Source organism: Rutidosis leptorrhynchoides, chromosome 2 (genome assembly GCF_046630445.1).
Source record: "Rutidosis leptorrhynchoides isolate AG116_Rl617_1_P2 chromosome 2, CSIRO_AGI_Rlap_v1, whole genome shotgun sequence".
NCBI classification, from domain to species: Eukaryota; Viridiplantae; Streptophyta; class Magnoliopsida; order Asterales; family Asteraceae; genus Rutidosis; species Rutidosis leptorrhynchoides.
The window spans coordinates 4,434,085-4,506,173 of NC_092334.1; the positions used below are offsets into that span (position 1 = coordinate 4,434,085).

Below are 72,089 nucleotides of genomic sequence, written 5' to 3' on the forward strand. Positions count from 1 at the left end.
ACTTTTCAAGATTTTTCGTCAACCTACAGCTGGTCTGGACGACAACTTCTTGACCTAAATCAAGAAGCGCGTGTCTTTTTCGGAAGACTTTACTTCCTTTTAATAATGGAATTGATTCATCGTGTAGATCCATCTCTTCTTTCAAAAGTATTACAATAAATCGGGTAAAACTGATTAGTATCATTCAAAACAAAAGTACCTAAAATAACTTTACAGAAACATGTGATAGATAGTTTTTAATTGAATAACTTGGTACATTCTCCCCACACTTAGTTTCTTTCTTTGCCTTTTTATTCTCCTTTATTCCATTTTAAATGAATTCAAGCGTTTTAAGTTGTTTCTCAATTTATGTCCTTTTCGAGGTAACGATAATTTCGGTATTAACAACTAGTTTTCATCGTTCATAAATATGTATAAACATGATTTTGACTTCATTTAGTTGAAAATTTTTCAAATTTTCACAAAATTTGGCAAATAAACCAAGTGTAAACCCGAGAGAATTTATAACCCTTCCCCACACTTGAGATCATGCAATGCCCTCATTTGCATGAAATCAGACTATAATTATAAATTCATGAGGGTGATTAGTGTAGAAAAGTGATTAAGAATACCTAGTTTGTACTTACAAAGCTCGTTGAATGATAGATGGCGCGCCTCATCGTTCATTCCTTCTTGTTTTATCACACATATTTTTCTTCAAAAACGGTTGCTTTTCTGAACTGTTTGCTAATTTTTGAAAATGCGTCTTTTACCCTAATCGTGCATTTTTATTAACGATTTATGCACTAACCCGAACCCCTAATTTAACGTTAAGTGGGGTTAGACTTCCCCACACTTAGCTGACGACATGTGAAGTCGGTAGAATAAGTTCCACGAATTAGAATAGTGAGCCAGTTATTTACATCTCGGGTGGTATAAAATATATCAATGGGTTTAAAGTTTAGACTCACCCGATCGTCACTACTTAATTCTTTTTTAAGTGTAGCTTTTAGTAAATGGATATGTCTCTTTTCTGGTTCTTGGTCAAATGGATCGATACACACCGACATACATATTATAGGGTGAACAATTCCTAACAATTCCTAACATTTCCTTCCGTTCATTCTCGGGATAAAAGTTTTCACCTTTATTACCCAATTGGGTAAAATCCGAGGTGTCAATATCTATTACAGCTCGTGGTTCATCTTCGGTAGATGACTCATCTATTGAGAATATTGGGTTGGAAGGTTGTTGAATAGTGAATTTCGGGATTGAAGCAAATTCTACTTCTTTAACGGTCCTTATCAGTTCTACCACTTTGGTCTCGGGGGTAAAATTTTCAACGTTATCGTTTTCCCAAGAGTACCAATTTGTCACCCTTACTTCTTCTTTATCCATTGATGGATCGATGATTTCGTCGGTAGTGGCAAATGTGTCGATATGTTGTGAAATTGGTAAAACTGAATAAAAAGTATCATCGGGATAGTTGGTGATTTCGGAGCTCTCGAATTCATCAAAATTTGATGATATAAAATTTTCTTGTACAATACTCCTCAGATCAACAGGCGTGTAGTCTGATAGAGTTTCAGCTAGCCGGTTTACAAACTCTCTCATTTGTTCATTTTGAGCATTGAGTTCTTCGAGTTTGATTTTCATATAATCTAAAGAATTTTCAGGCACATAATTTTCCTCGTCTTCTGGTTGTTGAGTTTGGATATATTCTTGGGAATAATCCCAATTTGAATTGTATTCTTCGTAATCGTTCCATTCAGGTTCCGTGGGTGCATACTTTTCCATAGGAACGTAATAGTAACATTCCCATGTTGAGTGATAATCTCCACATATTTCACAACCAGTTATTGTTTCGTCGTTCGTGATCCAAGATTGACCGAATGAATTTTTATCAACACTCGTTTGAGAGTATTGATTTAATTGATTTCGGATATCAAAAAGAGTTTCCATAGCCTTGTTTTCAAAATTTTCCATTTTATTGCGATGGCCAAATTTTAGCCACAATGTGGTGCATTTACTAATTATCCTATTAGTTATAAAAATAGAAAAACTTATATAAGTTGTCCAATTAATAGACTTTTCTGCTTTTGCCCACGTTTCGAATAGCCAAAAGATGCAGCAGGGAGCCAGAACCCTTTAAATCGGAAGCTCACAACTCAGCCACTAACAAATCCAACTATTACTAAGAAGCAGAAAATTGTCAACGTCCATTAATTTAACCACTTAAATAATTTTTCTTTCCGTTTGAGATATTAGATAAGAAATAGAGAAAATTTCTAAGTCCTAAAAACTAAAGCGTCGAGAAATAAGAAAGAAAAAGAATGCGCGTCGAAAAACGTCGAAAAATAAAAATAAGAAAATAGCGCGTCGTAACTTAAAAGTCTAAAAATTATATCTAAAAAGTTGCGCCTAAAGGTATTAAAGCTTAAAGGTATTATATATCCAAAACGGCAATAACTTAATTAGGCACTAAAATTTAAAACGGTGTCGTAAAATTCTAAAGCGCCTAAATCTTAATCTAAAGAAAAAGCACTTAAGGGATTTTACGGCAAAGCCTAAAAATCTAGAAAATAAAAATAAGCTACGGCAAAACTAAATTTAAAATTAACTACGAACGATAAAAATAAAAATATTACGATTACACTAAATAAAAGGATACAAAATATAAAAATAAAAAGTGATAAAATTACTTATTTTTATAAAAATATTATTTTTATATTTATTTTATAAAAGTATTAATTTTTATATATAATAAAACTAATTATAATACAAAATACAAATTAATTTAAAAACTAAAACTAAATATTAATAATAATAAATTAAATAGGGTTTATAAATAATAATAATTAATAATATTCCGTAATTAATGCGAAATAGGGTTTCTGGTCAGGCTGGTCAGGGCGGCTCCGCGAGTCGTGGAGTTTTAAGCCTGCAAACTCCGCGAGTCGTGGAGTTTGAAAAACATTTTTTTTTTATATTGTTTTTCTAAAATGATATATAAATATATTTATACAAAAATAAATTAAAAATATAGCGTTTCGCCGAGTCCCCGGCAGCGGCGCCAAAAACTTGATGTGGTAGCGTGGGGGTACGTGATAGTACTATATTTTACTACGAAATACGATACAATTTTACACAAGATATTTATTTATTTAGAGAATGGATATACTTAAACCTTGCTACAACACTATAGGCAGTGTACCTAATCGTAGAGTAGTATAGTTTTTAGTAAGTCCGGTTCGTTCCACAGGGAGCGGGCTTATTGCACACTATATTTTTAAACAACTATATTTGTACAAAATATATATAATTATATATAATAATATATAAAAGGGGGTTTACCGTTTAATGACCGGTTTGTCGATTTATATTTTAAGCGAAGCGTATAGTAAATGACGATATTTAAATAACAATAAAATAAATAACAATAATTAAAATGACAATAAATAAAAGTACGAGGAAATATGAAATAAAATATATTATGCTTATTTAAGCTTCCGTAACCATGATGTTTGACGTTTTGATTATTTATTACCCTGGGTTAATTGTCCTTTGTCCTGGATTATTTGATAAGTCCATCTGGTTTTTGTCCATAACGGTCCATCAATCATAAATATAAAGTGCGAGTGTCCTCGTCAAATTATCCTTATACCCGAAGTTAAATATTCCAACTAATTGGGGACTTAAACTGTAACAAGGTTTTAATACTTTGTTTAATAATTACACCAGGATATCGACTGCGTGTAACCCAAGGTTTTAATACTTTGTTATCAATTATGCCAAGTGTCCTTGTTCATAATTTCACCCCTGTTTTAATAATTCCATAGACTATTAATCCATTCCCGTGTCCGGTTAAATGAACGATTATTCGTACATATAAATACCCCGCCCATCGTGTCCGATCGAGTGTATATGGTTATTTATAGGGACGTCCTATTGTAAATCTTTATATTAAAATTAACAAACTATCATTTAGTTAAACAAATATAAAGCCCATTAATAGCCCATAGTCTAATTTCCACAAGTGTCGTTCTTTTGTCCAAACCCCAATTATGGTACAAAGCCCAATTACCCCGTCTTTAATATTTAGTCCAACATCATGATTACTTTGGCTCAAATAAGCATAATAATAACTTAAGTACGAGACATTAATTTAAAAAGAAGAACATAACTTACATTGAGTATTTATCGCGTAGTATTACACGGACAGAATTTCGACTTCAAAAACCCGTAAAAATAACTTTTACATAACCCGAACTAATCTAATATAAAACTACCCTATACTATATATATTATATATATATTTATTTATTTATTTATTACAGAGTATTATTATTATTATTTATTATATATTTATCGAACGAATGCATGGCCTTTTATAGGCGTTTTGATTTCTGACTGCTCCGCGAGTCGTGGAGTTTTTGGCCTTCAAACTCTGCGAGTCGTGGAGTTTGAAAATCCAGCTCAGGATCCTTTGTCTCATAGCTTGTCGACATGATTATATATATATTTATAATATATAAATAATTTATATAATTATTTATATATTATATTTTATTCTTGTGCATAGTTGACTCATAATTTTTGGTCCATTGCGTCGGGCGTTGATAGTTGACTCATGTCCCGGTTCCGGATTTTCGAACGTCCTTGCGTACAATTTAATATCTTGTACTTTGCGTTTTGTAACTTGTACTCTTGTCATTTTGAGACGTTTCTCATCAATAAATTGAACCTTTTGAATTGTATTTTGTACATTTGAGCTTTTTGGACGTTTGTGTCTTCAAATCTTCATTTTCGCCTTTTGTCTTCGCACTTATTTATTTAAACAATTACAATGAAAATATAATACAATTACATATGAAAACCTATTATTTAGGAGGGATATTGCTATGAAATATATATTCCTTTTTAGCCTTATCAACCGCGAGGATAAATGTTTCTAGCATCAAGGGCCTCTTCGATAGTGGTCTTCATTCGTTCATTTAACAAATTGGTCACTTGCCCATCGACCGAATCTTGGAAGACCTTTCGGACGTCCGTAAGAAAATCCGCTTTTATCTTTTTAAAGACGGCCTCAACCTTAGCCGAAAACTCGACGTCCTCGCTTGTACTTCCGTTTTCATGATCGGGTCCGTTTCTCGTCTTCATTCTATAAAACGAAGTAGGTTAAACCATGTAACGAAAGACATAACACGTAAGTATATACATGTACACCACACTACCCCATCTTGCTCAACAATCGTCATACATTACTCGTTTGACACGATTTGCACTCGTAACAACGGTAGCTAATCGTTGTTACGCGAGCAAGTCGTATTAACTCGCTAGTACAATGTCCGTCTTGCTTGATGATTGCTAAACACAATACAAAACAATTAGCACAAGGTTAGTTCACATAAACCAAGGCACTAACAATTCCCGATTAGACCCAAAGTCCTACAAGTCCCGCATAAAGCGCTCACACAATAAAGTCTAAGTCTAGGCACCTATCTCAAGTCGCCTAAATCCCTTAGACCATGCTCTGATACCACTTGAAACAACCCAACCCGTACTCCGTACGATAAATTTTTTTCTTTTTATTAAAAATATAATACACATTTACGCGCCAATTAAATATGTAACCCATTCCACACGATTCGTCAAAACATATTACGAGTTTAATGTTTACAAAGAGGCACAAAGGCCATTAACGAATGTGATACAAGTTTGACCAACAATAAATGATAGTTTATAATCCAAACGACACTCGAGCATGGTTTGAGGCTAAACTACCCAAAACGTTCGGCCACTTCAAAAGCTATCCCAAAAGCATCCCCCTGTCAACACAAACGGGAGACAACTAATCCAACCGTATGCCCTTACCCTTGTCCAAGCCGGAAACTATAAAATGGTAAACAACGAGAGGGTAATCAATGCTTAGTGAGTGCAACAATTATACATACATATATATAACCTATCCATTTGCAATCACAATACCTAATACCTTATACGCACTTGTAACTCAAATAACATGTCAACATAAACGTAACACCAACAAGTCGTACATTATCACGCCACTTCATTAGCATATACTCAACTCATCATATATATATAATATGCTAAACAAATCAACAATCTCAATATGGTTAACCAATAACGCTATGTGCTACCGGCTCGTGGTTCACACCATACGCATTTGAGTCATACTCGTTTATAGTGCTACCGGCTCGTGGTTCACACTCGATGCTACCGGCTCGTGGTTCACATCTTAGTTTATAGTGCTACCGGCTTGTGGTTCACACTCGATGCTACCGGCTCGTGGTTCACATCTTAGTTTATAGTGCTACCGGCTCGTGGTTCACACTCGATGCTACCGGCTCGTGGTTCACATCTTATCCCACACATGTTATGACACTACCGGCACGTGGTTCATACCATAACATTCACAAATAAACATGCCATATACATGAACGCATAATTATTCTACTCACCTTGTCACAAGGGTGATGATTTAGCACTTCCGAGCTTCAATGCAATGTACTTAAATCATTAAGTGCACATTCAATTTCACAACTAGTGGGATTAACCACAATACTCCCACTTGAGCATTTAATGACCCAAATTGCATTAAATGACTCAACTACTCACAACCGCCCATAAATGGCCAAGTCTCGACTTTAATCACTAAGACTAGTGAATTAAAGTCTATTAACTTCAATTAACACAAAACTTAGGGTAATCCATACCCATTTCATCTAATTAGGTCCATTAGTACATTTTGACCCATTTTATATTACTTAGACTCACAATCAAGTCAAACTTACCCATTAACACTTCTTTCATAATTCTTAAAGTGCATTAGTGACTAACAACACCAACTGACACTTACAACCTCAAATCACAAGGTCAAAACCCTAGATTGTGGCTATTAGGGTTTCATTACAACAACATAACCCAAACTCACCCATTTTACCACCAAATGGGTCTTACAAATCTCTAGTACCCAAAACCCTAGTCATTAACCAATTAAAACTCAAAATTTAGAGTTAGAACTTACCGAGACTATCTTCTTGTAGCTAGTAACAAGGAGAACAACTTTAAATCTCGCTCCTAGGTTTGATTCACAAATCTCCAACTTCAAATCTCAAGATCAAGCTAGGTGGGTTTTGTGTTTTGGGAGAGAAATAGGAAAGAAAATGGAAATAAAAATGAAATAAATGGATGTGTGGTGGAGAGTTAATGCTCCCATCAGATTTACATGTCAAATTACCGTTTTATCCCTCAAAGTCATTTAATTTAAGCTAAAACCGGAATCAGAACTGCAGAACTGTCGCGGCGCGACCTTAATCGTCGCGGCGCTACACATAAAGGGAAAATATACCCTTCTTAAGCCAACTTCTGATCCCAATTTGCTTGTTATGCCGCGGCGCGGACCCAATTATCGTGGCGCGGCCTATGGCTAGAACTGGACAGCTCGGCCAACTTAAACACTTTTCGATTTTATTTACTTTGCACAATCCAAACCCGCTTCCTATGTTCACCTAGCCTTCCACAAGAGTCTCACAAGACTTAGCGCTAACCAAACCCATGATTAAACTTATACATGCAAACATTATCAAGTGCACATATATGTATATATATTCATACATTTACGCATAAGCTAACGAGTTATAAACGTACAAATGACTAAGTAGGTACCTTTTGATACGTACGGGAAAACGGAATGTTACAGTCTAAAACGATGTTCTCTTCAATGGCAACAATGGCTAATTAATCCGAGCTACTTCATTTTTGCTGCAAACTCTAGGAACGGGATCGGCTAGTTTTTCATTTTAATTTTCCTTTGTATTATTTCATTGTATATAGCTTCGGTTGGCTTTATTTCCTTTTTTCTCGATTCATACTCTATATATTTTTATAGTAATCCATTGTATGCTTTGGCAAAAAAAAAAAAAAAAAAAGGTATATATATATATATATATATATATATATATATATATATATAAAACAATAACCCTAACTGTATCTATGTTTACTTTTATTTATCTTTGACTAAAAGATTTTAATGATTAGTTGGAAGGCAAAGAAGATTAACTAATAAATATGTAAATTTATTACGATTACAATTTATTTAAGTTACTATGAATTTATACATAACTTGAGGACAGTTGAAGAGTTCGTATAACAATTTGAGTGGATAGATAATAAAATTTGCACTTGTGTATTTAATTAAAATATATGAAGCGTTAGTGTAAAGGTCAGTCTAGACATAAAGTTATCACTATATTCAAAATTATTTTTAGTATTTAACTTTTAAATATTGTATAGTTATTGCATGTATTAATGTGTTAATTTATATAATTTGGAAAAAATACGCTTTGATTCATGAGGTTTGTATCATATTGCACCATAGTTAGTTGTTTTGTTTTCCCACGTGATTGATTATCGAAGTTTGCCTAATTATGCAGTTGGTATCTCATTAAAGATAAATAATTTTTTCATTAATTAGTGTAAATATTAATATTAATGACCATGCACCTCAAAAAGTAAAATAAATTAAACTAGTGAAATGACCCGTGAAACCACGGGTTTGTTTAAAACGAAACAGTTTAATGATATGTTTTAGGTATCAAGTGAACGTAAATGCTAAAGTTATTTAGTTTAATGACCCGTGGAACCACACAGTCCGACGAAGAAACTCGTCAGATGAACATTTCATCAAACACCTAAAATGCATATTAAACAATCCACATCCAATTATAAGAGATAATATTGGTTTTCATTTTATTTTAAAAGTGTAAATTAAAATATAAATGTAGAATTTGTTTTCTTCTGTCTAACTTTTATACCTTCTCGTACTCAATTCAAAATATTAAATTAAATAATTTAAAATAATTTAAATTTAATAATTAAAATAATTATTAATAAGATTTAATAATAATAATAATCAATTAATAAGATTTAATTTTAATTCAAAATTATTTAGATTAATGACATCACCCACCATGCTTAGATTTTTTTCTTTTTCTTTTTGATTTTTTCTTAACAAAAGAATTAGCCTAATAATGACATCATCATTTTAGCAATATAATAGAAACTATAGATGACTTCTTTAAATCGTTTACAATTATTTTACATCACCTTTTTTACATTTATTACATTATTTTAGTTATTGTTATTTATAAAATATACACTAGTGGTCAATGCCCGTGCGTTGCACGGGGCATGTTTGAGGGTGGACATGTCAGTTGGCGTTAACGGGAGCATCAAACAATGGCTAATAGGTACAAAGTGTCGGGGGTCGATAGAGCTGATGAAATTTTTAGTTTCATTGGGTTTCTACATGAAAGTTGTACATACGAAACAACGACAGCTAAAATTTGTATTCCAACAATTACAAACGACTTTTATGATAAGGTAAACTTATGAGGCATAACAATTACAAACGACTTTTATGATAAGATAAACTTATGAGGCATGGAAGAGACATGATTCAAGAGAGTCTAACAGTTTCATTCAATAGGTAGCTATTTATAAACATTGGGGGAATTGCAGTTATTTGTATGCAACATGGTCTACAGGACAAAGCAGATCACCTGCATTCAATTGTTTAGAACGGCAAAGTTAGGGCTGTATAGACTGACTGGCAGTGGGAAATAGGCTAATTAAGTGACAGCACACCCGATCTATCACGGATATGCAGCTGGAACAAAATTTGTGATTTGGACGAAGACGGACCGGAGACCTGCACTAATAAATAGTCAAATGTATGTTTCCCAAAGGTGTGTTAAAAGGCTGTAGAGTGACCATAAGCAGTCAGTGTATTTAACAGTTCAAGTACAACAAACAGGGTGAACAACACATTGAACGAATCATAAAGCATGAACGGAATATAAACACATAAATTTAGCCACAAATAAAAGTTAAATCAGCATAAAGAATAAGAAGAATTGTAGCTGGTACATATCACCTGATTACCCGCCTACTATATAAGAGTCACAGAGCTGTTGATTTCAGTCAGTGTACCGGTATACACGAAACGTAACCTTGAGGACCAGCTACGGCATAAACATGTTACTGCACTATTAAAAAAAACACCAATATTTATACAACTGGCATATGACCAATTGTAAACTTGTAATTGTTAGTTTTTCCTAACAGAGGTAGTGTGGGGGAGCATGTATAGGAAATGGATACCATCAATTTAGGGAAAGATCATATACTCATTCTATAACGACTTTAAAGGGACTAATATTTAGAAAACAGTGTGGCCAACCATTTATTGTCCGGTGTGAGGGGATTAGGGGCTAAATATATACAAAATGAAGGAATACAGATTCGTTAGCTTAAAATGGGGCGGCTCTATAATCGGGACATAAGGGTACTCAAAGAAAAGAATTATTAAATATACAGGGTTGAGTAATTTGATACAAACAATCAAGGAGTTAAATAAAGGCAATGGTATTACACAAAGTTGTACGGACTAAAAAGCTAACCTGTGAATTAGTAGGTAAATTTGTTGATAATGCCAGCCCTTGCAAATGTCCGTACACCATGTGGCCCGGATAACATTGCCACCTGAGAAATAGTATGTACGTTAGGGTAGCTGGGGAAAATGCCATTGGAATAAGTAGGTAATAGTAGCAGTAAATATAAATGGCAAAAGGCAGCCAGGGAATGAGGTCAGAGATGTCATCATTCTATATGGATTCTTTATATATATGTTTGTCTACTCATATGCATATATAAACATATACAAACACAACATATTCATTCTAATGTAAATATGAACAAATTCTTTATATATATGTAACTCTACCTCCATGAATATAGAAACATATACAAACAGAACCCACAATATATTATAGATATAGGCAGAGAAGTTAAAACTATCTTTAAACATATTCATCCAAATATAAATATGACCAAATTGTTGTTAATAAACACAAAGACTAATACTAACAGAGAAGACATATATCTATATAAATGTTTGTAGGCACACAAATACATAAATATATATACACAAATAAATCTTTAAAACCACATCTGAAACTTACAGTGATTTATCCATCTTCTATATATATATATATATATATATATATATATATATATATATATATATATATATATATATATTGAATTCTAAACAACATAAATGGATAGAATGAGGCATGTATATGAAGAACATGTACAGAAATAAACTTTACATCTGGAAACATGGTGAGTTTTTTTGAAAAGAACAACTATTACATATATTACATATATAACTATCAAACCCGCTCATTAGAACCAATGAAGTAGGTGCTAAGGTATTTCCCATATTTAGTGTGTGTATCCCACGTTCGGCAAATCATCATTCTGACCTCCGCATCCTTACCAACCTGCAATTCATGAAGGTAAGAATAAGTTCTTTCGTTAGGTTGGACTGTGGGGTTTTGAGTAGGAAGTGCCATTGCAATATTTGTTTTTGGTAGTAATGCATAATAACATGGGTGGGAGTACCAATTTATAGCCTTCTACCATACATTTCCACCGGCAGCTTGAGGGAATATCAAAGGGGTGACTAATCGACTTCCCCATATTAATTATAATAAGTTTTATAGCAGTTTATAATGTATATTATCTGTATTTATTGAGAAATAATTATGGCAATTAATAAAGAAATTCATGAAATAAATGTCTTACCTCAGACAATGGCCACCGGAATTAGAGTCAAGATCGCCGGTTAGGAACAAATTGGGGAATTGGCCGGCGAATTACCTATAATTGGAGAGACCTAGGGGGAAGACGATGCACCCCAACCCTTCTGGTGTGGACGAATGGAAGTTTCCTTCGATCTACCCTCCTTAATTAGACATGCAGACGATTTTGGGAGGTTTTGGTTTTGCTGTCGGTTATACAGGGGTGGAGGGGGAGGGATCCCTTTGTATTTTAGGCCCGTACAGATATATCCAATAAAATAATAATAATAAGTTTTATAGTAAATTATGTATTAAATTAAAATAGTAACTTTACATTACATTTTGTATTAAATTAAAATAGTAACTTTACATGTAATAATATTGACCTTAGGGTTAGGGTTAAAAGGGTGAATGCATAGAGTAATTAAGAGTAAAAAATTAGAGGTAAAGACCTCATTTATGGAGATGGGAGTCGAGATTTATATGTATATAGATAAGAAATATCAATATACATAATAAATGATATAAACACGAATGTTCTTTATAAATTTTTTATGGATGAAACTTTTTATGCTTGACCCATTTGACCCATTCACAAAACTCATTAGACTCATTTCTATTTATTGATTTTTGAGTATTGATACCGATTAGACCCGTTCATTCATTTTTTGTGTAGGACTCAATAGGTTGGTGAGAAATCTATTTGAATCTTTTTCTAAGTTTTGATTTATATTGTTAAGCCTAATTTTTCTCAAGACTCAATTGACCCGAAAATTTGACCTATTTGACCCGATTTTGAGTGTTTGGGTCTTGAGGTATAATAATTCCAAACACCCCTTTTATACACAAACCGTTTTCCTAATTGTTTAAACTTAAATAGATATCATATCATAGGTTAGAAATTTACTACTCCAACTATGCATATATCTAGTCAAAAGTTGCAAACAGATTTTCAAGAGTCAACGTCCGTGACCCCTCTTTTTAGCCTTCACCGCCGGCACTCTTCAGTCACCTCCTTTACCAAAATTATAATTTGTCCTCCACATTTTTATTATTTACATCCTAACTCAATTTTTAAATCAAAAACCCACGTAGGGGTAGTTTGGTCATCCATTAAGAACAGTTATTTGCTGACTTGTTCACCATACTTTTCTACCATAACTCAACCATTTTCTCTGAACTCCTCATTTTCAAATAATTTCTCTTTTAATTCAAACACAATAAAGAGGCACAAAAAGTTGATTTATCATTATTCCTTCATAAATAATTCATAATCAGTATTAAGAATTCATAATCGTAATTGGATAAGAGTTTTTCTTTTTTTAATATCAAGTATTTGATCAAGCAACCGTGTGATCACATTCGATTCGTATTCCAAAGGTAAAGTTTCCTTTAAAGATTTTGCTTTATGATACTCTTATTGCTTAACTTTTCAAGATTCCTTGATATTTAAGATGGGTTTTGTTTGAATTTTAATGGGTATGTGATTGTTTACGGTTTTGATTTTGGGTTTCTTTGACTTTGTGTATACTCTGTTTTAGGGTTATGGTTTCATATTTCTGGGGAAATAATTTAGAAATTTGGGTAAATTTGATGAAGTAAGCAGAAATGGAATTTTCATTTTTCTATGCAATCTTTCATATTCTTGCATCATTCTGCTGTTATTTATGTACTTGAATACGGAGTAATTTATTTGCATATGTGTATATAGGTATCTACAAATACAAACATGATATAATATTAAACATAATAATAGATAGATGTGCATATCTTGGATGTATGCATATAAAAATGATGATGATTGCTTCTACTGTATCAGTTAAGGTTTATTAAATGGAAATAGTAAATCCAGAATAGTAGTATTATGTTGTTAAAAGACCGAGTTAATGAGTTATGATTTTTCTTCTATGATTTGGTGATGATTAATGTATGTATTGATGGGTAATACTGTATCAATTATGGTGATTGGTTGTTTAGGGATTAAATAACTTGATTTTATATAAGTTGTTGCAAGAAAACATATGTTAATGATACAAAAGTAAGATTACCAACTTATCACTAGCCTTAATCAAAAGATTTTATCGAAATTAACATTTTTTGTCTCTTATCTTCTTGATTTAAAATTTTCACAACAGGAGTCTTCATGTTTATCTTTTTACTTTTGTTTTCGTTGTTTACAAGAATCGCTTATTGTAAATCTTTCTCGTTTAAAAAGCGGATCCATTTTATTGTATGACTTCCTCATTTTAGATCGTATGGTACATTTAATTAACTAGTCCGATGAATACGTTATGCAGATGATGTTGAATTACCAATCTACCCCACGAAGCAATCAGTCCAAGGGATTTGTTGTCAAGCGTGTGCTTCATTTTGCATTATTTGCAGCTTTCAGCCTTTGGTTACTGTACCAACTCAGACAGCCGAATGACAACAGCAGACCAGGGAGCCACCTCAGCAACGAGGGAATTTCTAATTTCTTAGGAAGAAAGGGGAGTGCAGGATTGTTAAACTCAAAGTCAACCCTTCACTCGGGTTTGACTTTGGAGGATGAAACCAAACCTGGTGAAGAGGGTGAGATTTCACAGTTCTCAAAGGTAATCGAGCAAGTGGAGTTTCACTTGAAGACAATGTCTTCAAATGATGGAAATGGCGGTAATACTTTTTTGGCTGGACTAGATGGTCAAATAATGGCTAACGAAGATGGATCGTTGACCTTGAAAAAGTCAAACATTAGCTTTCCGGATGAAAATGGAATTCCTCAACATATTCGTGACAAGTTAGTTGTGAAATAGTCAAGATTCAAAGTTTACCTGCCACCCATGCTAGTATTAGGTAGTAATGGACAGTAGAAGAATCTTGGTTGGTCTCATATTACTCGTACATTTGGCGTTTTTTGTACAGATACAAAACAACTAGATACCGATCTACTAGTATTTGTTAAGCTCACAAGAAGATATATAGAGAGAACAAGATTGATATGAATGTCAGACTGAATAATTAGCTCGATTTGTATTTTAACAGTGGGATCACAGATATTTGTTTGAACTGTCAAATTTTTTTCTTTGGGTTGAAACTGTTACATTGGAGCCTAAGAACAGAATTTGCATTTGTTAAACTTTTTTATTTGGTTGAAGTATACTCTACTTAATTAGCATGTATAGATTTAATCATTTAAAAGTTTTTACTCAATATATGCTTTATGAAAGCCTATGAATACAAATATCGGTATATAATTTTCTTTTAATTTGGGCCGCGACTTTCAAAGTCTACGAATTTAAGGTTGAGCAAAACGGCTATAGTTTGGGCGGATTAGGACATGTACAACCCAGACACTATGTCTAGACTAATTTAGTTAAAACGTAAAGTCCAAAGCGTATGGATTTGCATTGAGTTGGTAAAAGGGAAGTTGGTAAAAGGGAAGTTGGTCAATATGACACTATTCCTGAAAGTGTTTAAGATTATGCCCTCAAAAATTCGAAATCTGTCACACCCCCCAAAATGGACCAGGGGTAATTGTGACCAATCATATCATAACACAGTTGTATAAACGAGAACGACTCTATATGAGACTTTTTAAATAAAACTTTTGTTAATAAAACAGCGGAAGCAGTAATACATGTTTACATTATTATTAAAACGTAATATGCGATGTGGACTCCATGCAAGCATCAAATCTATCATCACAAAGTTGCAAACAGCTAGCTCAATCATCACTTGAGACAAAACATGCTTAAAGTGTCAACCAAAAAGGTTGAGTGAAATTCACAGGTTTATAAATAATATCCAAAGTTTTAGACCACAAGATTTAGTTTAAAGTTGATTGATATAGAAATATCAATCTAAAAGTGTTGCTGCATTTTGTAATATCGCTACTAAACAAGTTTACCCTATGACACCTTGTACTGTCAGTGTCGTGGAATCATTATTATGTAACCAAAGACCAACGGTCGAATGGTTAGAAACGTTACTCTCAATAGGCCTACTCACAATAATTAAGTTTGCATTTAAACGTAGCAATTGACGATATTACGGTAGGGATTTAGCATGAATCAAAGCATGACAGCATAGTTAACAATTTAGTACTTGTGTCTAAGTGTAAAACAGTTATAAAGCAAGCATGTGTCTCACCCCAAAAGTTATAAATAGTTAAGTAAATAGTAAAAGTGTGGCTATGAAAATCACCTTAGTAGCACAAAAGAATATTCCACGAAAGAATTGAACGGAAGGACGTGACCGAGATCTCAACCTAGAGATAGAACGTATGATCAGACATTGCCTAACAGACAATAGTATATAGTACTATATTGATAGTAATGGTTCACTAAAGAATTTCCATTTTCGGAAGGTTACTATTTATGGAAAGTTTCCACTTATAGTAATTTTCCAATTTTAGAAAGTTCGGGTTAATCTTTAGCAAGATGTTGTACAACTCTACTCAAACTTCGTTGCTATCAAATAAGTCAGGAATGACCAGATGTAACCGGGGGCCCAGGATTCTTGACCAGAATCTAAGTCATGGTATTCGAGATCCACAAGCTTACCCATAAATGGAAACCTAGACATCATTCACTTACGACCGTGAGTAGCGATGAAGTTCACATAAATTATACATTATCTTTGATTAACCTTCACTTTAAGTGTATACACACAACGAATTATTAATGTACTTAATAATTATATATGTGATAATATAACCTAAGTTTTATTTAATATTTAGTTATTATACCTTAGTATGTCTTATATATATTAAATATAATTACCTTTAAATAAATACCTAAATTACTTCAAAAATAATAGTGTTTTATTAATCGAACATTATTCAAAAATGTCTAAATAATAAATTAAATATCTAAAAATTACATACATAATTTTTATAGTCTTAGTTAATCATATAGATTAGTAGAAAAATTTAAGAAAATGTTTTTATTATATTTTTGTATTTATTTTTGTTTTTACCCTTAATGTATTCACAAAACAATTTTAATTCTACATAATTACTAAATAAACCCAAATAATTATTTTTATAATTTTTATAAGTTTATATCAGTCTAATAACCTGTAGAAAAATATATAAAAAAATATTTTTTATTATTTTATATTTATTCTTAATTTACCTTCGAATTACATAATAATAGAGTTTAATTATATAATAAATACCAATTCGACCCAAGTAATTATTTTTATAATTTTTTCAGATCTATATAAGTTTTAAAAACTCATAAAAAAAATTATATATATTTTATTTTTGGTTAAAAGTATTTATTACGAATTATACATTGTTTTTACGTTTAAACACTACATAATTCGTATTTAATTATAAATAATATTCCATAAATTATCAAAATTATTTTTATGCATCATAACACTTATAATACTAATTATAACATATAAACATAATTAATTTCGAATTTTACTAAGAATATACAATAAATATAAATATAAATGATAATATTGAAAAAAAATTAATAAAAATAGAAAGTACCTCAAATTTTCTTCAAGGTTTTGAGAGAATAACTTAAGTTTTTGTGTTTGGCAAGAAAAAATGAATGAGGAGCCATGTATTTATAGGTAAAAAATGGTTGGTAAAAAGAAAAAAAATAATAAAATAAAGGTGCCAATTTTGACAAAATAATAAAAACATGTTAAAAATGTTTTTAATAAGTTTTTGTTTTTAAAAATATTTAGTCAAAATTCATGGGCTCATTATTTAATTTATAAAAAAAAATCTTATTTCTTTTTATTTTTATTTTTTATAAGCTAAAAATATATATAATGATTAAAATAACTTATCATTTAATTAATAATTATGTTACATATAGTTTTAAATATAATACGCATTAATATTAACTAAAGTTATTTTATATAATTAGTGTAAACTTTAGTTAACAAAAAGTGTCAACTAAAAATAAATATTTGATCAATGTCAAATTTAATTATATATTACGTATGGATAACAACCCTATAGTCAAATTAGTCAATTCAGGCATGGAAATATGAGGGTTGTTATAGTACCTACCCGTTAAAAGAAATTTCGTCCCGAAATTTAGTTGTTGCCATTAATCGGTGTTGTCCGTACATAGACGAGGATATTTACGTTTTATTTGGTTTTCACGTTCCCAGGTATGCTCGGGGCCTTGCGTGAATTCCAACGGATAGAATATTGTTCTGTTTCAAGAATTAAAATCATACAAACCATAATTTCTACAAGTTCTTCTACGAAGTGCATTTTATTATTAATGCGGAGATCATTCAAAATGATGATGTTATACAAGTCATTTCAGTAAATTGGATATATAAAATGTGTTATGAATAATATCGAGCTCATTTAAACCTTGAGCGTTTATGCCACCACGCTAGGGTAGACAAAATATAAAGGAGTTCATGAAAATCATAGTCGTGATATTTGATAGAGATTGTCATTCTTTACAACAAGAATGATGAATATGAGTTGAAAATATTGTTTTATCAACATTGGGTAATATGGATAAAACGGTTCGATTATAGGAAGAGTATAAATGAATTTATCTTAAAAATTTGAAATAAGAAAATATCAGTTTGCCTTAACTTTTGACATAATTAAAGGTGATTTCCGGAATTCAAGGGATTTAAAGGAAATCTTTATAATCTGTATAAGATTTGATTCTCCGGTAATTAAGAAAATTAAAATTGCCTTGCTTGTTGTGTCTAGAATTTTGCTATAAATTAGCTTCTTTTGTTTCATTATCTTCACCACTTCTATACTTTCTTTCTCGATTCATACTTCCAAAGATTGTGAAAATGCTCCATCCAGTTCTTATCCTGGATATTTTTCTGACTATCGTTTCTGTCATTCTTCTTTTTCATTTACCCCCAGAGGAATCAGTTTACTTCTACAATTACCTTGGGGTTATAGTGTTTTTAATTCTTCCGTGTCTTTATGTTGCTATACGCATTGATATACACGGTTTGTAATTTCCGTGTTGTTATCGGGCTTTATATTTTCTCTTATATGTCGGAGCTCTATGCTCTTGTTTTTCCTTCCCGACTTCAAGTCAAGCGAATAATGGTCCAGAATTCGTAGGTATGGAGTTTCAAATGATCATAATATACAAAGCAGAAGGAAAGGTAATAGCACGATTTGATTTGTCAAATTACCAGAATTACTAAGGATAGAACTATCAAGAATATATGTTCTTGATATGTTCAGAGGTTAAGTAGAATGTAAAAGTCATGTAACATGCCAAATGATGATTATAAAGTCTATGAATCATCATCTTCCATTAAAAATTTAGCATGACATACTGTAATATAATCACGTTGGCCTGACGTCATTATATTATACTAACTCATGCTTCAATTCCCAACACTACTTCAAATCATTCAAAATTTAAACTTGTATGTTACAGAAATATAGAAACTAAAACAGTTTCCTTTATTATGTAACACAGAAAGTGCGAAGTGATAAATAATTTCGGATAAGAGTAGTTATGAATGTATCTTCAGAAATATGGAGGATATTTATAACGAAAGATACGATGATATCTTAGAATTTTCTAAGATCAAATGATAACGAGAAAAATTCTTCTGTAAGGATTTAGAATGCGTAAGGAGATCTTTTGTGATTTTCATCAGAAATTGAATCATCTAGATTCTTTGATTACAGGTTTAATCCTTGTGATTTGTCCACGGTCTCCTTCATGGTTTGCTCAATCCTTTTTTCAGCACCAAATTTTCTATCGAGCGTTCCCAATACCCCATTCTTTATCATCAAACTCCTGGCCATTTAGGCCTTCTACAATTTTGTTGTTTCCTCTACATTTAATGCAGCCATATTTGAATCGTTGGTTATCAATCCGAGATGGTTTCAAGAAATTTCGTTTTTAGATGATTGAACGCTGATTGTGATCGTCAAGATTCAAAGGATGTTTTCAAAAATTTTGAATTTGAAGTGTTTAAGCGTAAGATGCATCTATTAATGGATCTAACAGTTGACGAAGAAATGTTGTGATTTTCAAAAGTAATGAATGGTAAGTTTGGTGGTTTGATGTGATAATTCATCATAGAATACGAATGAATATAATTCATGAATGTAGTGATCTTTAAGAAGATAACACTTGCTAAAGTTTTACTTAAATTCCGATATGTCAAAATCAGAATATGTATTTGAATTTGTATGAAAATGGTTGTTCTTTAGTGAACGGATACATATGTGGATGTAAGTAGTATAGTTAATGACTGTTGAATCAGAATTGAAGAATGTACGGTATAACATATTAATGTGAGATATAAATATTTCTCGAGAATTACCTACCCGTTAAAATATTTTCACCGTCAACAGTTTGTACAACAGTTTGTACAACAGAATATTTAATTACAATCTTTATGAAAATATACGTACATATATATTTTCTTTCAAATGTAATCATGGATTTAATGAGTTAATATAATATTAAACTCATTTGATTTACGGTTGAAATGAGAATTAATAATCTCCAAAACCTTAGAGATTTCATAATTATCGCGAAATATTTTGCTAATGAAGTTATGAATCAATACTTCATCGTTCATTGTTATTGATATATCTCGGTATATGATGTGGATTTCTTGTGAAATTCACAAGGCACGAATAATATTTTCTAAAAAGTTTTGAGTACATAAAAAATGGAAGTGTAAAATCAAACACGTATTTGAATAATACACTTGATTTATTATGAAAATGGAGCTTATTGTGCTGAAGCAGTGATTAACGAAGGATGTACATCATAGCATATTAGTGATATGAATTAACCGAGTAGTATTTACAAGTTAAGATTCACACGTAATAGCTTAGTACGAAAAGATTTATTATTGTTTCAAACCATATATATATAAAGTATACATATATAATTCTTCAGGAAGAATGAGTCAATACATCTTAACTCATTATTACTAATATTCCTTGGTATCTATGGGGCGTATGATGTTAATGTTTGAGGTACTGAGTGTGATGTTGAGGCGTGGAATGCAGATGTTATTGTTGGTGAAGCTGATGCTGTTAGTGGTGATGCTGATGGTATAGGTGGTGTTGGTTATGCTGCTGGTGCTCATAGGTTTTGCACCATATTTTCCAAATCCACTACTCGAGCGCAAAGCTCGTTGACTTCTTCTATTATTCCGGGATGATTGGCGGTTCGGACAAGGGGATGAATAAGACCTGAAATTCTAGATATTATATATTCGTGACGGGATATCCTGGAAATGAGGGTGAAAATAGTGTTCCGAACGGGTTCTCCGGTAAGTGCTTCAGGTTCTTCGCCAATAGGGCAATGTGGTGGATGAAAAGGATCACCTTCTTCACTTCTCCATTGATTAAGTAGACTACGAACCCACCCCCAATTCATCCAGAACAGGTGATGACTAATTGGTTGGTTCATTCCGGTTACGCTGCCATTAGAGCTTGAGGAGTTCGAGGAATCAAGTGAGAAATCCATATTATCTGATCGGAATAAGGGTTTTTGTTATAAGATGAGTGTTGAATATTGAATGATATATTTGTCTTCTTGATATACGTATATATAGCAAAAAGATTTCCGTAATTTACGGAGGAAATTTAGGAAAAGTGTTAGATAAAGTCTATTAAGATAGATATGACAAGATATAATAAGATATGATGTGTCTATACTCCAATAATAGCAGTATGAAGTGTCGAGATCATAAAATGATAAGTATGTAATCTGATAATCTTTCGATTAAAGACTTTCAATTCGTAATGGCCTATTCAGGTCTACGGCTTGAGCTATAGGATCCTTTAAATCGATAATCCAAACCCTTCTATTCTAGAGTTTCGTAGACGCCATCCGTCAAGAAAATTCAATGATAAAAAAATAACGAGAAATCAAAGATTTAAAAGTAATGAATATGAGTAGTGATGACATTATAATGTCTTTGAGATAACTCAATGACATTTTCCGGTTCACAAACCGATGCATAAAGGCATAAAGCATATAGGTACGTGATATAACAAGGAGGTTATATACGTTTGAGTACGAATAGTAACAAATATAGGAGTTTCAAAAATCATGGATAACATTTCATGTAATATATATGTAATACACAAAACTATGATAGATGACATAGGAATGTCGAGAACGATGTCGCATTTAAATGTGATAGCGGAATTGAATAGTACTTAGGAAAGTGAGCAGAGTTCTTAGGTTGGCTCGGCATTCTAAGATAAGTAAAGTTTCTAAAGTAGAGTGTAGCATTTAACAGTTTAAGGCAACAATTAAAGGCACTATAGTCAAGGAAAGTTGTAGTCCTACATTGCTAAGGTACCTAATTGTATAAGGCACACATAAAATGCAATCCTAGTTCTCTACATCAGCCTGCTCTGATACCAATCTGTCACACCCCCCAAAATGGACCAGGGGTAATTGTGACCAATCATATCATAACAGAGTTGTATAAACGAGAACGACTCTATATGAGACTTTTTAAATAAAACCTTTGTTAATAAAACAGCAGAAGCAGTAATACATGTTTACATTATTATTAAAACGTAAAATAAATGTTTATGAACTAAAATATAATATGCGATGTGGACTCCATGCAAGCATCAAATCTATCATCACAAAGTTGCAAACAGCTAGCTCAATCATCACCTGAGACAAAACATGCTTAAAGTGTCAACCAAAAAGGTTGAGTGAAATTCACAGGTTTATAAATAATATCCAAAGTTTTAGACCACAAGATTTAGTTTAAAGTTGATTGATATAGAAATATCAATCTAAAAGTGTTGCTGCATTTTGTAATATCGCTACTAAACAAGTTTACCCTATGACACCTTGTACTGTCAGTGTCGTGGAATCATTATTATGTAACCAAAGACCAACGGTCGAATGGTTAGAGACGTTACTCTCAATAGGCATACTCACAATAATTAAGTTTGCATTTAAACGTAGCAATTGGCGATATTACGGTAGGGATTTAGCATGAATCAAAGCATGACAGCATAGTTAACAATTTAGTACTTGTGTCTAAGTGTAAAACAGTTATAAAGCATGTAGTGACCCGAAATTTTCCATGTTTATATATATTAATTGAGATTGATATTTACATGATTAAATGTTTCCAACATGTTAAGCAATCAAACTTGTTAAGACTTGATTAATTGAAATATGTTTCATATAGACAATTGACCACCCAAGTTGACCGGTGATTCACCAACGTTAAAACTTATAAAAACTATACGATGACATATATATGGTTATATATATAGTTAACATGTTTTTATTATAAGTATGTATCTCATTAGGTATTTTAACAATGAGTTATATACATAAAAATGAGACTATTAATTTAAGAAACTCGAAAACGATATATATAACGATTATCGTTATAACAACGTCTTACTAGGTACATATGAATCATATTAAGATATTGATACACTTGGTTAATTATGTTAAATGATAAGTAAATATATTATTAAGTGTATTAACAATGAAATACATATGTAAAAATAAGGCTACTAACTTAATGATTTCGAAACGAGACATATATGTAACGATTATCGTTGTAACGACATTTAACTGTATATACATCATACTAAGATATATTATATATCATAATATCATGATAATATAATAATTTAACATCTCATTTGTTATAATAAACAATGGGTTAACAACATTCAACAAGATCGTTAACCTAAAGGTTTCAAAACAACATTTACATGTAACGACTAACGATGACTTAACGACTCAGTTAAAATGTATATACAGGTAGTGTTTTAATATGTATTCATACACTTTTGAAAGACTTCAAGACACTTATCAAAATACTTCTACTTAACAAAAATGCTTACAATTACATCCTCGTTCAGTTTCATCAACAATTCTACTCGTATGCACCCGTATTCGTACTCGTACAATACACAGCTTTTAGATGTATGTACTATTGATATATACACTCCAATGATCAGCTCTTAGCAGCCCATGTGAGTCACCTAACACATGTGGGAACCATCATTTGGCAACTAGCATGAAATATCTCATAAAATTACAAAAATATGAGTAATCATTCATGACTTATTTACATGAAAACAAAATTACATATCCTTTATATCTAATCCATACACCAACGACCAAAAACACCTACAAACACTTTCATTCTTCAATTTTCTTCATCTAATTGATCTCTCTCAAGTTCTATCTTCAAGTTCTAAGTGTTCTTCATAAATTTCAAAAGTTCTAGTTTCATAAAATCAAGAATACTTTCAAGTTTGCTAGCTCACTTCCAATCTTGTAAGGTGATCATCCAACCTCAAGAAATCTTTGTTTCTTACAGTAGGTTATCATTATAATACAAGGTAATAATCATATTCAAACTTTGGTTCAATTTCTATAACTATAACAATCTTATTTCAAGTGATGATCTTACTTGAACTTGTTTTCGTGTCATGATTCTGCTTCAAGAACTTCGAGCCATCCAAGGATCCATTGAAGCTAGATCTACTTTTCTATTTTCCAGTAGGTTTATCCAAGGAACTTAAGGTAGTAATGAGGTTCATAACATCATTCGATTCATACATATAAAGCTATCTTATTCGAAGGTTTAAACTCGTAATCACTAGAACATAGTTTAGTTAATTCTAAACTTGTTCGCAAACAAAAGTTAATCCTTCTAACTTGACTTTTAAAATCAACTAAACACATGTTCTATATCTATATGATATGCTAACTTAATGATTTAAAACCTGGAAACACGAAAAACACCGTAAAACCGGATTTACGCCGTCGTAGTAACACCGCGGGCTGTTTTGGGTTAGTTAATTAAAAACTATGATAAACTTTGATTTAAAAGTTGTTATTCTGAGAAAATGATTTTTATTATGAACATGAAACTATATCCAAAAATTATGGTTAAACTCAAAGTGGAAGTATGTTTTCTAAAATGGTCATCTAGACGTCGTTCTTTCGACTGAAATGACTACCTTTACAAAAACGACTTGTAACTTATTTTTCCGACTATAAACCTATACTTTTCTATTTAGATTCATAAAATAGAGTTCAATATGAAACCATAGCAATTTGATTCACTCAAAACGGATTTAAAATGAAGAAGTTATGGGTAAAACAATATTGGATAATTTTTCTCATTTTAGCTACGTGAAAATTGATAACAAATCTATTCCAACCATAACTTAATCAACTTGTATTGTGTATTATGTAATCTTGAGATACCATAGACACGTATACAATGTTTTGACCTATCATGTCGACACATCTATATATATTTCGGAACAACCATAGACACTCTATATGTGAATGTTGGAGTTAGCTATACAGGGTTGAGGTTGATTCCAAAATATATATAGTTTGAGTTGTGATCAATACTGAGATACGTATACACTGGGTCGTGGATTGATTCAAGATAATATTTATCGATTTATTTCTGTACATCTAACTGTGGACAACTAGTTGTAGGTTATTAACCAGGACAGCTGACTTAATAAACTTAAAACATCAAAATATATTAAAAGTGTTGTAAATATATTTTGAACATACTTTGATATATATGTATATATTGTTATAGGTTCGTGAATCAACCAGTGGCCAAGTCTTACTTCCCGACGAAGTAAAAATCTGTGAAAGTGAGTTATAGTCCCACTTTTAAAATCTAATATTTTTGGGATGAGAATACATGCAGGTTTTATAAATGATTTACAAAATAGACACAAGTACGTGAAACTACATTCTATGGTTGAATTATCGAAATCGAATATGCCCCTTTTTATTAAGTCTGGTAATCTAAGAATTAGGGAACAGACACCCTAATTGACGCGAATCCTAAAGATAGATCTATCGGGCCCAACAAGCCCCATCCAAAGTACCGGATGCTTTAGTACTTCGAAATTTATATCATATCCGAAGGGTGTCCCGGAATGATGGGGATATTCTTATATATGCATCTTGTTAATGTCGGTTACCAGGTGTTCACCATATGAATGATTTTTATCTCCATGTATGGGATGTGTATTGAAATATGAAATCTTGTGGTCTATTATTATGATTTGATATATATAGGTTAAACCTATAACTCACCAACATTTTTGTTGACGTTTTAAGCATGTTTATTCTCAGGTGATTATTAAGAGCTTCCGCTGTCGCATACTTAAATAAGGACGAGATTTGGAGTCCATGCTTGTATGATATTGTGTAAAAACTGCATTCAAGAAACTTATTTTGTTGTAACATATTTGTATTGTAAACCATTATGTAATGGTCATGTGTAAACAGGATATTTTAGATTATCATTATTTGATAATCTACGTAAAGCTTTTCAAACCTTTATTGATGAAATAAAGGTTATGGTTTGTTTTAAAATGAATGCAGTCTTTGAAAAACGTCTCATATAGAGGTCAAAACCTCGCAACGAAATCAATTAATATGGAACGTTTTTAATCAATAAGAACGGGACATTTCAGTTGGTATCCGAGCGTTGGTCTTAGAGAACCAGAAAATTTGCATTAGTGTGTCTTATCGAGTTTGTTAGGATGCATTAGTGAGTCTGGACTTCGACCGTGTTTTCTTTAAAAATGATTGCTTAACATTTTTGTTGGAAACTATACATTTTTAACATATGAATATTATGTGATATAATAATCTCTTAACGCGTTTGATATTATGTGATAGATGTCTACCTCTAGAACAAGTCCCATTGACTCACCTAATAATAATGAAGAGTCAAATGTAAATTGGAATGATTCGTGGACTGATTCACAAGTTCCCGAAGAGGAACCGGAAGAAGAGTCGGAACCGGAAGAAGAATCGGAACCGGAAGAAGAATCGGAACCGGATGAAGAAGTAGAACCGGTGGGGGAAATAATAAAACGGTTAAGTAAAAGAAAATCCTCAACCAACCGACCAAGGTTAATTATGGTCAATGGTGTTTCCGCCAAGGAAGCAAAATATTGGGAGGATTACCAATTCTCCGATGAATCGGATTCCGACGAGAATTCGGATGATGTTATAGAAATTACCCCAACTGAATTTAAAAAGTTAAAAGAAAATAATAAGGGAAAGGGCATAAAAATAGAGAAATCTAATTCCAACCCCGATGAACTTTATATGTATCGTCAACCCCCGAAGTCCTTAAGTTGTAACAATGACCCGGGAACCTCTAAACCACCAGGTTTTTCTAAACCAATGTGGATAACGACGGCTCGTATTAGGGGAACATCATATATCCCTAGAAACTTGGCAAAACGAACCAAAACTGAAGAAGAAGAAGAAACGAGCGAGTCGGAATAAGATAGTTGTATTCGTGTGGTGTAATATATGTAATATAGTGTGCTTATGCTTTATGATATATGTAAAAATTGCTTGTATTAATAAGTATTTTTTTATGAATCTAACTCTTGTCTATTTTACAGTTTAAAAACACAAAATGGATAGACAACCCAATATTTTAAGAGACCTACCCGGAGACATGATTGATGAAATCTTGTCTAGAGTCGGTCAGAATTCCTCGGCACAACTATTTAAGGCGAGATCAGTTTGTAAGACATTCGAAGAACGTTCCAAGAATGTCTTGGTTTATAAGAGACTTTCGTTTGAAAGATGGGGGATATCACATTGGGAAACCCATAAGTTACGATGTGTTTACTTTGACGCATATATTGTGGGGAACCCAAATGCTATTTTACGCAACGGGTTAAGAAATTATTTTGACTCAATATATCCGAATATTGGACTTCGTGATTTAGAAAAAGCGGCTAACATGCAACATAAAGAAGCATGTTATGCTTACGGATTAGTAATGTTCGCTTCTCACCAAAGTGAGAACAAGAACATCGGGCTACAACTATTAAACAAAACGTTTCCACAAGTGACGGAGTCGGTAATTGGGGTAAGAAATGAGGTTTTTAGATTGTTACGGGACTGTTGGACATTACGTAACCCTCGTCCCTTTGACGACGTTACAACACGCTGTCTTATCAATGGCCATAACGGTTATGTTCCACAAGACCAAGGATGGGAAGTAGTCCTAGTAAAACCAGAATGCATGACTTGTTTCTGGACGTATGAATTACGTGTCTTTATTGCCTTTGCTGAACGACTTGTGTACTAGCTAGAATTATCTTCACAACTATCTTGTATCAAAGTTATTGTGTGTTATATTTCATGCTTTATGTAAAATAAGCGGTATTGTAAGTTTGTAAAATATTGTATAAAAGTTTGAACGCGAAATATTATTATAATCAGTTTTTCATATAGAATTGTAGTAGTTGAATTGTATATTAGCTACTAAGTATGAACTTAACGGGTAGGTACTACCCGAATTTAAACTTATAAAACGCTAATATGAAGAAAAAGCTTTTATAAATGAGTTCATATTATGCTACAAAATACTATTAACTACTCTTAATATTCTGTATGATTAACTTGTTCCATTTGACTATTTTGAAGGAAATGGCACCGACTACTCGACACACCGTGAATATGAATGAAGAGGAATTCCGTTCTTTTCTAGCTTCAAACATAGCCGCAGTACAGGCTGCGCTACATACCAACAATAACCTTGGATCTAGCAGTACAGGAAATCGTGTAGGATGCACCTACAAAGAATTCACTGCCTGCAAACCTTTGGAATTTGATGGAACCGAAGGACCGATCGGATTGAAACGGTGGACCGAGAAGGTTGAATTGGTGTTTGCCATAAGTAAGTGTACTGAAGAGGACAAAGTGAAGTACGCTACGCATACCTTCACAGGTTCTGCGTTAACATGGTGGAATACCTATCTAGAGCAAGTGGGACAAGACGATGCGTACGCACTACCGTGGTCAGCATTCAAGCACTTGATGAACGAGAAGTACCGTCCCAGAACCGAGGTCAATAAGCTCAAGACAGAACTTAGAGGGTTACGAACCCAAGGATTTGATATTACCACGTACGAAAGACGATTCACAGAATTGTGCCTATTGTGTCCGGGAGCATTCGAAGATGAGGAAGAGAAGATCGACGCGTTTGTGAAAGGATTACCGGAAAGAATCCAAGAAGATATAAGTTCACACGAGCCCGCCTCCATACAACAGGCATGTAGAATGGCTCACAAACTAGTGAACCAGATTGAAGAAAGAATTAAAGAACAGACTGCTGAAGAGGCCAATGTGAAGCAAGTCAAAAGAAAGTGGGAGGAAAACGGTGATAAGAATCACCAATACAACAACAACAGCAATTACAACAATAATCGCAACAACTATCCTAACAATCGCAACATCAACCGCAACTACAACAAACGGCCCAACAACAACAACAACAACAACAACAGCAACCACAACAATCATCTTAACAACAATAATAACCGCAACAACAACAACAATCAGAAGCAGCTATGCCAAAGGTGTGAAAAGTATCACTCGGGGTTCTGCACCAAATTTTGCAACAAGTGTAAAAGAAATGGTCATAGCGCGGCGAATTGTGATGTCTACGGACCAGGGGTTAACAGAACGAAAGGAACAAATGGTGTCGGAACGAGTAATGGCGGAGCAAGTAGTGTCGGAGCAAGTTATGCCAATGTAGTTTGTTATAAATGTGGAAAACCGGGCCACATTATTAGAAATTGCCCGAACCAGGAGAACACGAATGGACAAGGCCGCGGAAGAGTTTTCAATATTAATGCGGCAGAGGCACAGGAAGACCCGGAGCTTGTTACGGGTACGTTTCTTATTGACAATAAATCTGCTTACGTTTTATTTGATTCGGGTGCGGATAGAAGCTATATGAGTAGAGATTTTTGTGCTAAATTAAGTTGTCCATTGACGCCTTTGGATAGTAAATTTTTACTCGAATTAGCAAATGGTAAATTAATTTCAGCAGATAATATATGTCGGAATCGAGAAATTAAACTGGTTAGCGAAACATTTAAGATTGATTTGATACCAGTAGAGTTAGGGAGTTTTGATGTGATAATCGGTATGGATTGGTTGAAAGAAGTGAAAGCAGAGATCGTTTGTTACAAAAATGCAATTCGCATTATACGAGAAAAAGGAAAACCCTTAATGGTGTACGGAGAAAAGGGCAACACGAAGCTACATCTTATTAGTAATTTGAAGGCGCAAAAACTAATAAGAAAAGGTTGCTATGCTGTTCTAGCACACGTTGAGAAAGTACAAACTGAAGAAAAGAGCATCAATGATGTTCCCATTGCAAAAGAATTTCCCGATGTATTTCCGAAAGAATTACCGGGATTACCCCCACATCGATCCGTTGAATTTCAAATAGATCTTGTACCAGGAGCTGCACCAATAGCTCGTGCTCCTTACAGACTCGCACCCAGCGAGATGAAAGAACTACAAAGCCAATTACAAGAACTTTTAAAGCGTGGTTTCATTCGACCAAGCACATCACCGTGGGGAGCTCCTGTTTTGTTTGTCAAGAAGAAAGATGGTACATTCAGGTTGTGTATCGACTACCGAGAGTTGAACAAACTTACCATCAAGAACCGCTACCCACTACCGAGAATCGACGACTTATTTGATCAACTACAAGGCTCGTCTGTTTATTCAAAGATTGACTTACGTTCTGGGTATCATCAAATGCGGGTGAAAGAAGATGATATTCCAAAGACTGCTTTCAGAACACGTTACGGTCATTACGAGTTTATGGTCATGCCGTTTGGTTTAACTAATGCACCAGCTGTGTTCATGGACCTTATGAACCGAGTGTGTGGACCATACCTTGACAAGTTTGTCATTGTTTTCATTGATAACATACTTATTTACTCAAAGAATGACCAAGAACACGGTGAACATTTGAGAAAGGTGTTAGAAGTATTGAGGAAGGAAGAATTGTACGCTAAGTTTCCAAAGTGTGCATTTTGGTTGGAAGAAGTTCAATTCCTCGGTCACATAGTGAACAAAGAAGGTATTAAGGTGGATCCGGCAAAGATAGAAACTGTTGAAAAGTGGGAAACCCCGAAAACTCCGAAACACATACGCCAGTTTTTAGGACTAGCTGGTTACTACAGAAGGTTCATCCAAGACTTTTCCAGAATAGCAAAACCCTTGACTGCATTAACGCATAAAGGGAAGAAATTTGAATGGAATGATGAACAAGAGAAAGCGTTTCAGTTATTGAAGAAAAAGCTAACTACGGCACCTATATTGTCATTACCTGAAGGGAATGATGATTTTGTGATTTATTGTGACGCATCAAAGCAAGGTCTCGGTTGTGTATTAATGCAACGAACGAAGGTGATTGCTTATGCGTCAAGACAATTGAAGATTCACGAACAAAATTATACGACGCATGATTTGGAATTAGGCGCGGTTGTTTTTGCATTAAAGACTTGGAGGCACTACTTATATGGGGTCAAAAGTATTATATATACCGACCATAAAAGTCTTCAACACATATTTAATCAGAAACAACTGAATATGAGGCAGCGTAGGTGGATTGAATTATTGAATGATTACGACTTTGAGATTCGTTACCACCCGGGGAAGGCAAATGTGGTAGCCGATGCCTTGAGCAGGAAGGACAGAGAACCCATTCGAGTAAAATCTATGAATATAATGATTCATAATAACCTTACTACTAAAATAAAGGAGGCGCAACAAGGAGTTTTAAAAGAGGGAAATTTAAAGGATGAAATACCCAAAGGATCGGAGAAGCATCTTAATATTCGGGAAGACGGAACCCGGTATAGGGCTGAAAGGATTTGGGTACCAAAATTTGGAGATACGAGAGAAATGGTACTTAGAGAAGCTCAAGAAACATTTTTGGTGGCCGGGTATGAAAACCGATGTTGCTAAATACGTAGGAGAATGTTTGACGTGTTCTAAGGTCAAAGCTGAGCATCAGAAACCATCAGGTCTACTTCAACAACCCGAAATCCCGGAATGGAAATGGGAAAACATTACCATGGATTTCATCACTAAATTGCCAAGGACTGCAAGTGGTTTTGATACTATTTGGGTAATAGTTGATCGTCTCACCAAATCAGCACACTTCCTACCAATAAGAGAAGATGACAAGATGGAGAAGTTAGTACGACTGTATTTGAAGGAAGTCGTCTCCAGACATGGAATACCAATCTCTATTATCTCTGATAGGGATGGCAGATTTATTTCAAGATTCTGGCAGACATTACAGCAAGCATTAGGAACTCGTCTAGACATGAGTACTGCCTATCATCCACAAACTGATGGGCAGAGCGAAAGGACGATACAAACGCTTGAAGACATGCTACGAGCATGTGTTATTGATTTCGGAAACAGTTGGGATCGACATCTACCGTTAGCAGAATTTTCCTACAACAACAGCTACCATTCAAGCATTGAGATGGAGCCGTTTGAAGCACTTTATGGTAGAAAGTGCAGGTCTCCGATTTGTTGGAGTGAAGTGGGGGATAGACAGATTACGGGTCCGGAGATTATACAAGAAACTACCGAGAAGATCATCCAAATTCAACAACGGTTGAAAACCGCCCAAAGTCGACAAAAGAGCTACGCTGACATTAAAAGAAAAGATATAGAATTTGAAATTGGAGAGATGGTCATGCTTAAAGTTGCACCTTGGAAAGGCGTTGTTCGATTTGGTAAACGAGGGAAATTAAATCCAAGGTATATTGGACCATTCAAGATTATTGATCGTGTCGGACCAGTAGCTTACCGACTTGAGTTACCTCAACAACTCGCGGCTGTACATAACACTTTCCACGTCTCGAATTTGAAGAAATGTTTTGCTAAAGAAGATCTCACTATTCCGTTAGATGAAATCCAAATCAACGAAAAACTCCAATTCATCGAAGAACCCGTCGAAATAATGGATCGTGAGGTTAAAAGACTTAAGCAAAACAAGATACCAATTGTTAAGGTTCGATGGAATGCTCGTAGAGGACCCGAGTTCACCTGGGAGCGTGAAGATCAGATGAAGAAGAAATACCCGCATCTATTTCCAGAAGATTCGTCAACACCTTCAACAGCTTAAAATTTCGGGACGAAATTTATTTAACGGGTAGGTACTGTAGTGACCTGAACTTTTCCATGTTTATATATATTAATTGAGATTGATATTTACATGATTAAATGTTTCCAACATGTTAAGCAATCAAACTTGTTAAGACTTGATTAATTGAAATATGTTTCATATAGACAATTGACCACCCAAGTTGACCGGTGATTCACCAACGTTAAAACTTATAAAAACTATACGATGACATATATATGGTTATATATATAGTTAACATGTTTTTATTATAAGTATGTATCTCATTAGGTATTTTAACAATGAGTTATATACATAAAAATGAGACTATTAATTTAAGAAACTCGAAAACGATATATATAACGATTATCGTTATAACAACGTCTTACTAGGTACATATGAATCATATTAAGATATTGATACACTTGGTTAATTATGTTAAATGATAAGTAAATATATTATTAAGTGTATTAACAATGAAATACATATGTAAAAATAAGGCTACTAACTTAATGATTTCGAAACGAGACATATATGTAACGATTATCGTTGTAACGACATTTAACTGTATATACATCATACTAAGATATATTATATATCATAATATCATGATAATATAATAATTTAACATCTCATTTGTTATAATAAACAATGGGTTAACAACATTCAACAAGATCGTTAACCTAAAGGTTTCAAAACAACATTTACATGTAACGACTAACGATGACTTAACGACTCAGTTAAAATGTATATACAGGTAGTGTTTTAATATGTATTCATGAACTTTTGAAAGACTTCAAGACACTTATCAAAATACTTCTACTTAACAAAAATGCTTACAATTACATCCTCGTTCAGTTTCATCAACAATTCTACTCGTATGCACCCGTATTCGTACTCGTACAATACACAGCTTTTAGATGTATGTACTATTAGTATATACACTCCAATGATCAGCTCTTAGCAGCCCATGTGAGTCACCTAACACATGTGGGAACCATCATTTGGCAACTAGCATGAAATATCTCATAAAATTACAAAAATATGAGTAATCATTCATGACTTATTTACATGAAAACAAAATTACATATCCTTTATATCTAATCCATACACCAACGACCAAAAACACCTAAAAATACTTTCATTCTTCAATTTTCTTCATCTAATTGATCTCTCTCAAGTTCTATCTTCAAGTTCTAAGTGTTCTTCATAAATTTCAAAAGTTCTAGTTTCATAAAATCAAGAATACTTTCAAGTTTGCTAGCTCACTTCCAATCTTGTAAGGTGATCATCCAACCTCAAGAAATCTTTGTTTCTTACAGTAGGTTATCATTCTAATACAAGGTAATAATCATATTCAAACTTTGGTTCAATTTCTATAACTATAACAATCTTATTTCAAGTGATGATCTTACTTGAACTTGTTTTCGTGTCATGATTCTGCTTCAAGAACTTCGAGCCATCCAAGGATCCATTGAAGCTAGATCCACTTTTCTATTTTCCAGTAGGTTTATCCAAGGAACTTAAGGTAGTAATGAGGTTCATAACATCATTCGATTCATACATATAAAGTTATCTTATTCGAAGGTTTAAACTCGTAATCACTAGAACATAGTTTAGTTAATTCTAAACTTGTTCGCAAACAAAAGTTAATCCTTCTAACTTGACTTTTAAAATCAACTAAACACATGTTCTATATCTATATGATATGCTAACTTAATGATTTAAAACCTGGAAACACGAAAAACACCGTAAAACCGGATTTACGCCGTCGTAGTAACACCGCGGGCTGTTTTGGGTTAGTTAATTAAAAACTATGATAAACTTTGATTTAAAAGTTGTTATTCTGAGAAAATGATTTTTATTATGAACATGAAACTATATCCAAAAATTATGGTTAAACTCAAAGTGGAAGTATGTTTTCTAAAATGGTCATCTAGACGTCGTTCTTTCGACTGAAATGACTACCTTTAAAAAAACGACTTGTAACTTATTTTTCCGACTATAAACCTATACTTTTTCTATTTAGATTCATAAAATAGAGTTCAATATGAAACCATAGCAATTTGATTCACTCAAAACGGATTTAAAATGAAGAAGTTATGGGTAAAACAATATTGGATAATTTTTCTCATTTTAGCTACGTGAAAATTGGTAACAAATCTATTCCAACCATAACTTAATCAACTTGTATTGTATATTATGTAATCTTGAGATACCATAGACACGTATACAATGTTTCGACCTATCATGTCGACACATCTATATATATTTCGGAACAACCATAGACACTCTATATGTGAATGTTGGAGTTAGCTATACAGGGTTGAGGTTGATTCCAAAATATATATAGTTTGAGTTGTGATCAATACTGAGATACGTATACACTGGGTCGTGGATTGATTCAAGATAATATTTATCGATTTATTTCTGTACATCTAACTGTGGACAACTAGTTGTAGGTTATTAACGAGGACAGCTGACTTAATAAACTTAAAACATCAAAATATATTAAAAGTGTTGTAAATATATTTTGAACATACTTTGATATATATGTATATATTGTTATAGGTTCGTGAATCAACCAGTGGCCAAGTCTTACTTCCCGACGAAGTAAAAATCTGTGAAAGTGAGTTATAGTCCCACTTTTAAAATCTAATATTTTTGGGATGAGAATACATGCAGGTTTTATAAATGATTTACAAAATAGACACAAGTACGTGAAACTACATTCTATGGTTGAATTATCGAAATCGAATATGCCCCTTTTTATTAAGTCTGGTAATCTAAGAATTAGGGAACAGACACCCTAATTGACGCGAATCCTAAAGATAGATCTATCGGGCCCAACAAGCCCCATCCAAAGTACCGGATGCTTTAGTACTTCGAAATTTATATCATATCTGAAGGGTGTCCCGGAATGATGGGGATATTCTTATATATGCATCTTGTTAATGTCGGTTACCAGGTGTTCACCATATGAATGATTTTTATCTCCATGTATGGGATGTGTGTTGAAATATGAAATCTTGTGGTCTATTATTATGATTTGATATATATAGGTTAAACCTATAACTCACCAACATTTTTGTTGACGTTTTAAGCATGTTTATTCTCAGGTGATTATTAAGAGCTTCCGCTGTCGCATACTTAAATAAGGACGAGATTTGGAGTCCATGCTTGTATGATATTGTGTAAAAACTGCATTCAAGAAACTTATTTTGTTGTAACATATTTGTATTGTAAACCATTATGTAATGGTCATGTGTAAACAGGATATTTTAGATTATCATTATTTGATAATCTACGTAAAGCTTTTCAAACCTTTATTGATGAAATAAAGGTTATGGTTTGTTTTAAAATGAATGCAGTCTTTGAAAAACGTCTCATATAGAGGTCAAAACCTCGCAACGAAATCAATTAATATGGAACGTTTTTAATCAATAAGAACGGGACATTTCAAAGCAAGCATGTGTCTCACCCCAAAAGTTATAAATAGTTAAGTAAACAGTAAAAGTGGGGCTATGAAAATCACCTTAGTAGCACAAAAGAATATTCCACGAAAGAATTGAACGGAAGGACGTGACCGAGATCTCAACCTAGAGATAGAACGTATGATCAGACATTGCCTAACAGACAATAGTATATAGTACTATATTGATAGTAATGGTTCACTAAAGAATTTCCATTTTCGGAAGATTACTATTTATGAAAAGTTTCCACTTATAGTAATTTTCCAATTTTAGAAAGTTCGGGTTAATCTTTAGCAAGATGTTGTACAACTCTACTCAAACTTCGTTGCTATCAAATAAGTCAGGAATGACCAGATGTAACCGAGGGCCCAGGATTCTTGACCAGAATCTAAGTCATGGCATTCGAGATCCACAAGCTTACACATAAATGGAAACCTAGACATCATTCACTTACGACCGTGAGTAGCGATGAAGTTCACATGAATTATACATTATCTTTGATTAACCTTCACTTTAGGTGTATACACACAACGAATTATTAATGTACTTAATAATTATATATGTGATAATATAACCTAAGTTTTATTTAATATTTAGTTATTATACCTTAGTATGTCTTATATATATTAAATATAATTACCTTTAAATAAATACCTAAATTACTTCAAAAATAATAGTGTTTTATTAATCGAACATTATTCAAAAATGTCTAAATAATAAATTAAATATCTAAAAATTATATAAATAATTTTTATAGTCTTAGTTAATCATATAGATTAGTAGAAAAATTTAAGAAAATGTTTTTATTATATTTTTGTATTTATTTTTGTTTTTACCCTTAATGTATTCACAAAATAATTTTAATTCTACATAATTACTAAATAAACCCAAATAATTATTTTTATAATTTTTATAAGTTTCTATCAGTCTAATAACCTGTAGAAAAATATATAAAAAAATATTTTTTATTATTTTATATTTATTCTTAATTTACCTTCGAATTACATAATAATAGAGTTTAATTATATAATAAATACCAATTCGACCCAAGTAATTATTTTTATAATTTTTTTAGATCTATATAAGTTTTAAAAACTCAGAAAAAAATTATATATATTTTATTTTTAGTTAAAAGTATTTATTACGAATTATACATTGTTTTTACGTTTAAACACTACATAATTCGTATTTAATTATAAATAATATTCCATAAATTATCAAAATTATTTTTATGCATCATAACACTTATAATACTAATTATAACATATAAACATAATTAATTTCGAATTTTACAAAGAATATACAATAAATATAAATATAAATGACAATATTGAAAAAAATTAATAAAAATAGAAAGTACCTCAAATTTTCTTCAAGGTTTTGAGAGAATAACTTAAGTTTTTGTGTTTGGCAAGAAAAAATGAATGAGAAGCCATGTATTTATAGGTAAAAAATGGTTGGTGAAAAGAAAAAATAATAATAAAATAAAGGTGCCAATTTTGACAAAATAATAAAAACATGTTAAAAATGTTTTTAATAAGTTTTTGTTTTTAAAAATATTTAGTCAAAATTCATGGGCTCATTATTTAATTTATAAAAAAAAAATCTTATTTCTTTTTATTTTTATTTTTTATAAGCTAAAAATATATATAATGATTAAAATAACTTATCATTTAATTAATAATTATGTTACATATAGTTTTAAATATAATACGCATTAATATTAACTAAAGTTATTTTATATAATTAGTGTAAACTTTAGTTAACAAAAAGTGTCGACTAAAAATAAATATTTGATCAATGTCAAATTTAATTATATATTACGTATGGATAACAACCCTATAGTCAAATTAGTCAATTCATGCATGGAAATATGAGGGTTGTTATAAAATTGTAAAAAAAAATTCCGACTACGCACCAGTGCACCACGCATGATGAGTGTAATTCGATGTGTGATGCGTGTTTATGATATAATGACTGAGACAGACATTTTTTTCTCGCGAACATGCACCACACACCAAGCACCACGTACGGCGTGTGGTGCTGGTGTGTGGTTGATGCTTGTTGTTCATTTCTTTGAATGGTCGTATCTTTTGACTCGTAGTTCAGATTTAATTATCGTTTAAAAAACAGTTTTAAATCGGAGCTACGAGTCAAATAATACGGTAATTCAAAGATATGACATTTTGGCACAAGTATCAAACACCAAGCACCACACATGCGTGATGCGAGTTTGCGAGGAAAAATGGTTATCTCACTGAATATCTCGTGAACATGCATCATGCACGGGCTTGCGCACATCATGCGTGTTGCGTGATGCGTGGTCAGGGGACAATTTTGCAATTATAATTTTTTAAGGACATATTGTTATTCATTTTTTAAAAAGGGGGCACTTTGACCTATTTCAAGTCGGTAAAATCCTATGCTAATCTAAAAAAATGTAGAAGGGAAATTATAGAAGATGCACTGAAAATAAAGAAAAAGTTATGCGGTTAGTTTATCTGCTTTACTCCATATTATGTGTGGGTGGTCCTATACTTTTTTTTGACGTGTTTAGTCACCGTGATTTGCACAAGTTGTGCGAGTAGTCCAGTTCACTAATGGTATTAACGGTCGTTAACTTATTGCGTTAATTTTAACTGACACAAAAGTATTTTCGTCTTTCACCTTCTCCTTCACATTTATCTTCAACATTTCAAATTCTAAATCAACTCAAAATTAATTGTATACGGATTCACGAGTTTAAATATAAAGGAAAGAAAGAAAAAGGAATAGAATTGAAAGAGAAAGACATGAGATCCTTCTTTTTTTCTCTTCAAAATAAAATTCGAAAACACCATTCTCAATTTTGTCTCTACTTCTTTTCTTTTGTCTTCAAAATAAAATTCGAAAACTTCTTTTTTTTTTTTTTTTTCTTTCCATTTACTTTCATTTCTATCCGGAATTAAACTCGGGAACATAGTGTTAATACTTAAATCAAACTAAATTCCTTATATTTCTTTTAATCAAGTTACATCTACAACGTGAGGGTAATCAAATCTGTTCCGTGAGGGTAATCAAATCTGTTCCAACAAAAGAAATTTCATGTGTGTTCCATCATTTACTTTTTGGAATGAGACTAAAATTCATTCATTTTTTTCACCAAATATGAATTGAATACCCCTCTCAATCCAGCACAGCAACCCACTCAAACCATTTGCGTCAAATCAAAATCCCTTTCAATCAAACACAACATTTACCGTTTGAGAACTGTAATTCAAACGTACTTTCATAACAAATGAGGGTTTATATATCCATAAATTAAACGATATTTTTAAGAGGCAATTGATAATTAAACGGTTTTTATCCATCAATCAATCGATTTGATCCGTTAAAAAAATGGACGTACTGTTCAATTCAATCGACGTTGGTGATTTACTATCATCACACAATCTCGACGACTCATCACCACTCTCTGCTCCCGATCTCCGTCTTCTAATCGACCGTCTTCAACTCCGTTCACTCGACATTAAGTCCAAAGTCCAAAACTACATACACTCTCACAACCACAACTTCCATGCCCTATTTTCTCACTCTTCTGATGCCGTCGTTCAATTCAATTTGAAAGACTTTCCGATCAAGTATCTGACCTTATCAGTCTCCTATCATCATATCGGAAACCGATTGACGTCGAGATCAAGGAAACAGTTGATGCAATTAGGTCAAAACGTATTGAATCGAAAGAGAAGAAAGACGCCTTAGGATTAGTTATTGTAGTTTTGAAATTGAGTGAGATGTTGAGTGGTGTGGAGAGTGATTTGATCGCCGGAAATGTTGTTGAAGTTGCGGTGGCGGTTACCGAGTTGCAAGTGGCATTACGTGTAGACGATTGTAGCGGTGATCGAGAGCCAATTGTGTTTGGTTTGTTACGGAAGCATTGGAGAGATTGCTTTGAGCAGGTAGAATTTGTGTTTGTTACATATATGCATTAAAGTAATAACTGAATTTGTGAACTTTTGGTGTTACTCTTCTATCAATTCTTTTAACGATATTTTATGTATGTAGATTGAGAGCATGGATGCGGAGACTACTTATTCTGGAATTAGTGTTGTCATTCAATTTATCTTCAATTATATTTGCTTTCAAAATCCTCTATGGATGCAATTATTGGGAAGATTGACATGGCCGCAGATGTCAGAATTGATTATTACGAACTTTCTTTCCAAGGTTTGTCTCTCTTCACGTCTATACGTAATGAGCGTTCAGAAGAATGACCTTATTGACACTGCATATCATGGTACAAATATATGCATGGAGCCCATTTAAAACAATTAGAGTAGCAGAAATAGTTAGCTTGTCATTCATTTTAATTAGTTCACCACCGAAATTTGTTTATTAATCCCTTCAACTAATACTTTGAGTAGAAATGTATGTTTTTCATAATTAATGATGCGTTCTTTCTTAATTTTTTTGGTTGAGAGTAATGAGATCAAGAGGCCCATAATGTACGGGTTCACATACTAACATACGATGTATAGTCTCACCTTCAATGTTTTTGATGCTAGATTGTTCCTAACGATGCTTCCAAACTTGCTGACTTTAAAACAACTCGACAACTCACGTCTGAATTTGAAACATCACTAAAAGAAATTATGTTCATCTCCTCTGGCAAAGATGAAAGGTTGAGCAATTTTGCAGACAATGTTGAAGTTCATTTTGCAACGAGGAAGAAGGTTGAGATACTTGCAACAGCCAGGGATCTTCTTCTGCATTCAGATTTTAAACTTTCCAAAGTGAGGTTACTTCAATTGTTTGTACCTTTTCAAATGTCAAACCTTCATGTTTGTCTTTATTAATTGCTCTCTTTCTGCTAAACAAAATCTTGATAATGCGAACTTCTGGCCCTACCCAAAACCTGAGCATTCATTACTTTTTACAGATATTTTAACGGATGTTTCGTTCATTATTGTTGTATATACGTTGACTAAATGAATGTTCTTTCACAGGACTATTCATGGAAAAGTGCAGAAGGTAATAATGGTGGGAATGCGGACTTGCTTTTTTCGTCTGAGAGGTGTGTCATATCTGAAGCAGCTTCTCAGCTAATGGAAGTGGTGCATCAAATACTCAATGTGGGTGATATCATACAACTTTCTGAAAGATGCCGATTAATGTCTTTAAGCTTGATGTTATTTGTGAAAGTATCATCTGAGAAAGATGTTGGCATTGTTTTTTATGTTGAAGACATTAAAGGATGCATGACATTTGTGTTTCATGTTACACTTTGTTGATGTAATATATAAGTTTTTACACTTCTTTTAAGCATACTTTTATAAAATGTCATTTTCAGGACATTTGCTTGTCATCTGCTACAGTTGCATTAGAGTTCTACCATGCTGCTAGGGATGCATTACTTCTATATGAAGCTGTTATTCCTGTCAGGGTTAGTGCTTGAAGACAACAGTCTTCACAGAGCATCGTATTATTCCTTGAATGTGCAAGTTAACCTTGTATCCAACTTAGGCTTAGTTAGCAAATACATCTGTCTTATAGAATCTCATTTTGTTATATGAAGCTAGAAAGACAGCTGGATGGTATCAACCAGGTTGCCGTTCTAATTTATAATGATTGTCTATTCCTATCACAGGAGATTCTTGGCCTTGCATTTGAGGTATGAATACGTGGGTTCTCACTCATTTCATCTTTTGGCTAAGGTTATGTATTATGGGCTTCAGTTTAGTATCCAAGTTACACACTAACTTGTTGGAATTATGGGCTCAACTCCTGCTCATGAACTTTGTTAACATTTTCTTGCTTAATTGCTTCTTGAATAAGATGAAATTTGAGAAAACTGGTGCATTATCGATCGATCAGAATTAATTGATTGGAAGTATATTCTTAGGGTGGTAAATTATCTATGCTTAGAACCATATATGATCAATTTGAGATATGTCCCAGATTGCAACTTTATAGGATTGTACATTTTAGGGTATGTATCTACACTTTAGAAAAACCATCCCAAGATACAAGTGGTTGCAAAAGGTCGCAAGTTGTAATCCTGGGCTGGCCAGGGAAGGTTTGGGAAACGGTCACGTATTGTTCCGGATAGGGTTAAAATTACCTGGCCTCTCGAAAAACCTCATAACTTATTTACACTATATAAACTATTGTGGCTATTGTTTTTTAGCTTTGCACTAAAAGCTTCTTTGTATCATTTTAGTGACATGATTTACTGAAGATGGTTTTATTCAGCGTTGGGTGTGATTATGTGTTGTTCGACGGGGTTTAAATTTGTGCTGCAAAATAAATTTAGAAGATTGCTTAAGAAATTATGTGAACCTTATTTTTGTTTGGATATTTCTAGGACGTTCTCAGTCAATTAACTACATTTGATCTTTCTTGTGGAGAGCTACACATGCATTGGGTTTGTTAAAAGTAACTAAATAAAGTAACCGGTGTAGATCTTGCATCTAGAACGATGATGTTTATCCCTTTATAATTACGTGTATCACATCATGTACATTTCTTGCTTGCTATTGCTTGGTTGACTTTGATGGTTGTTTTTCCATTTTATAATTTCAGTACCAATCAGGTTTTCCAACTTCCATGAAGAAGGCGGCGTTTGTTGATTTGGGTATAAGATACAAGTTGATGGCAGAAGAGATATTACAAAGACAAATACAACTTGTCAAGCATAATTTGATGGAGGTATATTATTTTTTTTAGTTATAGTACATCTCTCTCTCTCTCTCTTTTTTTTTTTTTTTTTTTTTCAAAAGGTTTGAAGTAATGTTAATTAGTGTGAAAAATGTCACCAGGCCATCGATGGTGCAGATGGATTTCAGAATACCCATCACCCAAAGCGAAACCAATCTGCAAAATTCAGTATTGATCAGGTAAAAATTTGTTGATCCTTCTTCCTTGTTCACACATGATATTTCAAAATTGTTGCTAACAAGTCTAACTGCAGGTAGCTTTTATCCTTGAGAAAGTGAACATATTGTGGGAGTTGTTGCTACCATTGACATACAAGAGAAGTATGTGCTCTGTATTGGAGGCTGTATGTTGTAGAATGACCAAAGACATACTCCAGTTAGATGACATTGCAGCTGAAGAAACACTACAGGTACTACATGTTGCAAAAAGTTCATTTTCATGCCCTTTTTCTGTAGCTCGGGGCAATTTGCATAAACTAGCTAGAAACTTTACAAACTTTGGTCTTGCTGCTTTCTGTTTTCTGTTACACATTATTATGCCCACTACAAAAAGAAACATTTTGGTTAGTCTTGCAAGTTAAACTACTACTACTAGTTGACACACTATAATAAGTCAACATAGTCAAAGTTTAACTAGTTTTAGTAACCACAAACTTTTTGTGACTGAATACATGATAGTTGTTGTGTTCAGATTCAAAGGTTAATTCATATGCTGCTTGAAAACCTTTCGTCTTTATTGGAGTCCCTGGATGCTATTAATAATCAATCTACCAAACCACAAGAGACATCATCACACTCTGTTATTGATGATTTCATACCATCACTCCCTCGACTACGGATGTTGGCAGGTAAATCAGCTACATTATTAGTTAGAACTTAGAAGTATCCCCACCCACCTATTTGGCAACACCATTAAATAATAATTTGTATCGTTATCTAGCAAGACTGTTACTTATTAAATGGTCTATTTTCACCCACAACTAATTTATTTGAATTGATATTGTTTTATTGAACATTATTTTCTTTGTCATATTATTATATATATATTTCCAATTTCCAATATCCAATTCTCAACAGATATGTTGGACATGCCTCTCAAGTTAATTACCGAGTCTTGGGAAAGTGGGGAGTTGGCCAACTGTGGTTATACTTCATCTGAGGTACTGTACTATATATAATATGTTCATTACTACTACTCGAAACTTATTTTATCAAAGGAGGCATTTGTATCTTATAATTGACTTGATGGTTGGTATCATTGTGCATAAATCTTGCAGGTGAAAGACTTTATCAGAGCAATATTTACAGATTCACCCCTACGGAAAGAATGTTTATGGAGTGTTGAAAATAGTCGTGATGAGTTTTTTTGATGCATAGAGTCAGTCTGCTAGCTGGGAGATTGGCCCCAACTCAACTAACAAATGAAGAAATGTAGTGCTTTTCTTGAATGTAAATAACTATATACTCCTGTAGTCCTGTTGTATTATAATTAAGAAAAAGCTTATCTGATTATATACTATCTATTCACTTTTTGTAACAAGTTTTTTTATTCTTTTCCTTTTTTCGGTTGATTTGATATTATTGCCATAATTTTTTTTACTTTTTTTTACTGTTAAATGGTTCTGGTTCTTAGAAACGTTTTATGTTACTCGTATTATGTTTCAGATATATCTGGTCAGTTATTTTATGGACAATGTTTTTCCAATGTTGTAATTTTATTAAAACACTAAGGGAGGTCCCAACGGTTCGCCCAGGAGCTCCGCCCAGCCTGGGCGCTGATGGCACGAAGGCCGCCCAGGTGCCGCCCACAGCCCGCCCAGCCACCTCCGTCCTTCCTCTCGTCTATTTGAATCAGATTTGTGGACGGACTTTGCTAATTTATGACCTTTTTCAATTTTTTTATTTCTTTTTTTGTTTCTAAAGTTTGAGATGGTGGGGTGATTCTGATGAAAAAAATGGAAGGAGGAAGATGAAAAAAAGTTTGAGATAGTGAAGGTAGATGATGAAGATGATAATTAAATAAATTTTTTTTTAATTAAATACGTAGTATTATTATTGTGGGTCTTACATATGTGTGGTCAATATTATTTATGAAGTACTTTATTACATTTTTATTTATTTTATCTTTTGCTATTTGATTAATTTTTAAGTGTTAATTAAATGTAATTTAATAATTAATATTAATAATTCTTTTAATATTATTAGTAATATTTAGTTTTATTTGATAATATAAAAAAATTAAAAAAGAAAATAAAAATATGAAATGAGGAGTGTTATTATTGGGAGTGTTTAGTCCTAGAAAGGAAGTGAGATGGAAGTGATGATGTGGTGCTGAATAGTTGGCTAGTCCTGGAAGAAGTCATGTCTTATTGGGAACACTCTAAAAAATCATTAACATAATCAAATAGACTTCAGTTATCCTCATTTCTACTTGTATTTTACTATCTAAATCTAGCAAAAGTTTTTATTAAACCTTACGTTCAAGGTGAAATAATAATAATAGTTTGAACTTCAAATAGAAGATAGATAGAGGAACCCCTTCCTAAACTGAGTCCGATCATGTACATGTACGCTATATCGTGGTCATCTTAAATTTTAAGCGGTCTATGCTTCCCGGTGAATGTGCCATCGGGGTCGGTCTTTTCACAATTTTAGGTTCTTTTACCGTAGCATTAGAATTCTTTAGTAGCATTAATATCGGCGCTTCAGGGACTTCAATTGCCATCCTTTTGGTTTAACCTGCCCCATTGGCAATTTCATATGTTACCTTTTGAACTTGCGATTTGCAGACCATTGGCCGCCTCTCTAACAAAACCTATATGTACATATTCAAACCATGTTTTGATAACAATCGAAATTAGAAGTGGCAATGTGCATATTCATATACATACATATTCAACCGAACCCATGGCTGCATATTACAACCAAACCGATATTCGAATCTAAAAAATCGGAGATCCAAAAACCCGGATATCCGACTTTCGGATTTTCCGATCAGAATTTGGAATTATCTTATGAAACCCCTCGTTTTCAGTATCAACCCTTAAAGATTATAACCTTTCAATTTTGTCCCCAATTTCCTCTTCAAACTGAAACAGATTGATTACAGGTTTTTCAAACCCTAAAAAATGGCTCTAACTCTGAAAACCACAATCCAGTTCCCAATTTTATCTCCACCACCACCATCTCATCACAACCACCGCCACCACCACCGTCTAGCCACCGTAATCCGATTTTCACGGTGGAACAACGCAAACGCCCAAAAATTTACCCGTCATGAACTAACACAACAGCAAATTGAAGACCAATTACGTTTCCAAAAACGCTTCGAATCCGCCTCAAGAATCGCCGATCTCCAACCAACTACCAGCACTCCTCCGGCGTACAAGTCCACCGGAACTCCGTCATCACCTTCCCGCCCTTCAATTCCCGGTAAAAAATCAAAATACTCAAAACCCCCAAAAAACCAAAACCCTGACCATAGCTCTCACCCTGCATTTAAACGAATTGTCAAAATTAGAAAACTTCCTGATAAATATGAAGATGAAACATGTATTAATGTAGGTGATAAAGGACTATCATATGTTATACCTGAAGCACCATTTGAATTTCAATATAGTTATACAGAAACCCCAAAAGTTAAACCTTTAAAGCTTCGGGAGCCTCCGATAGCACCGTTTGGGCCGGGGACAATGCCACGGCCTTGGACAGGAAAAAAACCATTGCCACCAAGCAAAAAAAAGGTGGATTTTGATTCATTTATGTTACCTCCACCACATAAGAAAGGTGTTAAACCGGTTCAAGCTCCAGGACCATTTTTACCTGGGTCGGGTCCAAAGTATGTACAGTCAAGAGATGAGGTGTTGGGGGAGCCCTTGACTAAGGAGGAAATTGATGCTCTTATCAAAGGGTGCTTGAAATCACAAAGGCAGTTGAATATGGGTATGGTTTTTTTGTTGGTTAGTTATTTGTGATCTTGATGCTATATTTCTATTGGTGAATACATAATACCAGTTTTTACATTTGAAGATCAATGATTTAGATTGTTAGTTTATGATATTGTACATCCATTTTGAATGTCATACAAACTAGTTATGCAAGGTGCTTATTTTCCTGCAGTGTTGTACATTTCGAGTGGCAAACTAACTATTATTTATTTCGGACTTGATATGAATCTATAGTTGTTTGTTCTATTAATATTTGTTAGGGAGAGATGGTTTGACACACAATATGTTGGACAATATTCATGCTCATTGGAAACGAAGGAGGGTCTGCAAGATAAAATGTAAAGGTGTATGCACTGTTGACATGGACAATGTACGCCAACAACTAGAGGTTGGTCTCCGTCTGTACTGATTTTTTTCGTGTTCTTGGAAAAAGCTTCATATAGTGTACTCCGTGAAATATGACCTTATCATGTATACTTGGCCTTTTCATCCATTTACATATAATTGGAGTGATCGGGATTTTTTTTCTTTCCAGAAGTGGCCATCTAGTTTTTCGTAGCTAAAACTGGGGTGGGTCAGACATGTCAAATAGGTTACAATGTTGCACAAAGTCTCTTGTTAGTGCTAACAACTTCATAAATCACATTTTGCAAGGATTTACATTAATATTGTAATACCATATTATTTAATGATATATTTAATGCAATCAATTTTTTAATAGTTTCATCCTGTAACAGGAGAAGACAGGAGGAAAAATAATATATAGTAAAGGAGGAGTTGTGTATCTTTTCAGGGGTAGAAATTATAATTACAAAACTCGCCCTGTCTTTCCTCTTATGCTATGGAAGCCAATTACCCCTGTTTATCCGAGACTCATCCAACGGGTCCCAGAGGGGCTAACACTACAAGAAGCAAGTGAAATGCGCACTAAAGGCCGACAATTGATCCCAATATGCAAGCTTGGTAAGTTTGTTACTGGTTCATTTCTTAACATTATTTCTAGACCCTACTATGCTAGAAGACTTATCCACACCCAAAATTTAGCTAGAGAATTCGACCCACTTTTGCTTGTGAATGTGTCAGTTTGGGTTGTTTTTTATATTAAAGGAATCTGATTGAAAAGTCCCATCTCCAATGGGACTGAGTTCACACAAAGTCTATTTTAATGCTTCTGAGCTCCAAAATTGTTTTATCCAAACATTTAGACTCTTATTGTAATAATATTGCTTTTTTAGTTATAGCTAGCAGCCTAACACATCAGTTATTTTATCATGAATATTTCAAAGAATCAACAAAAGTTGTTTGTGGGGCAATCCAGCCCATTTTCGATTCAAATGAAAATAAACAAAATAGACATGATCTTGTTATAATCCGTTATCAACTTGCTCATCTTGTCACATTTACATAATCCAAATACACAAGTTAATTGTTTCATGCATCAGCGGGTCCTAAATCAAAGGGAGATGTCACGATTCAATAGCACCTCTTGTGATAATTTGAGAATTGACAATGTATAGAAGTTAGACTTTTTTTATTTATGATTCTTCCAGGGATTGAAACGAGTGTTCAGGTAACTTGATTATAAAATGATTGGAACTTGTTTCAGGGAAAAACGGTGTTTATTGTGATCTTGTCAATAATGTTCGAGAGGCATTTGAAACATGCGATTTAGTGCGAGTTAATTGTGAAGGGATGAATGGGAGTGACTACCGCAGGATTGGTGCAAAACTAAAGGTATGGCTTTCCTGTCCATTTTGTTGATTGTACCATTCAACTCAAATATTGCATTAAAGACATAACTGTGATTGTAGTTCTTTGTATCAATATGATTTAAAAAAAAACTACATGATATGATAAAAATAATTATGTACATCTTGTAAGTGATACGGTATAGATGCAGCAAGCATGCTTACACTTTATGTTACTTTCAATCCCTTTGACTCAGTTGACCTTCTTTTTATATACTAAATTTTATCTATTTGACTAGTTTTTCTATGAATCGATCAAACCTTATTAAAATTGCCACCTCAAAACCTGCAAGATTAGTATTTACAGTTGGTAATAGACTTTTTTAAACATTTTAGGATCTTGTCCCCTGTGTGCTGGTTTCATTTGAGCAAGAACACATACTCATGTGGAGAGGAAGAGATTGGAAATCAATGTTCACACACGAAAACGAGCCTCAGACAGCTTCTAATATAAATACTGATGACGATGATGATGTAGATTCACTTTTACCGTCAGAATCATCACCTGATTATTCGACTGAAGACGAGCATGAGCTAGATGAAATTACATTATCTACCCTCGATAACATTGATAACAACAGAAATGTATCTCCCGATGATAGTGAAGACAATGAATTAGAAAATAAAAGTAATCAAGATTGTTTAGAGGGGGTGATGTCACTCTTAAAGCAGGCAGTACAAGATGGAATTGCGGTGGTTCTCGAAGATCCGTGTACAGATGCTGACATGGCATATGCAAAGGCGGTTGCTTTTGCACAAAATGCAGTACCTGGTCCAACTTTTAGACTGCATCGGCTTAAAAAGGTTGCAGTGCCAACCACTGAGACGCAAGAAACTGAAGGCACTGTTAGGAATGAGGTAGTAACAGTTTATGAGCGTAAACAGGGTGATAAAAGAAGTAGTCCTAGAACTCGAAAGAAGGATTCGAAGGAGAATTATCTTGACATAGTTCCACAAGCGACTTTAAGAGTCGATGAATTGGCCAAGCTGCTAGGTTAAACATATGCATACCCTTCTGTATACCAGTTAACTATAGAGATATGTTTACATTCATCATATAATTTTATTTATTCTATTCTATGTATTTAATTATACAAGCTAAATAGTGTTGTTTCTTTATTGTTGTGTATGCTTGGTGCCGATGTTAGTAAAGTTTATATACTCGCAATCAAACAAAAGTTATATAGTTGATATGAGTACAAAATTATATAAATCTAACCGAGGATCTTTGTTTGAATGCATATAATATAATTAGAGAATAGATTATTTTAACGACAACTCTTCGCCTTTATTCTAGAGTTTTAGTTTTGAGGAAAAAATGAACCGGAAAGCAATAAATAAGTTTAGCTTTAAAGTGATGCTTTTTTAATTGAACAAGTAATTGATGCCTCGTAACGTTTTATCAACTCAATAATGTTTTTTTTTTTTTTTTTTTTTTTTTTTTTTGCCAAAAAAAATAAAAAATAAAAAAAATTAATTGTTCATTGCAACGTTCAATGAATTGTCTTTAGAAAAATCGTTAAAAATCTACATTAACGAGACACAATCACTTCATTTAAAAATTATAATTAAACATTCTTTTTAAGATTTTATAATAATTATAATTATATATGATCATTAATTATTATATTTAATTTAAGGACGATGCTAAAGTTTACTAAATTTATGTTTAAAAATTATGGTTAATTAATTATAAAGTATAAATATTCCTTTTTAATATAACTTTTCATATATAATTTGGAAATTAATGTTAATTAATTTTATGTTATATAAATGGAATAAAATTAAATTTAGTAAGCATTTACCTTAATTTAATATTTAATATATTTAACAAGAGTATTTAATTAATATTAATATCTATTTAATTAAAGTAATAATATTATATCCGCTACTACATGAAAGTAAGAAACACGTGCTAAAAATATGGAATATAAAATTATTATTATCTTCACCCACTATTTCTTCTCCCCCAATTGGCACACACGAACCCAGCTTCACCTAGGGTTTGTTTTCTGATCTTCGACCGCTTATCTGATTCCGGTAAGTTGCAAGTTATATTTTCTTAATTTATATCTTCTACTTCTATTAAAGCTTGATTGCTCATATTCTACAAGAAAAAATAATTATTAATTTCTCAATTTATTGCAATATTTTACTAGTTTAGATCGTATACTATATCATATATATGTATATTTAGTAATTTAAATGAAGGATGTTGACTTATTTATAAGCATGTTAGTGCTTTTGCTGATAAAATAGTATATTAATGATTTTCAGCTTTTTTGAACTCTGTAATTAATATCACCGTGTTATTTAGATTTGCTAATATTGAATGGATATAATATAATATAATATATTAAACAGATAAAGAAAAAGTAGTTGCATAGTGATTCTGGTAGGATTTAAGTGTGCTACAGATTAAATATGGTTGTATAGTAAGTATTAAGTATCAAGTATAGAAGTTAAAATGTAACTTTTCGCATATTGTTACTGTTTTTGTAGCACACTACTAAACTCGATCTTTTGTCTATTAGTGTATTAAACTTTCAGTTGTTTTTGATGTATGTAAGTGAACATTTGTAACCTACTATGGTTACTTTAATGTGGAGGCTCACGCTAGCGTATCAAATAAACTGAAACTTTCTGGTTTATAACATGTATTCAACTTTTTTGAGTATTGTTCCATGTCTAATAACTATAATGATACAAGATAAGTTGGATGATATGTAGCGACTTCCGTTTATTGCTTGATGTTACTGTCTTGTATTTTTATGATTTAGTTATATCCCTATTTAAGTGTTCAATGATATTTTGAAGCATTAGAGTCAACAAAATTACAAATTCTGAATTGTGTATATATTCGTAATCGATAGACGCTGAATCTATGTTATTACAAAGTTTTTACTTGGGTGAAAATCTGCATCCATGCGTCTATGTATGTTTGAGGTATCATAGTGTCAACTTGTGTTTAATGTCTAATATAAGACAAGTTTAGTGTTTGTACTTCGTACCATTCTTACTTACGGTATCCTTATCCTACAAACATATGTATAATAAGTATGTGTTATAATCATTTAGAAGTTTTATGTAGGTGAACTGGAAGAAGTTGATGGTTTGAAATTTTGAGGAGTCTGTTTATTTATTTAAAAATCAGTGGGAAAAACATTTGCCGAGTGTTGGGAGTGTGATAGATAAGTGAGATTACTGTTATAATTTTGGTATATGTTATTTTGTAAACCAAATGGAGGATGATAATCGGCTTGATCTGAGTTTATCACTACCTTGTGGTGGGCCATCTGATGATGTAAAGGGTAAGACCAGTACCGATTTGGAGGTGAGGGTGGATGAAGCTGATAGGGGTAGCAAATTGATTGACGATTTTAAGAACTTTCTAGATGGTTCTAATCATAAGGAAGAGTCCACTGTGGGTTTTCAGGGGAGTAGTCAGTCGAAACCAGACGAGAATCTCTTTTACGATCTTTCAAAGGGACCTGCTAATTTGGGTGCATCGTCAAACGTGAACAATGGTGGCTTCTGGGGTAAAAATGATGGTAAATCGGCTGAATCTGTTGAAGACAGGAAACATGAGGGAGGTGGCAAGCGTAAAAATGTGTTTGATGAAATGAACAATCATAATCATAAACGACATGATAATAAAGACATTTATGTTGCTGGTTTGCATGTCAAGGCAGCAAGGACACCACATGTTCCCATTACTACTGATGAAGGTTCAACCGCTGAAAACGAGGACGTGGCTGATTCTGAAGCCGAGGGCTCCACCTCAAAGGTTTCTCTGCATCGCGATGATCCACCAAAAAGTCACACTGCGAGTGTTGGTTTATCTGAAGGCGGTAATGAAGGTCACAGGAGATTTACTGTTTCATCTGACAAAGAATTTAAAATTGGGCACATGTCACATGGTGTCCCGTTTTTGGGGCAACCTGCAAATATCTTGAATATGCCATATTCTTTGTCGGTCAAGGAGTCAAACTCCATCCCTGCGAGTCAAAGTAATCAAGTCATGGCTTCTGGAAGTAGCAATAGACCAGTAAACCAGCAACCTGTGATTCCTGCAAACTTGCCTTTGATGTATGCTTACTCTCCTAACCAGTTGCCGACAGTAGAGGCAGGTAAATCTGAGGGCCTTGTTTCTCATTCATTGCAGTATTACTCTTCCTATTTTGGCAAGGTTTCACCAAACTTGATTTTGCAAAAATGATGGATTGAAGTTTAGCCAATTTTTTATTTTTTTTTTAAATACTTTAATAAGGTAGCTTGAATGGTCAATTTAACTGATCTAAGAAAACTTAATGTAACTTTTGGTTTGATGGAATATGAGAGAAAAGGAATTTGTTAACAAAAAAAACCTTATTGCATTATCTAACAGAATGGAATGTACCGTCTCATGAAGGAATGTGAATCCTTCCATTTTGTTATTTTTCACTCCCTGGCTTGAGAGGTTTTTATTTTGTTGTTCTTTTGTGTCGTCTTCAATAACACTAAAAAAGTTCAAAACTTTAACAAATTTTGTATTTCTAAATTAACTAAAAAATGTGTTTTTAGAGGTTTTATCAAGCCTAAATTACATTTAGCTTGTTATATTTGCCCGTATAAAAATTCTTAGCTTGTGTTAAATACACACACACACACACACACACACACACACACACACACACACACACGTCATATGAAAACTCTTTCGTTCCATAAGAACAAACGACAACAGCATTTTGTAACACTCCATTTGCTTACATTGTTTATTCAATTCCTTTATCATTCAGTTACTGCAAACCGAACAATATAGATTTGATTTTGATGCTTTTTCTGTTACCTTTTCCAAATTTTGTAGCGGCCACTTCAGTAGTTGCACCTAAACCAAATGAACGAGCAAAGGGCGACAATACACATGCGAAAGAAGAAGGGTCATCTATGCATACAGAAGGGGATATGAAGGGCACAAATGGAATCAACCATTCAAAAGAAGAAGCCTTTCCTGCAGAATATCCAGCTATAAGGCCTGGTATAGCTGCACAACTTAAATTTGGCGGAAGTGGATCGTCTCCAAATTTACCATGGGTTTCCACAACGGGTCCTGGTCCTAATGGGAAAACCATATCAGGCGTTACGTATAGATACACAGGGACACAAATTCGGATTGTTTGTGCTTGCCATGGGTCCCACATGTCACCCGAGGAATTTGTTCAGCATGCTAGTGAACAACAACCTAATCTAAATGGTGGCGGCAGCAGCAGCTCCAGTTTAGCAGCGTTTCCTAATGGCAACCCTGCTGCCTCTGCTCAAAATTGATTGGCACAGTAAATCGGTAACACCAATTCTTTACTTTAATGGCTTATGTTAATAAATGTGGCATATAATGTGACACAACACCCTATGATGTTGTCACACTGTGATAGATATCTATATATATCATGACACTATATATGCGTAGTTTTTCTATGAATAGGTGTATATGAAGTTGTACGTAACGTATTGGTATAGTAGTCACATTTATGTATGGAATGTAGTCATTTGAGTTGTCTAACAGCAGGATTTCCTTTTCAATATATGATCAACCATAGTCACTATATGCTATATAGGAAGCTAATGTCAATCTAGTCATATTTATTTTGAATACAAAAGTAGAATTTCATAAGGTATGAGTTTGGAAATTAGTGCTGGAATCCGAAATAAAACTTAAGCTCCATAGTTTGTGATAAGGATTTAGCTGTTCTAAAAAAAAAAGGTTGCGATAAGGAAAAAAAAGGCAAAGATAAGTAGTAATTTAGACTACTATGGATGCACTTATCATGTGTAAAAGCAGGACAGGAAGACGAGGTTCTAGAACCCTTGTTTATCAATATGTAAACTCTGCCTAATGCTGCTAGATGTATCAATTTGTACATGTTCAGTTATGAATGTGTCAATTTGGGTTTTGTTTTATTTGTGATGGGTCAAATGGATGAATTTACAAATAATCTCTTTAGAAATGAAACATGTCAAATGGGTGAAACGGTTTCATTAGATATATATATATATATATATATATATATATATATATATATATATATATATATATATATATATATATATATATATATATATATATATATATATATATATATATAAATATTTATAGTGTTTGCCATGTCTAGTGAAACCTATTTGAAAGTCACCGAAGTGTTTCACTCGGGGTGAAGAAATGACTTCTCTTTATTTTGTCTACGTCTCACCTCCCCCATACCACACACATGTGGGATTGGGTATTGTTGTTGTATGTAAATCTATAAATATTAAGCCAGAATTTCTTAGATATATAAAAAGTATTTATACTGCAACGGCGATTCCAAAATTAGAATTCAATGGGGTCCCGAAATTTTTTTCAGTACAAATTATATTTGAATACTATTTTAGTGGTTGTTTATCTTAAAAAAAAAAGACTACATATTCGAAAAATATATGTGGTCCGAGTACTTAAACTTAGTCGTGTCCTATACAGTCAAACGAAAAACTATAAACTCGAAAAATATATGGGGTCATGTAGTAGAATTTAGTGGTGTCATATGCAATTTAAAAAGTATTTTCAACATAAGAAATTTCAACTATTGGTGTCCCGTGACCCCACAGGTTATAACATAAACTCGCCTTGGTATACTGTGAGAATATATATCAACTTGTTGACAAGTTTTATAAATCATTGCAAAAAAATCATTATGCTCTTTCATTATTATGATCAATGCGTCCTTATTTATTTAAGAGCAAAATGCCCAAAATTGTAACATAAAGATCAAAATTGTCCCATAAAAGGGAATATCGATTTTCTCATTTCCTATAAAGGTGTATGATTTGAATTTGATGCGTAAAAATGACTTTTTTTAGAGGGTTGATTTTTATAAAACCACCAACGGGCTAGAGAGTTTACAAAGCATGAAAATAGCCGGCAAGGGGCAGCTTAAAAAACGCCAGAATGTGTAACATTACATATACAAACTCAGAATGTTACATTTATACCTGATAAACGGGTCGAGATGGCTTGGGTTGTTAAGGTTCAAATGGGTTTGGGTCGAAACGGGTCATGGGTCATAAATAAAATGGGTCGAACGTGTTGGGTTGAGACCCGAGTCGGGTTGGGTCAAGACCCGTGTCAGTGGGTTCAGGCTAGTAAAATTGTTCTTGATTGTATTTTTTGATGTTTCTCTTCCGAACATGCGCCCAAAAAACACAACGAAAATGCACGTCGAAAAATGAGCTGGGAAAACAGACGAGCGACCAAAATGCGCCACGAAATAGCGCGCCAATTGCTGAGATAATCCTTCCAACTGACAGACGTCAAAAAATTCCGTTAACTCCTTTCACATGACACGCGCATGAGGGCTAAAACGTCCTCTTATCTTTTCCTTTAAGAAACTTCATCTTCTGCCTACCATGTTTCATTAACCCTTTTTTTTGACACCCCCATAAATTAAACCACACATAGTTCATCAAAATCACTAATTTTTTAAACACTAGAATCAAACCCGCCAAAATTAAAACATCAACCAAAACTATTAAAATTAACATTAAAAATCAAATCTAACTTCAAACTAAAACTAAAAATACAAACCCAGTTTTATAAAAACACATCGAAATCATTAACTAAAATACATACAAAATAAATAGGTTACATATAAACAAACGCACCCTTCATTAGATAGCCACATATAATCAAACGCACTTTTCGGTGGTCGGAGAACCGTCTGTTCGAAACCACATCAGTCGAAATACCACCTCCGGACTTCCTGTGAGGGGAACCACCTGGGCTCGAATCTTGGCGAAGCCATTTCGTTCAAAAAGGGAGCTCACCTGAGGATGCTTCATCTGGGATCCGGGTAAGCCTGGGGGCTCGGGTACCCGAGGGTTTACCGGTCCGTAGGGCTCCAATGTGGGTGTTGCGGGGCGGGTTCCCTCGTTAACAAAAAAAAAAAAAAAAAAAAAAAAAAAAAAAAATACCACCTCCGGGGGACATTGTTTTCGGCTATCAAGTTATATGTTTGTTTCAAATATCGAGGGACGATTTGTTTGTTTTAGATTTCAGATGCATCAGATCCAAAAGTCTCTCCTAGATCGTGGCAGTTTAAGGTGGTGGCTTGGATCCCGGCGAGAGGTGGTAATGTCTTCAACAGGTTTCGGCGAGACGGTGAGAGGTAGTGGTGGTTCCGAGCTATCAGTTGGAACTGGAAAGAATTTGCAATGGTAAGAAGATGGAGCTGAAAGGTGTTGATTTGATTTTAGAGTTAGATGGTGCTGATTTGGATTTTTGTTTTAGAGTCAAAAAATGGTGTTGATTTAATTTACGCTTTAGTTTAGAGTTTAAAATGGTGTTAGACAGACAATCTAGGCACTCTCAGAGTGGTATACGAGGGGGCGGCATGTTTGTCCTCAATAAGTAGGCGCATGTTCGATTTCAAGGGCTTAGATCTAATTGGAACTGCCAGCAATTAGCTTCTCGGAGAGGGTTTTTCCAACCTTCATCTGTACTGTCAGTGTTGTTATGATTTGAGTTTCCTTCTAACGCGTGTCTGAGTGACATATGATCAGGAATGTGGTTAAGTCTCCTCTAGGTGATGTTGATATTGCCGTTCCAAAAAAATGGTGTTAGACAGAGTTTAAATGATTCTTGGAAGATGAAGATAATGAGTGAAGATGATGTGTCGATGGTTAATTTATTGGGGATTGTGGTTTAGTATAAATATCTCTAGTGGGTATTATTAGACCTTTAATTTAAGATTTATGATGAGTTGAAAGAAATAGTTGCATGAAACTAGTGGATTTTTGTTAACTACCAGGGAAAAAAATGAAGAGGATGAGATGAAAAAAAAAAAAGACACTTTAACCGTCCCATGCTTTACACATGAAGTGATTCAACGGAATTTTTAACGCTCTCGTTAAATTCAGGGACTACCTCAGCAATACTGACAAATTACGAGGACTATATTGATTAAAAAATCACGGGGAATAACTCAGCAATATAGATATATATTCACAGGGACTGTTTTTGCAATTATGCCAAAATAATACACCAGTTGTCCCATCTTAATAGTCAATCTTTTCTTTGTTAGACGGTCTCAAATTAATAGTCAACTTTTATAAATAGATAAGTATACTTGATTTAAGTTCTTTTATGCTCTTACTTCATTCAAGTGGGACAAAAAGTATATGTAAAAAGTAAGAGGTAAAAATGAAAAGTAAACAAAAAGTACAAGTGACGGTTACTTTTTCTTAAACTGTATTTTTTTGTTTATGAACTATTAAGTTAGAACGGAGGGAGTAATTAGAATATGAAATTGTCTAACTGAGAGTCTGAGAATATCCTCAACGGGCCAATAAAAACAAAACCTAATGCCCACTTTTTTATATGATGCATACATTGAGAATCTAACGCTCATAACCAGACATTTTTTAGACACGTTTTAGCGTCAGTCAATGTAGTGACAAGGCATCAGATTTGAACATCTAATCATAATTGACAACTTAATTTTATATATTTGGTTTTTTTCCGTTACTCAACTTTCAATTAAATTTTACCATATTACTCAAATCAAATTTGACATTAACCACTGTTTACCCTGAAAATTTGACGGTTACGTTGGAGCCACAAAAAAAAAAAAAAAAACGTACGCGTCACATTTATTGTTGTAGGTGGTCTGATTATAGGATAAAAGTAAACAAAGTTTATTAAACAATTAACGAGTTTACGTTACCAATTGTGTTCGATATAAGGCGACCATTAAAATTATGCCTATGTGTTATGTGTATACTTTAGAAGAAAAGTCAAAGCTCAATTATAAGCCGCTCCATATTCTCATCACTATCACTATTAGTAATATATTAATAGTAATAATAGTTTATCATCGTTTATATATTTATTTATATATACCTATGTATATGTATATGTATATGTATATGTATATGTATATGTATATGTATATTTAAATATTTTTTTATAGATTATATAACAACAATATATAATAAAGTAGCAAACAATATTCCGTATATAACATGCTCTATCCGCGTAAAGCATTTAGTTAATACTCCGTAGACAACAAATTATAGTATATGATAATTTTAAATATTTGTTAATGTTAGAAAGCCGGCTGCTTTTTGAAGGAATGAAGGACACACAATCTCAGTTTTTATATTTTGTAATAACGTTCTGATTTGCAACACTACATTTTACGTATACGATTTTAATGCAACATTGTTAAAATGCAACGAATTTAAACTTTTACAGAAATTAAGCATTGAAATAGTATTAAAATTTAGTTGTCTCTCAGAACTTCCCTTGTTATTATTAAACTAGTGTGTAGGGTTCGCGCTTCGCCGCGGAGCGCATAATATGTTTAAAAATATTACTATCTCAGTTCCTTATTTTTTTATACAGTTTTTCATTTTAGAATGTTCAAAATTAATTGTTTACTTCAATAATTAGATAGAACATATGGTAAACTAGTAAAGTAGAATAAGAAGTTAGGTAAAAAGTAAAGAATAAAAGTGAATGAAAGAATATAAAGTTCAGAGAAGAGTGAATTCATAGAGGGTAGACATTGAAAAAAAAACAAAAAATGTGTCTCCATATTGATCCCACACCAATTTCAATATATTGTAGTTAACTATACCCTTATTTTATACATGTAGAATAAAAAATTAGGTAGAAAGTAAAAAATAAAACTAAAAAGAAAAATATTAAGTTTAGAGAATGATGAATTCATGAAGTAGATGATAGACATTAAAAAAACAAATAAAATATAAAATGTGTATCCATCAAAATTGAACCTACACCAATTTCAATATATTGTAGCTAACTAACCACTCGAACTAAAGTGTTTTTACTATTATTTATTATTTATTGTGTAAAATATCTTTATCTATTTTGTTGGAAAAAAAAGAAAATAAAATATTGCAAGTGACATGGCCATGTGGACCAATGAAATGGTAGAACAAATACGTAATTTAGTATGTATAGTAATTATTATATTAATTATTATTATTTAATTGTTATTTATTACGAGTACTTGTTAATTATTAATTATTATTATTATTATTATTATTATTTACATATTCTGATTAATAAAAGATATATCCACAATATTGATTGCAATCTACATTCTACAGAATTGTACGCTAATTCACAACCAAAAAAACACTTATTCAAAATAACGACGCAAGAAAGTTGTTGCAATTCCTCAACAAAACATGCTTGCTAGAATGTGATCAGTTTTAGTTGTTTTGTTGTTTTGAAGTATGATTGCTGGATATCTAATTACGAGTAATTTTTATGGAATAATATGTATAGTATAAGTGTATATAGTATATTTTTTGGTATATAATATACGGAGTGATATATTTAGATTAGACGTTACAACCATTTTTAAATTACAATTTGAAAAGAGACATCAAAAGACTATAAATAAACTTAGAACAACCATTCAATGAATCAAAAACTCAACAAATGTCAACTTTTCTTTCATCTAAACCGTACATACCATGAATTCTCCCTCAACTCACTCGCCGGAATTCATCTTAATTCCGGCAAACCGACAAAAAACACTCATTTGTATCGTAACGTTTCTCACCATTCTTCCAACTTCAACACTTTCACAAAACGAAAATGATTCAAGTTATTTCAATAAATCATCTGATTCCGTCACTAAATTTGAACCTAGTTTAGCCATCGTCATTGGAGCTCTCTCCATCGTGTTTTCGTTAACATTTGTAGCTTTAATCTATGCAAAATTTTGTCATATATCAACTTCTTTTCATCATGAAGAAAACCTTGGTAACCTTTCTCGAACAAGATCAAGATTATCAGGAATCGATAAAGCAATCATTGAATCACTTCCCTTCTTCAAGTTCTCGACTCTAAAAGGATGGAAACAAGGGTTAGAATGTTCGGTTTGTTTGTCCACATTTGAAGATGTGGAAGTTCTTCGACTTTTACCCAAATGTAAGCACGTTTTTCACATCGATTGTATTGATCAATGGCTTGAGAAACACACTAGTTGTCCACTTTGTAGGTTTGAAGTTGTAAAGGAAGATATTGCCCTTTTTATGCATTCGAATTCTTTGAGGTTTAATGTATCCGAATCTTCGAATCTTGGGCTATTTATAGAAAGAGAAGGCTCTTCAAGATTTGGAACATACATCGAAAATGATCAAGATGAATTAAACTTTCATAAATTCAATCATCGGATCATGATATGTGATGATCATGATCCGATGATGTTGAAGACAAGATGGAGCAATGTGAACTCATCTGATCTTCTCTTTTTAAAATCCGAGATGATTACTTGTGTGTCAAGTGATCGCTTTGATAATCATTTGAGTTTAGAAATCGAGGGTGGTGATCGGGAGACCGAAGATGAAGCCGTTGAATTTGGGGGGAGAAGATCGGTATCGGAGATTACGGTTCACCCAAGATTTCTTGAAGGTGAAGTTAGGGTTGAGGATGAAAGATTAAGAAGATTGTGGTTACCTATTGCAAGAAAAACTGTTGAACAATTTGCTAATAGGAAACTCGATTATGTTTCTGAGTGGTCAACGACTAGCAAATGATCAAAGTCAATAGACATAGTAGATATTTATAGAATAATGTAACATTCCATCACATATTCACTCAATTTTATTCATTTAATTTATACCTTGTGGTGTTTTCGTTGATCATAATCATGTTGAATAATTATTAAATTTAATGTTTCCTTCTTCTGATTTTCTAACATGTATGAATAGTATACATTTTCTATATATATATATATATATATATATATATATATATATATATATATATATATATATATATATATATATATATATATATATATATATATATATATAGTAATTGAGTTCTAAAAAATTAAGTATGTTGTATTAAATAATATTAAATAAATAAAATAAACTACTATATATAAAAAAAAAGTAATAACAAGTATATGATGTATTAAATAGGGTTAAATAAATAAAATTAAAATCTTCCAATATATTATATTTTAGTTTTACTACATGTTAGTTATAATTTATATAATTAATAATTAATAATTAAGATTATGATTATGATTTTATTAATGATTATAATTTATAATTATAATTATGATTAAAATTATGATTGATGATTATATTTATTATTATTACATTTTAGTTATAACTAGTTTACGAACCCTCGCTTCGCACCGGGAGTTCTGTTTTCAATGTATTTTATTGCGTTTAGTTTGTAAAATTATTTCGTGGCTAACGATGATGTCGTTGAAGCGTAACTCCAGTCGAACTAAAAGGTATAATCCGTGAAAGATTTAAATGTTATTTTAAATTAACAATATATGTGTATCTCCGCATTTCGCTATGGAATTGTCGACTTTTAAAGATTTAACGCAAAATCAACGTGTATGAAAAGTACCTCAAATATTTAGCGTTTTTTAAAAAAACGTCCGTTTTGCGTATAGTTAGTGACATTGTGTTCCTAAAATTATTTCGAGTTTAACGATGGTGTCGGGAAAATTTAACTCGTTGCGAGCGAAAAGATATGACCCGTTGAATATTTGAGTGGAGTATAGTTAAGATTTTTTATGAAAATGGTTATTTGACACTTTACTCCCCTGTTTGGGGGGCCGATTTTAATTTTAGAACAAAGTTTGGGGTTTTTTTGGAAAAGGGGAAAAAGGTGAAAACACAAAAAAGGTTAAAAGACGAAAGTGCCCTGATTACTATTCACAATTTTTGTCTATTAGGTAGTATATAAATATAAATTTATATGATATATATATATATATATATATATATATATATATATATATATATATATATATATATATATATATATATATATATATATATATTGACTCCAACTTTTATAAATATGCTCGTTTACCCACCTCAATTACTATTATCTTTTACCCAATCTAACCACTTTACAATATGGTAAAATATAATACACACATACATAATTTAATAAAAGAGATATATATACATCCATACATATTTATATCTATATTTATATTTATAAAAATTGAATTCTATGATAGTAAATATGAACTAATAAATGAGAGTAAAATTTTATTTCCACCCGATTGAGTTCGAGAACAATACTATGTTTATTACTCCGTAAATGAGAGTAAAAAAAATTACCACCTAACACTATTAACCATATTGAGATAACTTATATTTATTTCATTAAATTCAATCCTTTCATTCTCTTAACAAAAGATGAGACGTCTTTTCATTACCTTCATAAACATTAAATAAAAATTATAATGCACATTTATTAAAAGCATTTATTATATATAAATACCTCATTTTCACTTCCACATGAACCACATATTTTAATTATATCATCATTTTATCAAGCAACTATTTCGCTAGCTTTGGATTTCTTCAAGCCCATAAAGAAGTGAAGAACTAATATTTGATTTTCATTTCCTTTTATTGTAAGATGTAAGATATTTTTAATGTACTTAAGGATTTGAATCTTTTTGTGACTTTATATCATTTCACTCTTGGATCATTTTTAAAGTAATTTTATAAATATTGTAGAGTTCGTGAAAATCTAGATATTGATGTGTTTTATTTCTTTTTGTAGTTAGAGAGTTCTCTTATATTTGATGTTGGTTATAGTTTTGGTTAGAAGAAATGGATATGGTTACTTTGTGAAGGATGTTATCCCACATCGGTGGGAGGAAAAAGTTGGAGGGGGCTTGCTTGGTTATAAAAGAGGGGTTAAGTCTTCATTCCAAATTACACCAATCAATACACTTTAAGTATTTGATTATTTCTTTCTTTCTTACCCTTGTTTGAGAGTTGTATTAGTTAAATATTTTGGAGAGTGTAGTTAGCTTAAGAGAGTCGTCTATATCATTGTAACAATTTGTGATATAGTGTATTTCTCTCTTTGGGGGCCGGTGGTTTTTCTCCTGTTTTGGAGTTTCCACGTTAAATCTTGTGTTGTGTATTGTTCTTATTTCTTTACTATTATTGTTGGGCTGTGTGGTGGGAATTAGTGAGACCGTAATTTTCCAACAACTGGTATCAGAGCGCCAGGTTTGACGGGGGTCTCGATTATAGGAGTCGGAGTATGCTCTGTGGTTGCCACGGGAGTGGATCGTCCACATCAGAAACGAGTTCTATTGATCGTATAGGGTATCTGGTTAGACAATATTTTTTCTGATTCGTAGTAATAGTTGGATTTTTAGTGGCGAGTTGTGGATTTCCGATTTAAAGGGTCCTGACTACCTGCTCCATCTTTTGACGATTCGAAACGTGAGCAAAATCAGAGAAAGTGTTGTTTATAGGATACGGATACGATGTCGAAGTTCAGTCCAATGAGGTTTGATGTAGAGAAATTTGATGGGATGATCAATTTTGGCTTATGGCAGGTTCAAGTTAAGGATGTGTTGATTCAGTCCGGGTTACACAAGGCATTGAAAGGTAAACCCACCTTTGTTCCCGGCAGTGATTCTAGCAGTAAGTTCGATGAAGAAGAATAGGATGATATGGATTTGAGGGCAGCAAGTGCGATTCGTTTGTGTCTTGCAAAGAATGTGCTTGCAAATGTGCACGGGTTATCAACGGCAAAGGAGCTTTGGGTTAAACTAGAGCAGTTGTACCAGGGCAAGGGCATCTCAAATCGGTTGCGTCTTAAAGAACAATTTCATACTCTGCGTATGGATGGGGGTTCAAAGATTTCATATCATCTAAGTATTCTTAACGGTATTGTTTCAGAACTGGAGGCTATTGGAGTTAAAACGGATGATGAAGATAAAGCTTTGAGGTTGATATTATCTTTATCATCGTCTTATGAACACATGAAACCTATTTTGATGTATGGGAAGAAAACTCTGAAGTTTGAAGACGTTACTAGCAAGCTCCTATTCGAGGAGAAAAGACTGGAAGGTAACGGGGTCTCGTCATCAGGAGATAAGATAGTGTTGTGTTCAGATAGGTGAAAGAGAAACTCTGGGAAGAATCTGGTATGCTGGAGGTGCGGGAAGACTGGACATGTAAGGGTTAATTGTCCAGGTGGAGCTAATCCAGCAAATGGCTCCAAAGACGCTAACATTGTCTCCGTTGTTACAGAGAGTGACGAATTCCTTTGAAGTCACACCATCCTCATGGTGTGTCCGCGCCACCATGGAAATGGATGTTCGTTAGCGGTTCCACAATTACACATGGGCATTGGTTTGGCGTTGATGCAGGTTGTGTGGTGGAAACTGATGTTGTAGCTGATGGGACTTTCGGGAAAGCCAAAAGGGGAAGTTGCACCATAAAGTTTTAGCTGGTTGTTCAACAACATGTGCCGAGGTGAAATGCTTGAAATGTGATATTCTAAGTGCTATACTCTTAATGGTGGAGTATGATAATTCTTGTTAAGAGTTATGATTGTCTGTAATGACAATGATTGTCGGGTCTTGACAATGTTCGATGAAGATGCAAATTTTATTTCTTGGGTTAGAGGTAATGTCTGCGGCATGAAGATGAGGATCTTGAAGTTGTCGTCGAGGAATCATCTAGGTCGGTTTCTTTTGCAAAGTGGAAGCATGGTTATCTTCTTCTATCCAAAAGGTGGAGATTTGTTGGTTATAGTTTTGGTTAGAAGAAATGGATATGGTTACTTTTTGAAGGATGTTATCCCACATCGGTGGGAGGAAAAAGTTGGAGGGGGCTTGCTTGGTTATAAAAGAGGGCTTAAGTCTTCATTCCAAATTGCACCAATCAATACAATTTAAGTATTTGATTATTTCTTTCTTTCTTACCCTTGTTTGAGAGTTGTATTAGTTAAATATTTTGGAGAGTGTAGTTGGCTTAAGAGAGTTGTCTATATCATTGTAACAATTTGTGATATAGTGTATTTCTCTCTTTGGGGGCCGGTGGTTTTTCTCCTGTTTTGGAATTTTCACGTCAAATCTTGTGTTGTGTATTGTTCTTATTTCTTTACTATTATTGTTGGGCTGTGTGGTGAGAATTAGTGAGACCGTAATTTTCCAACATTTGAATGTTGTATCTTTTGTGACTTTTATATCATTCCACTTTAGTGGGCTATTTCTAAAAGAAACTTCTAAAAATATTATACGGTTGCCTTGATTCTAAGAATAAAATAATCATCTTGCATCAAAGGAATTTTATCTAAGTTTTGTATTCTGATGTTTATATGGTTAGTCTAAGAAGACTAAAACTAGATTTCTATTCATAAGCATGATATAATTTGGTTACATTGGTAAAAATAATGATTTTGATTTGATCATTTTCATACAGTCGTTAAATATTGCAGTTAAATATTATATGCAATTTATTAATCTTACTTACTATCTTATTATGTCGTTATTTTTATTTATTATTATTATATGCAAGAAAATTCAAATAAATATGCAAGGCTTTGATGAGAATTCGAGTAGTAACTTCCTTAATTTGTTTTTATAAATATCATTGTTTTGGACTACACACGATTTTGTGTAATTATTTACTTTTCCTAATTGATTTTATAGAAAGTTGCAATAACCTAATTGTTGGTGTTATGCTTACAAATTGTTTCTCAATCATGTTCACAAAGAGTTATAAAGCTCATGAAGGATGTTAGTTGGCTCGATTATGAAATCATTTAATATTAGATTGTATATAGTTTTGTATTTGGATTAAGCTCAAGACGGTCTGATTCCGTTAGCATTATAGCATTAGAATTATGCATTGTGTTCTATAGATATTGTATATTTTTCATGCCAATTAACCTCCCCCACCGTCACAGTGACATTTTCATTTCTTATCACAAATGGGACGGGTTTGACTAATATAATCATATTCTAACATTCAAAACATGAGTATCAAAATATTAAAATTTGAGACAAATCGTGTATGTTTTAAATTAAAATTTAATTGTTTTAGTTTCCTTTGCTCTATGCAATAATTACCACATTAACTACTAGACAAAAATGATGAATAGTACCAGGAGTATTATCGTCATTTCGTTTTTTTTACTAACTTCCACTTTGCCAAACAAAAAAAAAACCCCACACTTTGTTCAAACATTAAAACCGGCCCTCCAAACAGGGGGTAAAGTGCCAAATCAAAATTTTCATAAAATTTTTTAAATAAACTCCACCTAAATATTCAACGGGTCATATCTTCTCGCTCGCAACGAGTTAAATTTTTCCGGCATCATCGTTAAACGCGAAATAATTTTACGAACACAATGTCACTAACTATACGCCAAACTAATTCTTTTTAAAAAATGCTAAATATTTTGGGTACTTTTCATACACGTTGATTTTGCGTTAAATTTTTAAAAGTCGACAATTCCATAGCGAAACGCGGAGATGCACATATATTGTTAATTTAAAATAACATTTAAATCTTTCACGGGTTATACCTTTTAGTTCGACTCGAGTTGCGCTTCAACGACATCATCGTTAGCCACGAAATAATTTTACAAACTAAACGCAATAAAATACATTGAAAACTGAACCCTCAGCGCGAAGCGAGGGTCCGAAAACTAGTTTGAAACATTTGTTTCAAATGAGAATATTATTATAACAAATGTACATATATACATATGCAACATGCACATTATCACATGTATATAATTACATCATGACTATAACACGAGACTCAAATGTACAATTTTTCGCAAGCACGTATAAGTATGAAAAAATTCTTACTTTCACATGCAGAATGTGATCAATATCAAGTTAGACATGAATTTATAAATATTGAAAGTCGAGGCAAGCCGTGCAACGCACAGGCTTTGCCCACTAGTGTATATGAATGAGTATGAATGAATCTATTAATATTAGAGAAAATGATATAAGTCCCTTAGAACTTATTTTTAGCATATTATATATAATTTTACTTTATATTTATAACTCAAAACTACTATCGGTAAACATTTATATCAAAATATATACGAAAAGTCTATATAAAAAATTGTTTATATTATAATTAATTAACAAAGTTTATAAACATAAATATAAATATATTATTTTTAAATGTAGCTCTGAATGTTACGTTGAGACGACCCGTCCCAATCTATAAGGACGAATACAATAACATATGATTACATCGCGAGGTACTTGACCTCTATATGATACATTTTACAAACATTGCATTCGTTTTTAAAAAGACAAACTTTTATTACATCGAACGTGGACGACATGCATACCATTTCATAATACCTGATGAACTCAACGACTCGAATGCACGACTCGAATGCAACATCTTTTGAAATATGTCAAGAATGACTCCAAGTAATATCTCTAAATGAGCAAATGCACAGCGGAAGATTTCTTTAATACCTGAGAATAAACATGCTTTAAAGTGTCAACCAAAAGGTTGGTGAGTTCATAGGTTTATCATAAACAATAAAATTCATCATTTTGATAGACCACAAGATTTGAATACAGTACACTTATCTCGTGTACAAAACCATTTTTCATAATGCTTAGCAGAGTAGGTTCGTATCCTTTTCTCCCCCGTAGGTTGCCTCGCAATTTTTAATAACCGTACACATATCTCGTGCACAAAAATAATACACATAACCTGTGTATAAAAAATCATTCTCTCGATACATAACATTCACTTTACTTTCATAGCTTGGCTTGGTAATTGACCTTAACATATAATGCGCATCAATAATATCCCCAAAAACAGAACATCTATTCTGTATAAATATATAAACTTCGAAGTACTAAACACCACGCCCACTAGCTCTTCCGTCTAGTGAACATTCTAGGTGGGGGTGTTAAACCCGGTAGCTACCTTTAGGATTCGCGTGAATTAGGGCCATACCCGATTCTAATTCTTAGGTTACCAAGCAATAATAATCAGAGAAAATATTCACAACAATTAGTGGCAATTATAACATCCAACTAATTCAATAATAATCCACAGAACTTCTGTCTGCATAATAATTCATTCGAGGAATGTTTTGCTTGTGTCTATCTCGTCAAACATTTATAAAAGCATTTCATGTATTCGCAGTTCAAAATATATTTCAAAAGCATTTAATAAAGCAGTTCTAAAAACAACGCATGTATTCTCAGTCCCAAAAATGTAAAGAGTAAAAGGGAATCAAATGAACTCACTATACGATATTTTGAAGTAAAAATATGCATACGACGGAACTGAACAATGCAAGGTTGGCCTTGGATTCACGAACCTATATCAAGTATATATATTAAAACATATAGTCGTAGTCGAACAAATATATATATTTTTATTAGTGATGTAATTGTTTATATTTAATAATTTATAGGTTTCATTATTTTAAATATATTCCTTTTATATAAAAATATTAATATAGTTAAGTTATGTTTATTAAATATATTTTTATATAAATAATCTTTATTTGATATATTAATATTACTAGTAATAATAAATAAATAAAATGATACATTTGATAATTTTACTAATAATAATAATTCTAATAATACTTAAAATAATTCTATTAATAATAATTATAATAATAATAATAAAATTTATATCATATCGTTCTAAATTCATATTCTTAATCCATATTGGATTATACTCTTATCATAAATGTAGTATTAAGCATATTAATCATAATTTTAATATTTTGAGAATATTTAATCATAATAATAATATTAGATAATAATATTAATAATAATATGTAATAATAAGGATGATGAAAATTATACCATTCTAATCATCATCGTCATTCGATTAACATATTTATCGCCATCGTGAAGTAGCATCTTAATCGTAACCTTCATCATAAAATCATCTTCATTCAAACTAACATCATCATCATCATCTTTATCACTTTCTTATCTTGATCATCAAAACTATTCGTTTATTATTATATTCGTATCATAACGACGCATGTATCATTGTATATAACACCATTAATATATTATATGATCATCATCTATATCATTAGTCTTCTCCATGATCATAACTCACGTTCATCATCAACAAACGTATATCATCTTTATACTTGGCCCAATTTCCCTCGGCCCACGATAATTTATTAAATCCAATTTCATAGAAGCCCAATTGTTGATTAGTGGCCCAATAACAGGATTTAATGGATCTGTGACTTTATAACCGAAATCAAAAGTTCAAACAGAATTGGTGGGGTTGTGGTTAGAGGCTGTGGCCACGACAGAGAAAGAAAAAAATATATATCCTTGATGGAATTCCAGCTGGATAATACGAAGCTAATCAATCACCATTTAATCACGATTTTGTTTTGCTTCTAAACCATCAATATATATTTCGGCTCATCAACTCTAATATACTTAATCCAATATCATTATTAATATTACGGATAGTGGTCAAATCCCACTATGGTTTAACTGGCTTTATGTATTGATCCACCCAGTTAGTTTAATCAACAATTTGAAAAAGATTTTGATTCCTTTTTCTTTTTCCCAACCGACAAACTAAAAGTAAAAGTCCACATATATCCTTTCACTTTTAAAACAATAGAATAGAAGTAAAAGTCGACCAGTTTTTGCAAGTGGGTTTCAATTGTGTTGAGCTGTTGTGGTTCTTCGATAATTGTAGCGAAAACAATCAAACGTGACAGGATGAAAGTGACAGAAAGTAATAGATATGATAGGATTCAGGTTTATAATAGTATTTGCACAGAAAAATGAACCAGGAGAAGAAAAAGAAATAAAAGAAAATCGATGATGGTGGTGTGGTTTTGCGAGGGTGCTCAATGAAACAGGAAACGTAATAGCAGCTTACTATGGTTCGCTTTTAGGTGGTCTTGTCGTTCAAACAGTAGCTACTAGCGACTACTCTGCAGTAAGAGATCGGACAGATAGTAATAGTAGGAAAAAGAAACAAAAAGGTAGTTTTAGTGGTGACTTGATTGAAACAGAAAAAAATAAGTGGTTGTAGCATGGTTGTAATGTGGTAGTGGTTTAATTTAAGGAGAGGTGATGGGAATTCGATGATGGTACTCGGTTTTAGACTGACCAGAACAAAAGGAAAAAAGATTGGAAACAGTAAATGTAGTGGTGGTTTGTAAGTTGTTTGATACCCGTATGATTTAAAACAAAATCTTAGAAGCAACATCAAACGAAAGTGGTAACGTGGCGGTTGATATGGTGGTTTGAAGGTTGACAGCGGTGGTGGTGGTTTCAACGGAGGTTAGTGAGAGAGATATGGAGAGAGAGAGAAGAGAGAAAAGGGAGATGGTAGCGGTGGAGATTGTAAAAGGTGATGGTAGTTCTCTGGTGGTGAGGGATTGTTGTACGGTGGTGATGGCCAAGGATGGTGGCGGTATGGGTGGTCGATGGTCAAGGTTTAGATGGTAGTGTATGTGTGTTTTTGTGTGATTCTATAACTCTGTATGCATTGATATACATATATATGTGTATATATAATCTATATACATATTTTTATAATATATAATATATTCACACATGATAATTGATAAAGTAAAGTAATAATAGAATAATAATATTAATTTCAATCATACACATACACAGTTAAGCCATCGATAAAATTGGATGTTAGTTACCGACGTTTTTAACATAGATTGTATATCGGGCTCCGTTGTTAATTAGTGGCGAATAAAAGTCCTCTGAAAAATTCCATATTTTTAAATTAACTATATTTATTTATTTTGGTCATTATGGTATAAAATTCGATCATTAATTTATTAAATAAAAATTACATCACTGTCCACACTCGATTCCAGGTAAAATATGAAAAGTGTTCAAATTTAACAATTAGCTTCTAAATATATTTTTAATAGGCCTATGATTCATATAACTCATTTTAGGATCACTGTTTATTTTAAAATTATATAAGTTTGAATTTAACTTACTTAATATCAATCAAAACATCAAACGAGTACTACAATTATTTAATATTTATTTTTAATATACTTTTATTTATATTTAGATATGTTTTAAATAATAATTATCATAATATCATATTTTTATTTTTATTTCACATAATTACTTTTATTAATATCAACATATAATATTTCAAATTATATTTCCAATTATTATTATTATATATATACACACATATCAAGTTAAAATTAATTGTTCGTGAGTCGTCGAAACTGGTCGAAGGACAAATGATTTCATGAAACAGTTCAAATTTTTTTTTAATTTTTGAGATTTAGTTTAACAGACTTTGCTTATCATGTCGAAATCATATAAAGATTAAGTTTAAATTTTGTCAGAAATTTTCGGGTCGTCACAGTACCTACCCGTTAAAGAAATTTCGTCCCGAAATTTAATTAAGGTCGTCATGGCTAACAATAAGAATGTTTTCATGACGAATATGAATTGATAAATAGAGTTTTTATTATTATTGAGTAATATAGATAAAATAATTGATTATTCGAAGAGTACGAATGAAGCTATCACAAAAAATGAAATGAGTAAATGTGGATTCGTCATATCTTTTGATGTATATAGGATTGATCTTCGGAGTTCAAGGGATTTAGAGAAAATCTTCGTAATAGGTTTTGATTCTTCGGTAATTAAAGAAATTAGGATCTTCTTTGATTAAATGCAATAATCTGTTTTGATTGCTCTGTCGAATATTTCACTATAAGTCCACCCTTTTCATTTCCTTTATATTAGGGAGTTCTCTCCTTTTGTTTTTTCTTCTTGACTTTAAGTCAAGC

At 32.6% G+C, this 72,089-nt stretch overlaps 3 protein-coding genes, 1 long non-coding RNA gene and 1 pseudogene across 5 annotated transcripts; all 5 read left to right on the top strand.

The window, feature by feature from the left end:
• The first annotated feature begins 12,812 nt into the window (after positions 1–12,812).
• LOC139890498 (uncharacterized) lies at positions 12,813–14,784 on the top strand. Its single transcript, XR_011773336.1, has 2 exons — positions 12,813–13,031; positions 13,949–14,784. It is a non-coding gene; the product is annotated as an uncharacterized lncRNA (long non-coding RNA).
• A 24,621-nt stretch (positions 14,785–39,405) lies between these two features.
• Positions 39,406–44,339, top strand: LOC139894454 (centromere/kinetochore protein zw10 homolog; annotated as a pseudogene).
• A 1,468-nt stretch (positions 44,340–45,807) lies between these two features.
• On the top strand, positions 45,808–49,590 carry LOC139890499 (CRS2-associated factor 1, chloroplastic). The gene is made up of 5 exons (XM_071873373.1): positions 45,808–46,710; positions 46,976–47,103; positions 47,453–47,678; positions 48,322–48,449; positions 48,800–49,590. The coding sequence occupies exons 1-5, from the start codon at positions 45,897–45,899 to the stop codon at positions 49,460–49,462; spliced, it is 1,959 nt and encodes a 652-aa protein (XP_071729474.1). The 5' UTR covers positions 45,808–45,896; the 3' UTR covers positions 49,463–49,590.
• A 782-nt stretch (positions 49,591–50,372) lies between these two features.
• Positions 50,373–54,003, top strand: LOC139890500 (ninja-family protein mc410-like). Of its 2 annotated transcripts, none has more exons than XM_071873374.1 (3): positions 50,373–50,503; positions 51,555–52,593; positions 53,313–54,003. In XM_071873374.1, exons 2-3 carry the CDS (start codon positions 51,705–51,707, stop codon positions 53,768–53,770), a joined length of 1,347 nt encoding a protein of 448 aa, XP_071729475.1. In that variant the 5' UTR covers positions 50,373–50,503; positions 51,555–51,704; the 3' UTR covers positions 53,771–54,003. The 2 variants fall into 2 exon arrangements, with proteins under 2 accessions (XP_071729475.1, XP_071729476.1); XM_071873375.1 differs by having other exon boundaries at positions 50,436–50,503; positions 51,545–52,593.
• Positions 54,004–59,924: 5,921 nt separating this feature from the next.
• LOC139890501 (E3 ubiquitin-protein ligase ATL42-like) lies at positions 59,925–61,095 on the top strand. The gene has a single exon (XM_071873376.1). The coding sequence runs from the start codon at positions 59,984–59,986 to the stop codon at positions 61,049–61,051; it is 1,068 nt and encodes a 355-aa protein (XP_071729477.1). The 5' UTR covers positions 59,925–59,983; the 3' UTR covers positions 61,052–61,095.
• The last annotated feature ends 10,994 nt before the right edge of the window (positions 61,096–72,089 follow it).

Bases quoted from the DNA above. Each gene is read 5' to 3' on its own strand.
- LOC139890501 (XM_071873376.1), top strand. From the start codon at position 59,984: ATGAATTCTCCCTCAACTCACTCGCCGGAATTCATCTTAATTCCGGCA.
- LOC139890500 (XM_071873374.1), top strand. From the start codon at position 51,705: ATGGAGGATGATAATCGGCTTGATCTGAGTTTATCACTACCTTGTGGT. The intron at 52,594-53,312 runs GTAAATCTGAGG...CAAATTTTGTAG, and splicing joins GTTGCCGACAGTAGAGGCAG to CGGCCACTTCAGTAGTTGCA.
- LOC139890499 (XM_071873373.1), top strand. From the start codon at position 45,897: ATGGCTCTAACTCTGAAAACCACAATCCAGTTCCCAATTTTATCTCCA. The intron at 47,104-47,452 runs GTTGGTCTCCGT...ATCCTGTAACAG, and splicing joins ATGTACGCCAACAACTAGAG to GAGAAGACAGGAGGAAAAAT. The intron at 48,450-48,799 runs GTATGGCTTTCC...TAAACATTTTAG, and splicing joins GGATTGGTGCAAAACTAAAG to GATCTTGTCCCCTGTGTGCT.